At 38.5% G+C, this 60,948-nt stretch overlaps 5 protein-coding genes and 1 long non-coding RNA gene across 9 annotated transcripts in view; 5 read left to right on the top strand and 1 right to left on the bottom strand.

Annotated features, from left to right (window-relative positions):
• Positions 1-996: 996 nt before the first annotated feature.
• Positions 997-3,050, bottom strand: LOC122141434. Its single transcript, XM_042748888.1, has 2 exons — positions 1,752-3,050; positions 997-1,672 (listed from the first exon to the last, which is right to left on the bottom strand). Exons 1-2 carry the CDS (start codon positions 2,097-2,099, stop codon positions 1,214-1,216), a joined length of 807 nt encoding a protein of 268 aa, XP_042604822.1. The 5' UTR covers positions 2,100-3,050; the 3' UTR covers positions 997-1,213.
• A 20,232-nt stretch (positions 3,051-23,282) lies between these two features.
• On the top strand, positions 23,283-23,905 carry LOC109099806. The gene is made up of 2 exons (XR_006157834.1): positions 23,283-23,600; positions 23,730-23,905. It is a non-coding gene; the product is annotated as an uncharacterized LOC109099806 (long non-coding RNA).
• A 6,097-nt stretch (positions 23,906-30,002) lies between these two features.
• Positions 30,003-52,789, top strand: LOC109085763 (antihemorrhagic factor cHLP-B-like). 4 transcript variants are annotated; one of them, XM_042748874.1, is made up of 8 exons: positions 30,003-30,272; positions 30,433-30,540; positions 30,666-30,750; positions 30,917-31,083; positions 32,087-32,203; positions 33,941-34,015; positions 34,113-34,860; positions 52,666-52,789. In XM_042748874.1, exons 1-7 carry the CDS (start codon positions 30,054-30,056, stop codon positions 34,845-34,847), a joined length of 1,506 nt encoding a protein of 501 aa, XP_042604808.1. In that variant the 5' UTR covers positions 30,003-30,053; the 3' UTR covers positions 34,848-34,860; positions 52,666-52,789. The 4 variants fall into 4 exon arrangements, with proteins under 4 accessions (XP_042604808.1, XP_042604809.1, XP_042604810.1 ...); XM_042748875.1 differs by lacking the exon at positions 52,666-52,789 and having other exon boundaries at positions 34,113-34,278; positions 34,333-34,984; XM_042748876.1 differs by lacking the exon at positions 52,666-52,789 and having other exon boundaries at positions 34,113-34,575; positions 34,630-34,984.
• Positions 40,353-43,614, top strand: fetub (fetuin B). Its single transcript, XM_042748872.1, has 7 exons — positions 40,353-40,602; positions 41,078-41,191; positions 41,297-41,384; positions 41,475-41,641; positions 41,719-41,832; positions 41,938-42,024; positions 42,824-43,614. Exons 1-7 carry the CDS (start codon positions 40,405-40,407, stop codon positions 43,505-43,507), a joined length of 1,452 nt encoding a protein of 483 aa, XP_042604806.1. The 5' UTR covers positions 40,353-40,404; the 3' UTR covers positions 43,508-43,614.
• ahsg1 (alpha-2-HS-glycoprotein 1) lies at positions 44,835-52,789 on the top strand. The gene is made up of 7 exons (XM_019076247.2): positions 44,835-45,099; positions 46,785-46,892; positions 47,015-47,099; positions 47,267-47,433; positions 48,511-48,627; positions 52,308-52,382; positions 52,480-52,789. Exons 1-7 carry the CDS (start codon positions 44,881-44,883, stop codon positions 52,624-52,626), a joined length of 918 nt encoding a protein of 305 aa, XP_018931792.1. The 5' UTR covers positions 44,835-44,880; the 3' UTR covers positions 52,627-52,789.
• Positions 52,790-58,692: 5,903 nt separating this feature from the next.
• The window catches only part of LOC109059041 (potassium voltage-gated channel subfamily H member 1), a 40,489-nt gene continuing 38,233 nt past the window's right edge, over positions 58,693-60,948 (top strand). Inside the window, 3 exon segments of the mRNA XM_042748850.1 lie at positions 58,693-59,249; positions 60,611-60,734; positions 60,944-60,948. The exon segment at positions 60,944-60,948 is cut by the window's right edge and continues 102 nt beyond it. Of these exon segments, the coding sequence (XP_042604784.1) occupies positions 59,177-59,249; positions 60,611-60,734; positions 60,944-60,948 (202 nt within the window). The 5' untranslated portion in view covers positions 58,693-59,176.

Raw genomic sequence — 60,948 nt, 5'->3', positions numbered from 1 at the left:
AAGCCAAATGTAGCAGGGTGGTTCTTCAACTACAAGGCACTTTTGGCCTTGTGAACTTGAGGAAAAAAAAAAGTGTTCAAATCTAAATTGTCACAGTCTAACAGTTAAATATAACTAGTCTAATTGAATGATCCATAAGAGAACGCACTTACATTTATTTTCCGATCTGCACTGAACAAATGTCATTTCCATCACATGTAAATATTTGATTATTATTTAAAATTATTATGATATACATAATTTCTTGACAATGTAAGACCACTTTCACACATAGTTTTACCAATTTATACCTATATTGCAATTACCATAGATTTGTGGATTAAGTAAATTAATTGTCATGAGGCCCAAACACAAAGCTTACATCCACCACAACCTGAAATATTATATTGCATTGGTTAGATACATTTCAGAAAAATAACTACTTGTGTTATTACATTAAGTGGAACATTATCCCATAAACTATGCAGAAATTTTTAATGAGTGATTATAGTTTTGTACATATTTTTTTAAAAAGTTATGAGGTGGTGGAAATGACTGGGTGTTGTGGAAATGACAATGAATGGATGTCCATGTAGAAAAACAGAAAACATTTATTTGAAACCCATTTAACAAATCATTAGTCATTAGTCTGTTTGGTTCCATAACCAGAAGAACAGTTACAGTCTTACTGTAAACAACTTTAACCACAAATAGTCACATGAAAAATGTAAGTTACGCATAAATTGTAATTGTAAAATTGTAACATTATAATTGGTTAGATGAACACGATTTTGAATTTTGGAATACTTAAACACCTAAACTTTAGTAATGTCAATGCATTGTAACATGAACTATAAAGCATCTTGAGCATGCACACGCTGTATGTGAGTTAGTTTGGTATTGTAAAATTCTAATCGGTCTCTTGGATGAACACTGTTCTAAAGAGAACATTTAAAAGACACCTTAAACTATACCATATCAATTATCATATAACATGAACTGTAAAGCACCTAGATCACGAGGCCTGTGTGTGTATGAGAGAGAGAGAGAGTGAGAGAGAGTAAGCATTGAGGTTTGTCCAGAGGGCAATTATGGTGACCAGACGGTATGTGTGTGAGAGATAAAGTGCATGAAAGTGAGTGTGTGTGAGAGAGACAGTTTATGAGAGAGGGAGTGTGTGTGTGTGTGTGTGAGAGAGAGAGAGAGCGAGAGAGAGAGAGAGAGAGAATGTGATTCAAGGCCAAATCTTGCAGATTTCTTTCCAAACTTCCGTCTTAATCTCCTTGTGCCGTTTTGTCAGTGGTACGGGCTCAGGGATGAGGCCTATTATATCCATGGGTTGGTACCAGATGACATCGTCTCTCAGTGGCCAATAAAAGCGATTGATCCCAATACCGGTCATTGTTTTCACTTGAGCACCACTGTATAACTCAACATCCTGAATAATACCTGGGTACACATCTCCATCATACACCACTGCACACCACTGACCAATAAGACCCTCATGCAAGTCCAAAATTGGTTGAAGACCTTGATCTTGAGATGTGACAGGAAGTGTACTGGTTGTGGGGGTAGCTTCATCCCATGGCTGAAACCTGACCGTTTCTGGTGTGAAACAGTTGCAATCGTTGGGTGCAGAGCAAAAACAACTTGGAATCCTCCATGACATCTGACTTGGAGAATGAGAGTTGATCTGCAAGGAGATTAATAAGAGTCTGTCAGAGCATTCAATTAGTCATAACTTGTGTTAAGAAACAACAGCAAGACCATACCTGATGAATTTTCATCTTGCCACGAATTGTCTGTAATTCAGATGGAACGTGAACATCCATTGCCTCAATGGCATCTGGCTCAATATAGAACACCTCTGTGGCAGACTTTTGCTGCTTAAGCTCCTCAAGCAGTACTCGTGCATCTGGAATGTCCTTCCCTCTTGCAATAAGATCATCCGCTCTTCTCTTCACCGCCGCTCCAATCCCATCAGCTGGGCCTTTGCCGTGGCCAGCCTCTAAGAAAGTCCAGGTCACCCTTTTCCAACCCATTTGGTAAGGAACATTGGTGAGGAGGAAAAAGTTTTTTTTTTGAGCGATATTGTGTCGTTGGTCCGTCACTGACCACATGAAATGTGGTGGCAGTGGGATGTTGTTCTCTCAAGTAAGTTAGCACTTGGGTTAGATGTGCCCATACTGCTGAGGGATCGTAGCGAAAAGAAGAGCTGATTGAGCATAATGACTTTATATCCTTCCAGGTGTAGGCCACACCAGTATGGAGTGAGACCTGGTGATGCGAATCTCCAAAATGTACCGCCTGGACTTCACTGTTGTACTTGCACTGTAAGTTCTCTGCAAATATGCAGAATGACCTCGTCCTCTCTCAAGTTTTCCTTTAGGCCATGGAGAGCTGCATACTGATGCCTGTTGTATACACATGCTTTCCAAGTTTTTGTTTTAGATCTGTTGAAAAGTCTTCTAGTAAAGTATGCAGTGTGCCCTCTAGTTTCTCCTTAACAGTGAGATGAACTGTGATTTTCTCTTTAGTTCCATCTTTCTTTTTCTTCTCTCTCTCCTCAGCTTTTGCCTTCTATGTGTGCCAAAATGTCTGTGCCCCAGGGTCAAAGGCCGAGATCTGCAATTCTTTCTCCACACAGTTGGGACATTCTCTGTACATACACTCCTTGGTGTATGGTGAACAGCACAGAGAGACAACCAAATCTTCAATTTTACTGCTGTTGATCACTTTGTGCTGCAGCAGTTTGTCTCCCATTAACTGCATATTGGCATGCGTCTTGCATATGCATGTTTCTCTGTCCTTAATTGTGGGCTTTATAATCCAAAAAGGACGTTTCTTGCAGAACTCACTGTAAGAAATATGTATGTCAGGATACTCCTTCTTAAATTTCTCATGAAGTATTTCCATGGGTTCATTAAGGAATCTCTTCTGTTTTTTCATTTTTTTCTGTGTTTTTTCTGTGTCAGTGCTGCTGACCACTTTTCATTATTTCTCATTCTCTTGGCTGAGAAGCCAAATTCTGTTCTAGCAATTTTCAGTAGGCGATACTTCTTGAGGATCTTTCCTGCCATTATTTTCGAAATAAGTTGTTTTTCTCTCTCGGAGGACAGATTTTCATATCTGTCTCTCAGCTCAGCAAGAAGAGCATTATGGAAAACCAAAGTTCTTCTTAGAGTGTGTGGTGGTGTTGCCATCTGCTTTTTTGACTTGGCATTTGGGGAGTCAGCCTGCTTCACTTTCTTCATTAATCGGTCATACCGTTTGCGGTACATCTCGGACTTCTGCAGAGCCTTCCCAAGCATAGCTTTGCTTTTATACAATGCTGCATAAACTTTTGAACGGTTTCTTAGAACCTTTTTCCTTCCCCTTTGTTTTTGACTTAAATGTTGGGCAGAGGGTGATGGTGAGGTTGGTGAGGGTGGTGTGAGAGGTGGATTAACATCATGTTCTGGCTGGACAGAATCTGGAGAGTTTGGTGGTGTAGTGGTAGAAAGGTAGGCCTGTAACTTAAGACCTTTGTTCATCTTCTCCCGATAATTTCTTTGATTGGTTCTCCATTGTCTCCTTCTTTTGCATTGTTCACGCTTTGACAAATCTGCAATTGGCTTTACAACCCCTCTTTCTTTTTTCTTTATGTATCTCTCCCTGTCTCTCTTCAGTCGCTCTTAATATTTGACAGGGTCCTCTTTTAGTCTGTCCCTATAGGACTGAGACCTTTCTCCAGATGACTTCCGCTGCATCTTAAAAATAGATGAAAAGGCATTTCAACAAATATATATTTGAATAAATACATTAGCATTGTACATTTCAATAAATAAAATATTCATATGTAGCCACTCAATCTATGAATTGCACCTTGTAAGCATAAATGTCATTTCCACCTCACCTTTGTCATTTCCACCCAAGAAGGTAATGTGGTGGAAATGACAATCCTACAGTATTTTGTAAAAAAAATCCAAGCTAGTATTATAGATTAGCTATGAATTGGTAGCAAGCATTGCATGCATGCAAAATACATCTACTTGTGTTAAAAAATAAATTTATTTACAAACTCATTTGATGTTACGCCATGTTTAGAAATGACATACAATAAAAATATTTTCATTTCAAGCAATATTTACCTTAAGTTTTCTTCTCCAAGTTGCTGAAGAAATTTAAAATCTCCTCCATGTCAGACATGTGCTGTGGTGTCATTGTTCATCTCCATAGAAACTACCCAAACAATCCTTCAAAAAAACTTTTTAAAGGAACATTACAGCGTTGTGGTGGAAATGACGGCAATACTGTGGGACAACTACATTTTGTATATAAAATCACATTAATTGTTGTCTGACCTTAAAAAACTCAATTATATTTTGATTCTTTTACTGATACTTTATTCAGTCATATTAAAAAAAAAAATAGATAAATCATTTTTTTACACTTCTTTTTCATTATTGAAGATCAGAAGTCTGGGTGTGGGACAAGCACAAAACAGCAATATTTGCATGTATAATGACGTTTAAAAAGGTGAAAAAATCATTATAGACTACCGGTAAAAAGTTCCTAAAGTACTTTCATTGTAAATTTGACTATTAAAGTGTGAATTTTTAAAAATTAAATGTTTTTTATAAAATATGATCAAAGGGCATGAAAGTGCCCATAGTCTAAGAATTGCCCAGCAATAGGGATGCACCGATGCATCGGCTGAACATCGGTAACAGCTGATATTTGCCTCGTTAACTGCCATCGGCCATTGGGAAATAAAAATGACATTCGCCGATGTCTGATGATTATGTGTGTCATGAACGCTGTGCTCAGGAGAAACTTATTTTCCCTCTTTTTATTTGGGCGGGGGGAGATACCGTGTCCGAGACGGGAGAGGGCGCCCGCGCATGCTCCGTCCTCAGTAACTTAGATCAAACAAAGAAGATGGCGGTCGTGTGGCAATATTTTACAGTTTCAGAGAAAGATCAGTGTTTTGCAGTTTGCAATACGTGTTCCATTGAAATTTCAAGAGGGGGGGCTGTTAGAAAGTCATTTAACACAACAAATCTCATTGGACATTTGAAAAGCAGGCACGAGGCGGTGTACGGCGATTACCTGCAAGCTGACCAAAAATGGAAAAATGAAGCCGCCAAGAAAGCGCAAACCCCCGGTAAGACTCAGACTTCAATTGACACGGCATTTGAGAAAGCCAAACAGCTGCCTCCAGACAGTGCCAAAGCGAAACAAATAACAAACAAGGTGATGGAGTTCATCGATTTAGCCGGCGTCACTTTGCGGAGGTCTGTCTCCCCGAAATCCACAACATTGTGGCCACGCACATTCATGAGCTACTGGCTTGCGACATCGCTGCAATCAGTTTCACCACAGATATATGGAGTTCAGATGTAAGCCCTGTGAGCATGCTTAGCCTCACGGCACAGTGGATTGATAAGGACTTCAATCTGGTGAAGGCAGTGTTGCACTCCCGGGAGTTCGCAGGTACCCACTCAGCATCTGCTATCTCGGAGGCATTTGAGAAAATGTTCCAGGCGTGGAAAATCGACAAAACCATGCATGCTGTCGTGAGAGATAATGCTAGGAATATGACGAAAGCTATGATGGACAGTGGTCTGGCTAGTTTTGGCTGCATGGCGCACCCACTGCAACTGGCAATTCATGACGGTGTTTTTAGCCAGCGCAGCCTCACGGATGTTGTGGCTATTTGCAGAAAAATCGTCGGCCACTTTAAACACTCACCCCTCACATATTCACGTCTCCAGGCTGTGCAGATCCAGTTGGGAATGAAACCAAAAAGGGTACAGCAAGATGTTTCCACTCGCTGGAATAGTACATTTTATATGATGGAGAGCTTGCTGGAACAAAAGCGTGCACTTGCTACATATGCCGCAGACTACGACCTCCCGGCCACTCTCAGTGCGCACCAGTGGCAATTAATTGAAAACTTTATAACACTCCTCTTCCCGTTTGAACATTTGACGAGAGAAGTTAGCTCATCAGAAGCATCAGCTGCAGATGTCATCCCCTCTGTGACAGCCCTGAGACGTCTTCTGAGTAAGCAGGCTGACACAGACCACGGCGTTAAAACAACAAAGACTCATTATTAGAGGCTGTAAATAGACGCTTCGATCAAATCCAGTACGATCCCATGTTCTGCATTGCCACCTATTTGGACCCCAGATACAAGGATCGTTACTTTGATGAGGATGTTAAACAACGCGCTCGAGAGATACTTGAGGCACACCTGTTGCCTGCTGCCGGTGCGGAGGATTGGACGCGCGATGGAGAGCACGCACATCACACAGAGCGCAAGAGGCAACGATTCGACAGAGCAGGGCCCTCCCTGCATGATGTGTTTGAGGAGATTCTGGAAGAAAATGGACCAGAGAGGAGAGAGCGCACTCTGTTATTGGAGAAATAACCACCTGCGTTTTCCCGAACTCGCACAAATGGCACGCAAATACCTTAGTGCGCCATGCACCAGCACCGAGAGTGAGCGGTTATTCAGCTCTGTGTCTCATGTCTTGGATGAAAAGAGAAATAGGCTTTGCTGTGACAAGGCAGAGATGCTTATCTTTGTAAAGAAAAACATGCATCTTATTAAGAAGTAGGCCAGAGACAGCAGGTGACTTATGTGTCATTAGTGATCAGAAGTGGAGGTACTGTTTTTGTTTTATAAGATGCCCCATGTTCCAGCCTGTGACTTAAAAAACACAATAATTTATTATTCATTATAAAAAAAAAACAAGAAAAAAAACACCACTAATTATTTTATTAATTAATAACAATTTATTTTAATAGCATAATTTATTTATTTAGAAACTTGTTTTTGCATTTACACTTGATGTATTTTTTTTATTTATCAGAAAAAAATGTTTTATTGGGCCATGAAAATAATCTCATTGAGTAAGTTTTTGTTTATTAGGCTAAAACCACTCAAATAATTTTGTTGGGCAATGTATTGAAACAATCTTTTCATTGATTAGTTAGCAGTCAATGTTTTTGAATGTTATTTTTCAGAAAAGTAAAGAACTTGTCATAAATAAGGTTATAACTAATGTCAACCAGAAAGTGACATTAAAGGTTGTTTTTGTTTCATAAATTGGTCTGATTGAATTTGCGCTCATTCTAGGATAGTATGATCAAGAGCTGAAAGACTTGTATGTTTCCGTGGCACAAAAGAAGAAATAAATAACAAAAAGAAAAAACATCGGCATTGGCATCGGCCATCGGCCAAGATGTTATGTTAAACATCGGTATCGGCCCAGAATTTCCCAATCGGTGCATCCCTACCCAGCAATGTTAAAAGTAGGGATGCACCGAATTTTCGGCTGCTGAAAATCATCGGCCAAAAGAGAAATACGAGCCGAAAATATAAATATACTTATAAATATGGCCCCAACCCGCCCAGCAGTGTTCAGCGCACAGGTTTCACTCTCCTCGTCATTGTGCGGTTTGATGCTCCACTCAGTATTCCACTCTATGAATGTGCTTGTGTACCACTCATGCTCACCGGAAAAGCAAAGTCCCCTCAAATAACACAATTGCAGGAAATTTCTATTCAGTATACTTGTTCCTGTTTGCAGCAGTCCTAAAGTGACAGAACAATAGGTCTGCTTTTTATACTTAAAGGGTAACAAGAACAAAGGAAAGTTAAAAACAAATGAACAAACAAAAAATCTGGATCTCTATGTCTGCCATGCAAATCAACTGTTCCTGCTCATCTCCAGACTGGATCTCTTTTCTCCACTTTCACTAACTGCAGATTCAATTATTAGATCTGTCAGCATAAATATTTTTATACTTAGATTTTTTTAGGGGGGATCAAACAGTAACACCGTGTGTCCAAAAAAGACATGACGCAATAAAAAGTATCTTTTCCATGCAGTTTTTGTCGTGAACACCTGCGACAGCAACACGTGAGAATAAGCCACACAGAATTCTATTTTAGGAATGTTTTTTTATTTTCTGCGACATCGCGGCAGGAACAACATACAAAATATGACAGTAATAATCTCAGGTAATGATTCTGTGCTTTATGTAAGCAAAATAATTTTCAAACTCCAACCAAAAACAAAAATTTTCATGAAAAACAATTCATTAAAAGAAGTGAATATTTTTTCCAAAAATAAGAATAATGGTTTTAATCTGTCACATTCCATGAAAGCATGAAACACAGTTTCTCTTTTTGAACAAAAAGGACAATCAGACAAAACTTCATGATTAATAACAGAAATAAAAGCACTTACTGCAATGGCGCCATGAAGAAGTCTCCACTGCATATCCCCTGACCTTTTGGGTAACGGTGGCTTATACAGTGACCTCCATTCAGGTTTCACACTCTCTTCTATACCCAATATTTTATGCCAAGGTGTGTCAACTTTTCCATTCAGAACCTTTTTATTGAAAACTTTAACACATATCTTATAAAAAGCCTTGCCAGTTGCTGTCAAAAAGTCCAAACACAAAAATTTTTCACCATCCAAAAAAGGTCCCTTACAACCCTCTAATTTGGGTAACAACGTAAAAAGAGGGAAACAGTCATGTAAAATGGGAGCATCTATTATTCCATTAGTGTCCAATAACAGTCTTTTTTCTTCATCATTGACCAGTGACTTCCAACTCATTAGCATCCGTTCAACAGTCCGCATAGACTTGATCTTTAAGCAGGAAGCCACTTCTTCTGTAATTTTAAAGTCCACTCCGGCAATGCGAATCAGAAGTCCCAAAGTGAAGATTTTTGAATTTAACAATAGCGCATTAAGTCCATGAAAGGATGAATTGTCCTTCGTTAAATCAAAACGGGCTCCATTTATTAAAGGCTCTTCCAAAAGCCAGTGGATAGAAGGTGTCATCTCATTCCTCCGTAAATCGAAAAGATTCCACACTTTAAAAAGATTTTCATAAAACACTGGCAATTTGCTCACATTCAATTTGAGAGGATCCATTAAAAACAAAGATTTATCCAACCCCACCCCTATAACGCTGTGTAATATGGAGCACGCAACAGCCCGCCATCCATTTTCTAACGACCCATACAGAAATCTTTGTAAGAATTGCAAACGAAAAGCTGCAATTCTACTTTTCAGTTGTACCAACCCATGGCCACCTTCCTCTTTAGGTAAAAACAACACACCCTGTTGTACCCAATGCAAGTTGTCCCAGAAAAAATTGACCATGATGCCCTGAATTTCAACTAGAAGTTTTGAAGAAGGATCCAAACAGGCCAGCCTATGCCAAAGACTGGAGGCTACTAAATTATTCATAATTAAAACTCTCCCTTTATATGACATCTTTGGTACTAGCCATTTCCATTTTTCAAGTTTTCCTTTTACCTTATCAAGAACCCCTTCCCAATTTTTCTGAAGGAATGTTTCATCTCCTAAGTACACTCCCAAATACTTAAACCCACCTGTTCCCCAATTCAGGCCATCAGGCAATTTTGGTTTCCTTTTTAACCAGTTTCCAGTTAAAAGCGCCTCACTCTTATTCCAATTTTTGCTGATGATAAAGCTTTAAAATCCTCTAGAACTTCCATTAACACATGTATATCATTTTGTCCGTCAATTAAAACCACCACATCATCAGCGTAAGCAGATAAAATTATATTGTTTTTACAAACAGGTAAATTCAAACCACAAACTTTTTCTCTTAGTTGCTGCAACAAGGGTTCTATAGCAAGTGAATATAACATTCCAGACAATGAGCAACCTTGTCTTATACCCCTACAAACCTTAAAAGGAGTGCATAAGCCACAGTTTATTTTGAGTACACTTTCAACGTCACCATAAAGTACTTTCACTTTTTTCAATAAAATCCTGACAAATTCCAAAAGCTTCTAAGGTTCTCCACAAATAAGGATGTTCAACCCTATCAAAAGCCTTTTCTTGATCCAGTGAAACAAGTCCAATATTTATACCGAGCAACTTGGAGACATCAAAAATATCCCGCATGAGGGTAATATTATCAAAAATAGACCTACCCGGAACACAATAAGTCTGATCTGAATGCACGACCTGATCTATTACCTTCCTTAACCTATTAAATATTCACGTATTTCTGCATGACTAGTTAAAATATTTCCTGTCTCAGAACGTAAAGCATGCAAAAAACGTTTTTGCCCATTTTTTTCAAAACTAAAAAAATATTTAGATGGTGCATCCATCTGTTCAAGACTTAAAAAACGAGAACGAATCAGAGCTCCTTGTGTTTTCAACCCCAGCAGGTCTGCTAAATGTGTTTTTCTATTCAAAATCATTTCTGTATAATTTTGATTACTCGCTGCATCAGCTAAGTTCTGCAGTTTAATTATCTCTGTCTCCAAGGCTTTCATAGAATTATCTAACTCTGTGGTGACATTGCAAGTGTACTGTTGACAAAACTGTCTTATTTGTACCTTTCCAAAATCCCACCACTGCTTTAAATCTTGAAACAAACCTTTTTCCTTTTTAAACTCTTCCCAAAATACCTTAAAGACCTCCTTAAAATCCTTAAGATTTTACACAATAGATTTGTGTTAAAATGCCAATAAGCACTCCGAGACTTAATTTGATTTAGAAAGAAAGAACACACAACCATATGATGGTCAGAAAAACTAACTGGAGAAATAACACAGCTTTTAAAAATACCCAACTGATGGTTAAAACTATAAAAGCGATCTAATCTTGCAAGAGACAGAAAATTATCACAAGCATGAGCCCATGTATACTGTCTCTGTCCATCATGAAAATGCCTCCAAATATCACACAGATCATTCATGTTTATGACCTTAATAAGACGTTCACGAGAAGGCATGTGAGGCTCAATATGATTCCTGTCAATATGACTTTCTGTGCAATTAAAGTCACCACCTAAAAATAGATATTCTTCAGTATTACAATTTTGTAACATTCCTAGTGTACCTAGGAACAACAATCTTTCCAATGCTGATGTTGGAGCATAAACACAGATAAAAAGTAAAACATATTTTTCAAAAATTGCTCATATTTTTAAGAGTCTTCCTTTCACAATCTCATCAACTTGATATGAAACTGGACAAAAGCTTTTTGAAAATAAAATTGCTACACCACCGCTAAGTGTGGTGTTGTGACTTAGAACAGAAAAACCATCCCATTCCTGCATCCAGTCAGCAGCATTTTTAACATCACTGTGTGTCTCTTGAATAAAAGCAACATCTATTTTTTTCTGCTTAATAACTTCAAACAATTCAGTTCTTTTTTTGCTATTTCTTTCAAAAATCAAATACAAACATCAAACACACACAAAAGTAAAAAACAAAAGTAAAAAAAAAGACAGACTGCTTTGAATCATATTCATGGAATTAAACTTTTTCACTGCCATCAGTCAAATCCATGTTAAGTTTCCTCACTATTTTCTTTAACCGATACACTTCTTTATTTCAAAAACGCCCTTCAGCCATAAAACATTTAGTTTTTTCCACAAACTGTCCTACATCTGGGAAATACTCATTAACTAAAACTCCTCTCTTATTTTTCTTTGACTTAAGGAACAGTTTAATATCATCTACATCATAATCGCGGCTTGAAAACTCACTCTGTGACAGTACAACACTTGAGTCAGATAACTCACTATCACTCTCTGAGTCGATCTGATCAGAGGCACCTTCAAGATCCATTTTCTTCAAATGCCGAAAATCACAAACCTTGTCTGACTTCTTCCTTTTCAATGGCACCTTAGGGTGCTTTCACACCTGCCTCATTCAGTTCGGTTGAATCGTACCAGAGTTCGTTTCCCCCTTTGGTGCGGTTCATTTGGGCAGGTGTGAAACCAGCAATCGCACTCGGGTGCACACCAAAGGCGGACCAAACAAGCGTACCGAGACCTGCTTGAAGAGGTGGTCTCGGTACGTTTTCAAACGAACTCTGGAGCGGTTTGTTTGTGGTGAGAACGTGATCCGACCTCGAACAGACCCAACTGCAAAAAGTACTGATCCGTAGTCAGCTGTGCTGTGCATTATGGGATGAGGAAGTGTTTGTTGACAGTTTGCACTTTAGCATGGCAGCTCGTGGATTAATGCATGCCTCCGCTTGAAGTTACGAGCAATGCCCGCTCACCGTTTGCAGTGCATTAGAACGTTGTTTTCAAGCCGCATCCGCACTTCATTATAGAAATGTATTGTTTGCATATTGTAGTGTATACAAACAATGTAATAGATTATGGCCAGGGACAAAACCAGCCCGCGCAGTCGTCTCTCCATAGTTGTGTTGTCTCCGTGTTGTTTGCGGCTTTTCCTCTTATGTTGGAATTTTCCCGCACGTAAATTCTGACCAATCGAAAAGCAGTTTAGGAAATACGTCATCTCCAATGAGTGATGTGGATGTTGTCATGTGACTGCATTTTGGTTCGTTTCAACTTGTTCGGACCAAAGCAATCAGTGTGGTGTGAAAGGGAACCAAAAAAGCTGAAAAATGCTACAATGTCTAATTGTTTGCCCTTGGTTCGGACCAAATGAACCGAACTAGAGATGTGAAAGCACCCCAAAACACTGTTTGTTCCATATCAGTTTCATTAGGCCCACCATCAGCCTCCCGAACATCCCCCAATATCAGTTTCCACAACTCTTTTATCGCTTGACTCACCTTTGTCTCCCTCGTCTTCAACCTCTTTTGTACTTTGGATATCCTCCTGCACTGAAACCACTGTGTTCTCCGCAGTCCCAGCACTATGAGCGCCATCAGGTTCGCTCACCTGTGCCACCGCTGCTTCCACCTCGGCTGCTTCATCGGCTGGCGGCTCACCGCCGTTAGCTGCGCCTCCCGCACTAGCCGTTCCTTGTTTGTTGGGACAGGCTCGGGTCAGATGGCCGACCTTACCACAGCCGTAGCATTTAAACCTGTCGGTGGTTATAAACACCACATAGTCAAAATCATCCACTCGGAAATTCAGCGCAAGGTCTAGGTCATTGTTCACAATCATGTAAACTGAGCGTCTGAAAGACACAACATGTTTCAGTAGAGGAGAAATACCACCAATTGGAATTTTTTTAAACGAGGAGACCACTTTTCCATGGCGAGACAATGCTTGCGTTAATACATCGTCACTAATAAATGGCGGTACGTTCGAGAGAGTGACTCTTTTTGACGATAATGAAAGTAGTAAAACAGGGGTAAGAACGCCATCAATTACAATTCCTCTCTGAACTAACTCGTTAGCCTTTTCTACTGTACTTAAAAAGATAACGATAGCACTATTCATCCTCGAGGCAGACAATACGTTCTTATTTCCCACAACTTCACCCACAGCTAAACAACAGCTCTCCACGCTCACAGCAGACGCCACTTTTACACCGTGACGACGCGTGAGTGAGCTCAAGACCCGCACACCTGCATCCGCCATGCTTCCCCACACCCCAAACCACCCCCTACAAAAACAATAAAAACCAAAAAAGAAAAAGATCCAAAAATGACACACACACACAAAAAAAAAACCCAAAGAAAGAAAAAAAAAGAAAGAGAAAAAACAACTCAAACACGAGAGCCACCACTCACGCTCACTCGCCACGCTCACTCACTCCCAGTATGCAATGCACAGAGAGAGAGAGAGAGAGAGAGAGAGAGGGAGCTTGTGTTAGGCTAACGTACCTTTATGCGTCTCTAAACACTCTTCTGCTGCAGCGTCTCTAAACAGCGCTGTTATTACATCGCTAGTGAGAAATGTCATGTGAAGCCTTTAAGTTGCTACACTGTATAGGCTAACTGATAAAATCGTCAGGGCAGCCCTGACAACACCTTTTTTGTGCAAACTGCGTGACCGTTATTACGGTTTTACTATGTGAAGTGATATGGAACTGTAGAGAGCTGCCTGGAACTACGTTCGCCGTACGTTTCCCAGAAAATAATTGCACACCTCAGAACGTTCGTCAGCCAATCAGATTCAAGCATTCAACGGCCCGTAGTATAATCAATGTTAAACATGTCTAATGCGAGTTTGAATATTATTTTGCGTGGTCTTTATAGCCATAGTGAAAGCAACAATAGATATTTTACCTCAGACCATATGCCGCACTCTGCATCAAATTGGTCTTCATGGCTGTCATCCCAGAAGGAAGCCTCTTCTAAAGATGATGCACAAGAAAGCCCGCAACAGTTTGCTGAATTCAATTCAATTTCAATTCAAGTTTATTTGTATAGCGCTTTTTACGATACAAATCATTGCAAAGCAACAGAAAATTAAGTTTCTACAATATTTAGTAGTAGCTTATAAGTGGTGACTGTCAGTTTATGTGCATATGACAGGAATTTTCAGAAAAAATAATACAAGACGTAGTCAACCAGACGATGAACACTATTAACAGCAATTATTATATGATGCAATCACACTTATAGCAATATTTGTTAGTTCTGTATGTTGTTTCAGGGTTAGCATCATCTGAGGTCCTCTGAGGGGTTGGCATCATCTCTTCTCAGGTGTTCTGGATCCAGACTGGAGCTTGTGTAAATCCCGTGGCAAAACAGAGAAACAAATAGAGACATAATTAGCATAGCTGCTGTTCCAACAAAGTAAAATTAATTAGTTTAACCCAAGCTAAAGAATAATAATGTGCATTTGATCAGATACAACTGCATTCACAAATTATGAGATGCATTATTCGAATGCTTGGCGAAAGAGATGTGTTTTTAATCTAGATTTAAAGAGAGAGAGAGTGTGTCTGAACTCTAAACATTATCAGGAAGGCTATTCCATAGTTTGGGAGCCAAATGCGAAAAAGCTCTACATCCTTTAGTGGACTTTGCTATCCTAGGAACTACCAAAAGTCCAGCGTTTTATGACCTTAGGGAGCGTGATGGATTGTAGCATGGTATAAGGCTAGTTAGGTATGCAAGAGCTAAACCATTTAGGGACTTATAGGTAAGTAATAATAATTTGTAACTGATACGGAACTTAATAGGTAGCCAGTGCAGAGACTGTAAAATTGGGGTAATATGATCATATTTTCTTGACCTGGTAAGGAATCTAGCCGCTGTATTTTGGACTACCTGTAGCTTGTTTATTGAAGATGCACGACAACCACCTAGCAGTGCATTACAATAGACAAGTCTAGAGGTCATGAATGCATGAACAAGCTTTTCTGCATCAGAAACAAGTAACATGTTTCGTAACTTGGCAGTGATTCTAAGATGGAAGAATGCTGTTTTTGTAGCGTTAAATATGGTTTTCAAAAGATAAGTTGCTGTCTAATGTAACACTCAAATTTTTGACTGTAGAGGAAGTAACAGTACATCCGTCTAGTTGCAAACTGTAGTCTACTAGATTCTGTGTACTGTTTTTTGGTCCAATAAGTAATATCTCTATCTTATCTGAATGTAATAGGAGAAAATTATTGGTCATCCAATCTTTTACATTTTTAACACACTCTGTTAACTTAGATAATTTAGAAGTTTCATCTGGTCTCGTTGAAATATATAGTTGAGTATCATCAGCATAACAGTGGAAACTAATCCTGTATATTCTAATAATATCACCAAGGGACAACATGTATATTGAAAATAGCAGAGGACCTAGGACAGATCCTTGTGGCACTCCATATTTTACTGGTGATAAATGAGATGACTCCCCATTTAAATAAACAAAATGCTAGCTATCGGACAGGAAGGATCTGAACCATCTTGGAGCCCTTGAATACCTGTATAATTTTGTAATCAATCTATGAGTATGTTATGATCTATGGTGTCGAACGCAGCACTAAGATCAAGTAAAACTAGCAATGAGATGCAGCCTTGATCTGACGCAAGAAGCAAGTAATTAGTGCAGTTTCTGTGCTATGGTGGAGCCTGAAACCTGACTGAAATTCTTAATACAGATCAGTTTTTTGCAGGAAGGAGCACAATTGAGCAGACACAAATTTTTCTAAAAATTTTGACATAAATGGAAGATTTAAAATGGGCCTATAATTTGCCAGTTCACTAGGATCTAGTTAATAAGAGGCTTAATAACTGCCAGCTTGAATGGTTTTTCGGATGTGACCTAAAGATAACGACAAGTTAATAATATTGAGAAGCGGTTCTTCGGCTACAGGTAACAATTCTTTCAGTAATTTAGTGGGTACAGGATCTAATAAACATGTTGTTGGTTTAGATACATTTATTTAGCTCTTCCTGTCCTATAGTTGTAAAGCATTGCAGTTTATCTTTGGGTGCGATGGATGAAACTGAAGTATTAAGCGCTGTAGAATCTACATTTGTTATTATATTTCTAATGTTATCTATTTTATCAGTGAAGAAATTCATAAAGTCATCACTATTAAACGTTGATGTAATATTTGAATCAGGTGGCATCTCGTTATTTGTTAATTTAGCCACTGTGCTAAATAAAAACCTTGGATTGTTTGGGTGATTTTCAATGAGTTTGTGGATATGCTCGGTCTTTTTTTAGGGCCTGTCCATAGCTGGACATACTGTTTTTCTACGCAATTCTAAAAACTTCCAAGTTAGTTTTTCTCCATTTGCGCCCAAGACTACGAGTTTCTTTCTTGAGAGAGTGAGTATTACTGTTATACCATGGCACAATACGTTTTTCTAACCTTTTTCAATTTGATGGGGGCAACAGCTTCTAATGTATTAGAGAAAACAGTGCCCATGTTGCCAGTCATTTTGTCTAGTTCATGTGTATTTTTGGGTACACATAACAGCTGAGATAAATCAGGCAGGTTATTTGCGAATCTGTCTTTGGTGGCTGGAACAATAGTTCTGCCCAGACGGTAACACTGGGCCATATAGTTAATATCAGTGATATGCAACATGCACGATACAAGGAAATGGTCGGTAACATCATCACTTTGAGGTACGATATCTATATCAGTAAGATCGATTCCATGCGATATAATTAAATCTAGTGTATGATTAAAATGATGAGTGGGCCGGTGACATTTTGCTTTACTCCAAAACAGTTTATTAGGTCAGTAAACACAAGTCCTAGTGCATCATTTGTATTATCAACGTGAATATTAAAATCTCAGACAATTAGCGCTTTATCAACTGTAACCAAAATGTCTGAGAGAAAATCTGCAAATTCTTTTAAACGGCCCTGTTGGTCTATACACAGTAGCCAGAGCAAGAGATACAATAGATTTCTGACAGTGTAACATTAAGCAGAAGTATTTCGAAAAAGTTAAACCTGTATCCTGTTTTCTGGGTAACATTGAGAATATCACTATATATTGTTGCAACACCTCCCCTACGACGAGTCTGATGGGGCTCATGCTTATAAAAGTAGTTTGGTGGAGTAGACTCATTTAGACCAATATAATCAATTGGGTTTAGCCAGGTTTCAGTCAAGCAGAGTACATCAAAACTATTATCTGTGATCATTTCTTTTACAATAACTGCTTTGGGTGTGAGTAATCTAATGTTTATGAGCCCAAACTTTAAAAATTGTTTTTGTTCATTTATTTAACATTTTTTCTGGTTTAATCACGATATGATTTTTTTCTAGAGCCTACATTAAATTTATATTTTGACCCCACTACAGGTCCTTCTCAAAAAATTAGCATATTGTGAAAAAGTTCATTATTTTCCATAATGTAATGATAAAAATTAAACTTTCATATATTTTAGATTCATTGCACACCAACTGAAATATTTCAGGTCTTTTTATTGTTTTAATACTGATGATTTTGGCATACAGCTCATGAAAACCCAAAATTCCTATCTCAAAAAATTAGCATATCATGAAAAGGTTCTCTAAACGAGCTATTAACCTAATCATCTGAATCAACTAATTAACTCTAAACACCTGCAAAAGATTCCTGAGGCTTTTAAAAACTCCCAGCCTGGTTCATTACTCAAAACCGCAATCATGGGTAAGACTGCGGACCTGACTGCTGTCCAGAAGGCCATCATTGACACCCTCAAGCGAGAGGGTAAGACACAGAAAGAAATTTCTGAACAAATAGGCTGTTCCCAGAGTGCTGTATCAAGGCACCTCAGTGGGAAGTCTGTGGGAAGGAAAAAGTGTGGCAAAAAACGCTGCACAACGAGAAGAGGTGACCGGACCCTGAGGAAGATTGTGGAAAAGGACCGATTCCAGACCTTGGGGGACCTGCGGAAGCAGTGGACTGAGTCTGGAGTAGAAACATCCAGAGCCACCGTGCACAGGCATGTGCTTTTGAACCAGAAACAGCGGCAGAAGCGCCTGACCTGGGCTACAGAGAAGCAGCACTGGACTGTTGCTCAGTGGTCCAAAGTACTTTTTTTTCGGATGAAAGCAAATTTTGCATGTCATTCGGAAATCAAGGTGCCAGAGTCTGGAGGAAGACTGGGGAGAAGGAAATGCCAAAATGCCTGAAGTCCAGTGTCAAGTACCCACAGTCAGTGAAGGTCTGGGGTGCCATGTCAGCTGCTGGTGTTGGTCCACTGTGTTTTATCAAGGGCAGGGTCAATGCAGCTAGCTATCATGAGATTTTGGAGCACTTCATGCTTCCATCTGCTGAAAAGCTTTATGGAGATGAAGATTTCGTTTTTCAGCACGACCTGGCACCTGCTCACAGTGCCAAAACCACTGGTAAATAGTTTACTGACCATGGTATTACTGTGCTCAATTGGCCTGCCAACTCTCCTGACCTGAACCCCATAGAGAATCTGTGGGATATTGTGAAGAGAAAGTTGAGAGACGCAAGAGCCCAACACTCTGGATGAGCTTAAGGCTGCTATCGAAGCATCCTGGGCCTCCATAACACCTCAGCAGTGCCACAGGCTGATTGCCTCCATGCCATGCCACATTGAAGCAGTCATTTCTGCAAAAGGATTCCCGACCAAGTATTGAGTGCATAACTTAACATAATTATTTGAAGGTTGACTTTTTTTTGTATTAAAAACACTTTTCTTTTATTGGTCGGATGAAATATGCTAATTTTTTGAGATAGGAATTTTGGGTTTTCATGAGCTGTATGCCAAAATCATCAGTATTAAAACAATAAAAGACCTGAAATATATTTTAGTTGGTGTGCAATGAATCTAAAATATATGAAAGTTTAATTTTTATCATTACATTATGGAAAATAATGAACTTTTTCACAATATGCAAATTTTTTGAGAAGGACCTGTATTCGGGGAACAGTGAATAGATTGGACAGCACAAGTACTTCTATAATTTAAGCGGGTAGAACAAAAGTCATCATAGTAGTTATTTGAGAATTGGCTTACTAGTCATATGGAGCGAAGTGTCCTGGAGATGTTGTCCGAGAGAAGTTCCACTCTGACTCTGCTGGGGTGCAGGCCATCAGCGCGAAAAAGCCTAGAATGCTCCAAGAAAAGATTCCAATTATTAACAAATAGCAGTTTCTGTTCTTCACACCATGACAATAACCATTCATTTAAAGCAAAAAGTCTACTGAACCTTTCGTGTCCTCATCGCTACATGGGTCGATACAGTGGTCCTGACATGATGATCATAGCCGTGGGCATCGTGCTGCGCATCGTCTCGATCAGGCACCTGAAGTCCCTCTTCAGTGTCTCCGTCTGCTGCAGCGTGGTGTCGTTAAACCCGGCGTGAAGCACGACCGCTTTGGGGCTCTCGTCGGCCTTCAGGATCACGGGTATCTGCGCAGAAACATCAAGAACACGAGCACCAGGGAAACAGTGAGTCTCCGACGATCACAGTGTCGCGTTCCGTCTCGCGGAGGGGAGCGAATCGGTTCTGGGTGGAGATCTCGAAGACCGGAGGAGGAGAAGTTGTTGCCCAGGACCTGGCACGCATCCTCCGCTGTGGATGCACCCAGGGTCCGTGGTGTCCTGGCGTCGGAGTGAAGGACATCTTGGAAGATCGTGTCCTGGGTGCACTGGGCCTGTGCAGAGAAACACACAGAGTAGAAGTTTTGAGACTGTTAGCAGCACGCTGTATACTTACCCCGGACTTGTGAGCATCAGCCCAGGAGGTTTCCAGCGCAGCTCTCCGCTCTCTCAGCTGGGCCTGCCTCACCTCCAGGTCGCCAATCTGCTTCTCTAGGCCTCCAGCACCGAATGCAGCTCGAACGTGTCCTCACCTAGACTCAAAGGTAGACATACATCCTCCATTAAAGCAAGTAACAGTGAGTAAATCAATGGTAATGTGTGTGAATAGAGTATTAGCAATGCAAGCGGGATTTGCGGCAACCACGCTGGCGATGCCAATGGGCTATAAGCTAAATAGCTGACTCGGAAAATCAAAATAAAACTAGTGATTTTTTTTGTTGTAGAATACGATAGAGGATTCACACGTTATAGAAACGAAAATGATGGTGTATAGAATAGATTTTTAAGATAAAAAATAGTCCATAAAAAAATAACATGATGGAGCTCAAACTCAATACACACGGAAGACAAGCAGACTAAGGAAATGGATTACTGGAAAGACTTATTTGGTTCAGATGGTGTCAAGCGTGTGTGGCGGCAACCAGGTGAGGAGTACAAAGACAAGTGTGTCTTGCCTACAGTCAAGCATGGTGGTGGGAGTGTCATGGTCTGGGGCTGAATGAGTGCTGCTGGCACTGGAGCTACATGTACTGTGACATACTGAAGCAGAGCAGGATCCCCTCCCTACAGAGACTGGGCCGCAGGGCAGTATTCCAACATGATAACGACTCTCCAAGACGACCCCGGTAAAGGTGATGGACTGGCCAAGCATGTCTCCAGGCGTAAACCCTATTGAGCATCTGTGGGGAGGAGCGCAAGGTCTCTAACATCCACCAGCTATGTGATGTCATCATGGAGGAGTGGAAGAGGACTGAGGGTTAAGGCAGTGCTGGAAAATAATGGTGGCCACACAAAATTTTGACACTTTGGGCCCAATTTGGACATTTTCACTTAGAGGTGTACTCACTTTTGTGGCCAGCGGTTTAGACATTAATGGCTGTGTGTTGAGTTATTTTAAGGGGACAGCAAATGTACACTGTTATACAAGCTGTACACTCACTACTTTACATTGTAGCAAAGTGTCATTTCTTCAGTGTTGTCACATGAAAAGATATAATAAAATATTTACAAAAATGTGAGGGGTGTACTCACTTCTGTGAGATACTGTATATATATTTATCGAAGTGGTGGTTGGCCTTCTGTACCAAAAAATGCCAGGGCAGATTTTTTTTTCCCAGTTCAGCCCTGTATATAATTATCGATATCTTTGTTCCTATAAGTCACATGAAATACAGATGCAGCTCAATAAATTAGAATGTTGTGGTAAAGTTCAATTATTTCAGTAATTCAGCTCAAATTGTGAAACTCATCATTTAAATAAATTCAGTGCACACAGACTGAAGTAGTTTAAGTCTTTGGTTCTTTTAACTGTGATGATTTTGGCTCACATTTAACAAAAACCCACCAATTCACTATCTCAACAAATTACAATACTTCATAAGACCAATAATAAAAACATTTTTAGTGAATTGTTGGTCTTCTGGAAAGTATGTTCATTTACTGTACATGTACTCAATACTTGGTAGGGGCTCCTTTTGCTTTAATTACTGCCCCCATTCGGCATGGTATTGAGGTGATCAGTTTGTGGCACTGCTGAGGTGGTATGGAAGCCCAGGTTTCTTTGACACTGGCCTTCAGCTCATCTGCATTTTTTGGTCTCTTGTTTCTCATTTTCCTCTTGACAATACCCCATAGATTCTCTCTGGGGTTCAGGGGCCTCATTTATAAACGTTGCGTACGCACAAAAGAAGGCGTACGCCACTCTCTACGCAATAATTGATATTTATAAAAAAGCAAACTTGACGGGAAAATGTGCGGTCCTTCACGCAAGCTCTGACCCAGGCGTACGCACAAAAACGGGTGAAATGAGAAATGGCGACACCGTCAGCAGATGGAAGAAACACGTGAAAGTGAAAGTGAAAATGACAATACTGCCTCTCATAAATAACATGAAGACTTCACAAAGCAAGTCTTACAATTAACAGCCTACACGAACACCCATTTGATCGATCAGCAGTGAAACAAACAAAAAAAATCAAACGAAAATTACAACAGAAATTCAAATGAACACATATTTGCAAAAAGAAAAGTGAAATATGTTCTGCAATATTGGCATGTTGTGCAATTCATCCTCATAAATAATATACTTAACAGAACGAAATAATGTACAAAACTGATATTCTCGTCAATGTGTCCGTCTGGCGGAGCAGATATAGTTGCAATTAGATAGACAGATAGATAGATAATTAAGGAGATATATAGATAGATAGATAGATAGATAGATAGATAGATAGATAGATAGATAGATAGATAAATAGATAGATGTATTAATTGTCCACTGGGGAAAGTTGTTTTCATAGTAAAACATTTCTTCATAAGCTACGGAATTATGGTATTCATGCATATGCCTTTAGTTTGTTTTATTTTTGATAAAACTATGTATGGCGTATGTCTAAACCATTCAGAAAGCAACAAGAAATTACATTTGCGCTGAACAATTTCCCATTTCCACGTCGATTATTACCCACATCTGTAGCTTGTCAGATGCAATTAAATGGATGGAAATAAAATGCCCCATCACAATGCGTAATGACGCACAATGGCTGATCTTGCACTCTTAGAAGATGTGGCAAATGGAAGAATTCGGAGTGAATGCATCTTTAGACAGCAAGAAGACTTGCTGGCAAACGAGGACGAGTGGCTTATGAGCCGGTTCCGACTTCCTCGAGCCGTCCTGTTGGACCTCTGCGGGCTTTTGGGCCCGGCGTTACAGAGGAGCACTCGGAGGAACCACGCCGTGCCAGTCCTACTTCAAGTCCTAACAACACTAGGATTCCTGGCGACTGGCACTTTTCAGAGGGAATTGGCTGACAGGTCAGGAATATCTCAGCCGACCCTTAGCCGGGTAATGCCAGACGTGTTAAAAGGCATAATAGCTTCGTCCCATGATTCCATAAAGTTTCCCATACACAGCGGGTGAACAGGCAAACAAGAAAGCTCAATTTGCAGCTATGTATGGTTTCCCAAATGTCATCGGTGCTATTGACTGCACTCATGTTGCCATAAGGGCACCGAACGTTAATGAAAATACTTTCATTAATAGAAAGCATTTTCATTCAATCAATGTCCAAATTATTTGTGATGCAGACATGTTGCTCACTAATGTAGTAGCTCGGTGGCCTGGGTCAACCCATGACTCATTTATTTTAAGACACAGCAGTGTTGGACGCAGACTCGAGGCTGGTGCTATACGTGATGGCTGGCTTCTAGGTACGTTTGATTATAGACATTCACATTTTAATGTACTTCAATGTCTTAACCCTTTCACTATCCTTGCAGGGGACAGTGGATATCCCCTCAAACAGTGGCTGCTTACGCCTTTCCTCAGCCCACATAGTGCAGAGGAAAGGCACTACAACATGTGCCACAGCCGAGCTTGCGCTATAGTGGAGCGCACCATCGGCCTGTTTAAGGGCAGATGGCGCTGCCTCGACTGCACTGGAGGGAGGTTATTGTACACGCCTGAAAAGGTGTGCCAAATCATGCTGGCATGTGCTGTGCTACACAATGTGGCACAGCTTAAATACGTGCCTCTACCCCCTGGCGCCGATTGCTGTGTTGGCCCCGACCCTGAACCCCATCCCCACGCATGTGAGCCAAATGCTGCTGCTGTGCGCCAGCGTTTGGAAGTGATGCGTCGCTTGTAAAGAACAACAAAAGGTGTGGAAAATATTATTTATTCAAGAATTCCCTCATCGTGCAGTTTATTTCAGTCAGGGCAGTCTTGATTTCGCCCAACTCCTTGGCCACCTCTCTGATTGAACTAATGACTTCCCTCTGCATTTCAAGGACTGCATCGGTGAGGACACGTCCACTGCTGGAGGGTTGAGAGCCGCGTGCCGTGGAGACGCTGGGTCCAGACGGCTGCTCAGCTGCAGCATCGTAACCACTGGCCCCGCTGGAACACCCAGCAACTGAAATAAAATTGTTCTATATTAATAAACTGTAATTGTGTAGCCTGCATACATGTGACTTGACTGCATTCATTTTACTTATTTCTCTTACCTGTGTCACCCGGTGCATCTGGCGCATTAGTGTACCCCTCCGCCTCAGTCACCACTCCACTTAATAGGGATTCCCCAATAATTGCCGCCAGTCTCTCATCAAGAGGGGTCAGCTCCGGTGTCCCCTTTCCCCCACCCGTGGCAGACACACTCTGGCGATGGAGCGCTAGACGTTTTTTTGCCTCGACTTTGATGTCCGACCATTTCTTTTTTATTTCGGCCACGGTCCGAGGTTGTGAGGCTACAGCATTTACGGCGTCTGCCACCGTTTGCCACTCAAGTGCCTTTTTGGCATTAGTAATGCCCACACTGTGCCCTCCAAACAACATTTTTCTCCTCTTTTCCACCTCGCCAACGATAACTTCTACTTCACATTGAGTGAAGTTACGTTTTTTTTGATTTCCTCTATGTGTTTGCCATGATTTCGCAATCAATGAATATTAACTTGTGGGCGTTTCACGGACTATTTATGGGCAACTATGGGCGTGTCATGAAGCCGCAAAAGCTGCGCTACATTTAGAATTGATTGTGATTTATTAAGGGAAAAAATCCGTAGGATGTGCGTGCGCACGGTTTTATAAATCCGAATATTTCTGTGCGTACGCACGTCCTATGTTTCATCCGTACGCCACTTCTGACGCAAATCCTACGCAAAGTTTTATAAATGAGGCCCCAGGTCTGGTGAGTTTGCTGGCCAGTCAAGCACACCAACACCATGGTCATTTAATCAACTTTTGGTGCTTTTGGCAGTGTGGGCAAGTGCCAAATCCTGCTGGAAAATGAGCTGGTCTTCAAAAAGCTGGTCAGCAGAAGGAAGCATGAAGTGCTCCAAAATTTCTTGGTAAACGGGTGCAGTGACTTTGGTTTTCAAAAAACACAATGGACCAACACCAGCAGATGACATTGCACCCCAAATCATCACAGACTGTGGAAACTTAACACTGGACTTCAGGCAACTTGGGCTATGAGCTTCTCCACCCTTCCTCCAGACTCTAGGACCTTGGTTTCCAAATGAAATACAAAACTTGCTCTCATCTGAAAAGAGGACTTTGGACCAATGGCAACAGTCCATTTCTTCTTCTCCTTAGCCCAGGTAAAATGCCTCAGGAGTGGCTTAACAAGAGGAATACGACAACTGTAGCCAAATTCCTTGACACGTCTGTGTGTGGTGGCTCTTGATGCCTTGACCCCAGCCTCAGTGCATTTCTTGTTAAGTTCTCTAAAATTCTTGAATCTAGTTTGCTTGGCAATCCTCACAAGGCTGCGGTTCTCTCGGTTGGTTGTGCATCTTTTTCTACCACACTTTTTCGTTCTACTCAACTTTCTGTTAACATGCTTGGATACAGCGCTCTGTGAACAGCCAGCTTATTGGCAATGAATTTTTGTGACTTACACTCCTTGTGAAGGGTGTCAATGATTGTCAGAGACCATTTTGAAGGCTCAGGAAACCTTTGCAGGTGTTTTGAGTTGATTAGCTGACTGGCATGTCATCATATTCTAATTTGTTGAGATAGTGAATTGGTGGGTTTTTGTTAAATGTGAGCCAAAATCATCACAATTAAAAGAACCAAAGACTTAAACTACTTCAGTCTGTATGCATAGAATTTATTTAATACATGAGTTTCACAATTGAGTTGAATTACTGAAATAAATTAACTTTTCCTCGACATTCTAATTTATTGAGAAGCACCTGTATATCTGATTCTGTTACATAGAAGTGAATAAAAATAACATATTGATATTTGATATTAAGGTAACACTTTACAATAAGGTTACATTAGTGTATAAACTAACATGAACAATGAACAAAACAGTTTTTACAGTATTTGTTAATCTTTCTTAATGTTAATGATAATACAGTCGATCACTGTTAGTTCATGTTAATTCAGAGTGCATTAACTGTTAACAAGAACAACTTTTGATTTTAAATGCATTAGTAAATGTTGAAATTAACATTAACAAAAATTAATTAATGCTGAAGAACTTTTGTCCATTCTTAGCTCGTTAACTAAAGTAGTTAACTAATTTACTTTAAGTTACTTTAAAAGTGTGGTAATTTTATTGACATGTGTGTTTTTTTTTTAAATTCAGTATCACTAAAATTTAGTTAAATTAAAAAGTATAACAAAATTACTTTATATTATTTACTAAAATAATAAAAAATAATTACAAAGCTTTTTTTTGATTATGGTTTTCGGGTGCATCCAGAATTTTCTGATTTGGACCAGAATTTTCTTTTTAACAAACTAACCAGAATTTTTTTTTTTACAAATTAACTTTTTAACCCATTTATTTATTCATTTGCAATTTTTTTAACACATTCATAATAAAATTGAATAATTACATCAATATATTTAAAATAATTTTTGGGCCCTTTCAGTTTCTATAAAACTTTTAGCTGTTTCAACAGAAGCCACTAGGTGACACTCATGGTCCTTAATGATTTCTAACCACTTGACCTGACACAAACTGAGATCCCTTTTTAAAACTGAAAACATTATACAAATGATATAGATGTCTTTTAAACAATTACAAACAGGGTATAGATTGCTTTTGACATCAGCACAAACACATGGTATAACACCAGACATGGGAGCCGGACACATTTATTCCTATTCCTGTTTGGAAAATAATGGAGCATATTAAAAAGAATTTACTAATATCTAAATGCTGAATGATAAAAATTAAACTTTCATATATTTTAGATTCATTGCAAACCAACTGAAATATTTCAGGTCTTTTATTGTTTTAATACTGATGATTTTGGCATACAGCTCATGAAAACCCAAAATTCCTATCTCAAAAAATTAGCATATCATGAAAAGGTTCTCTAAACGAGCTATTAACCTAATCATCTGAATCAACTAATTAACTCTAAACACCTGCAAAAGATTCCTGAAGCTTTTAAAAACTCCCAGCCTGGTTCATTACTCAAAACCGCAATCATGGGTAAGACTGCCGACCTGACTGCTGTCCAGAAGGCCATCATTGACACCCTCAAGCGAGAGGGTAAGACACAGAAAGCAATTTCTGAACGAATAGGCTGTTCCCAGAGTGCTGTATCAAGGCACCTCAGTGGGAAGTCGGTGGGAAGGAAAAAGTGTGGCAAAAAACGCTGCACAACGAGAAGAGGTGACCGGACCCTGAGGAAGATTGTGGAGCAGGACCGATTCCAGATCTTGGGGGACCTGCGGAAGCAGTGGACTGAGTCTGGAGTAGAAACATCCAGAGCCACCGTGCACAGGCGTGTGCAGGAAATGGGCTACAGGGAAGCAGCACTGGACTGTTGCTCAGTGGTCCAAAGTACTTTTTTTCGGATGAAAGCAAATTTTGCATGTCATTCGGAAATCAAGGTGCCAGAGTCTGGAGGAAGACTGGGGAGAAGGAAATGCCAAAATGCCTGAAGTCCAGTGTCAAGTACCCACAGTCAGTGATGGTCTGGGGTGCCATGTCAGCTGCTGGTGTTGGTCCACTGTGTTTTATCAAGGGCAGGGTCAATACAGCTAGCTATCAGGAGATTTTGGAGCACTTCATGCTTCCATCTGCTGAAAAGCTTTATGGAGATGAAGATTTCGTTTTTCAGCATGAACTGGCACCTGCTCACAGTGCCAAAACCACTGGTAAATGGTTTACTGACCATGGTATTCCTGTGCTCAATTGGCCTGCCAACTCTCCTGACCTGAACCCCATAGAGAATCTGTGGGATATTGTGAAGAGAAAGTTGAGAGACGCAAGACCCAACACTCTGGATGAGCTTAAGGCCGCTATCGAAGCATCCTGGGCCTCCATAACACCTCAGCAGTGCCACAGGCTGATTGCCTCCATGCCACGCCGCATTGAAGCAGTCATTTCTGCAAAAGGATTCCCGACCAAGTATTGAGTGCATAACTGAACATAATTATTTGAAGGTTGACTTTTTTTGTATTAAAAACACTTTTCTTTTATTGGTCGGATGAAATATGCTAATTTTTTGAGATAGGAATTTTGGGTTTTCATGAGCTGTATGCCAAAATCATCAGTATTAAAAACAATAAAAGACCTGAAATATTTCAGTTGGTGTGCAATGAATCTAAAATATATGAAAGTTTAATTTTTATCATTACATTATGGAAAATAATGAACTTTTTCACAATATGCTAATTTTTTGCGAAGGACCTGTATGTGTATGTGATAAAAAAAAAGTTAGATCAGATTTTGATAGATTGAATGCATCATGGACAAATTAATACGAGGTTAATGGGGCAACTCACCCCCACATCCCTTACCAAAAAGTAGTATACTTCAAGTTTATTTTATTAAGTATACTTAAGTAAAGTTAAAGTATATTTAGACTTTTTGTAAGTATAAGTCAAGTATACTTAAATGTCATTTTAAGTATATTTCTGAGGAGTACATAAAGTCCATTTCTGAGAAGTACATAAAAAGTAAACTAAAAGCATACTTTCTTATTTTTAGTTTAAAAGAAGTATACTAATAGCACACTTGAATAAACTTCTTTTTCGTAAGGGATGGCCAGTCACAGCAGGTTCTGCTTATCAGAGTTCAGCAAATAGTTGCCTCACTTTCCGTTGACTGTTTGGAGGTGAACTTTACCTTCAGTTTACTCAGTTTGGATAAAACATTGATCTGTTAGTGCTGACCACTCGCTTTTAACACCCCCACAATTAAAAGACGACAAAAAACAAACAAACAACAACTTTGTTTTATTTTGTATTTTATGAATATCACCACTTTTGTGCCCCAAACTTGTTGACAATGCACCCCAGTCTTTGAAACAATCATTGCATGGATTTATGTATGATTGTATGCTTGTATGTGTTTTTAGTGGTAATCAATATTATGCCACAGGTGCTGTCCATAAAGCTCATTCTTGTTTCTAATTTCACAGGTCATAGATAAATAATTGTAAGATTTTTAAACCATTTTGTCTGGGGCGTTACATATAGTTAAGTATTGAGAGACAGTAACACCATTGACAGACAGTAAATTGCCTTTAAACACAAAGATATTGTGTAGAAACTTTCTTACTAATAAAAACTTGATCCCATTAAAGTTCACAACAATTCTATTAAGCAACTGAAGCTTCAAGTACTGGTCTCAAGAGTCCAAAGTCAGCGCTCGATTGCAAAATAGATTAACATGGACTACAGACCACTGATAGGCATATGTTGGATAAACTGGACATAAAATAAAGTTTATATTGATTTCTTATGTCTTTTCAGTGGATTTATCTGCAACAGTAATGTTAGGTTTTTGAAATACCTTCATTGTTGGACTTATATAGTAAAAGTATATAATATATAAAGTTATAAGTTCTAAGAGTTATAAAGTGTATACACTACTTGTCAAAAGTTTAGAATAATTAAGATGTTTTTTATTTATTTATTTTTGAAAGAAGTTTCTTATGCTCACCAAGACTGCATTTATTTAGTGATTTATTTCTCATCTCTTATTATCTTTTTTTATTATCTTATTATGTATTTTTAATAAAAAAAAAAAAAATATAAATATACAACAAAAATATAAATTTACAAGGTAGGTAGGTATATATATATATATATATATTTTTTTTTTCTTCATATATATATATATATATATTTTTTTTTTTTTCTTTCCAGCAAGGATGCATTAAATTGATCAAAAGTGGACAGTAAAAAGATTTCAAACGGCCCAAAATTGCAAATAAATGCTGTTCTTTTGAATTCAGCTATTCAGCTAAGAATCCTGAAAAAAAAAAATCAGTTTCAAAACTATTATGCAGCCAAAACTATTTTCAACATTTATTATAATAAGAACCCATTGAGCAGTAAATCTGCATATCCAAATGATTTCTGAAGGATTATGTGACACGTGAGGCAGTATGCCCCATTAATCATAATTCAGAAACTACTTTAATTCAAACAAAACATCAGTGTCAAGGTGAAGTCTGCTAATAGTTAGTGTGAGTTAACAATTACCTCTGACATTACATTCCCTCATGTCCCTCTTTCATATTTGTTTTTGATGTCATTTACATTGGCAAGCATCTCTGGCACGAAATTGTTTGCTTATTTCCCCCTGCAGTGTATATTATAAAGGTCTGGACGAGCGAGGGGCACTTTTTCATGTCATGTCCATGTGCAGCATGAGAGAGCTGGTGATATTAGCAGCGTTGGTCTCGGCTCTACACGCAGCCAGCCTCCTGACAGGCACTGATGTGGTATATAAGTGCCAAAAAGATCAGGACAAGATTGCTACATTAGAAGCTGAGAGCTTTATTAATGACCATCACCGCCATGGATACAAATTCAAATTTGTCTCACAGGACAGTCGCAGTGCAGAGAAGAAGGTGAGGCTTTGTGACACTGTCTTCCTGTGGATGTTTTCATATCTACATATGGTGTAAAAGCTTGATTTCAACCACAGAAAAAGAAGATAAATTAAAAGGAAAAAGTAAAAGAAAAATAATATGATGTGCAAATGCTACAAATTGTCTTTCTTCTGTGCAGACTGATCCTTGTGAGGTCGTCTTGGGAATAACTCTAGAGGAAACTGAATGCCACATCGTGAATCCCAAACCTTTAGATCAGTGTGAGACTAGAAAGGAAACACAGACGGTGAGCTGAACATCACAGATCTTCCAAACCCTAATTTGAGAAAATATTGTTTTTTTTCACTCTGAATAGAGTGACTTCTGTAAGTTGGGCATGTATTTAACAGCCTTTTAACATCTCTCTTAAAGAAAGTGACAGCAAAATGTAATGTGACTGTCTCTAGTGTTGAGGGAAAAGCAGCTGTGAAGCGCTACATCTGTGACACCGAACCAGGTAAACAAATCAATAGAATTATTGTTTTATTAGAAATTTGACATATCTAGCCTTTTAAATAACCCATAGTAATGTTTAAGGTCACTTTGTCAAAGAGTAAAGAAAAGGTAATACATCTCATATAAGTTACTTCTTGATTGTATATTGCTCCTGTATTTTGTCCCAGCTTCACATGAAATACTTGTGACAAAATGCCCTGACTGCCCCGGTCTGCTGCCCTTGCATGACCCGAAGGGTCTGGAGAGTGTGAAAACTGCCCTGCAGAAATTCAACAAAGAATCTGATCACAAGTCTTACTTTAAACTGATGGAAGTGGGGAGGATCAGCACCCAGGTGATATCTCTCAAACTTGTTTTAAGCTTGAATATTTAACACAACAACATGAGCGGAAACACTTCTAGCGACACATGCACCATTTCATTCCAAAGTTCATTAAGGCCTTGATATACTCGTGGTGAAGCTCTTCTGAAAACAGCAGTTAAGAAGGTATCGGATCATAGAAATGTGGTTATGTTTGGTAATTCTTCTGCAGAAAGTGAAAACTTGAATAGTGAATTTATTGACAACTGAAGGTAAAGGCCCACACACATCAAACTGACATAAAAAACTAGCGCCGACAAAAGCTGCTGTATTGTTGCCTCAGGACATCTGTGTCTGAGCCAAAAAGTAAAAGTTGAGCTTGAACTCACCACAAAGAATAGAGTTAACACATAACTAGCATGTATGTTCTGTGCCTGAATGAGAGGAAATAACTCTCCAAACCAGCAGGTGGCGGTAGTCTGTATTCATCAATCAATGACAGGAACCAGAAGAGCTAGGGCTGTCCTGGCTTAACATTTTCACCCCATCTCACTCACCACAGACATATTTGATAAAAATTATAACAGATGAAGATAAAACATGAGAAGAGACTTCTGTGTTTATGCTCTTGATTTCATTGTTTACTTGCTTTCATCATTCTTTTCATGCACCGGTTTAATAAGCCACCAATCTGTCAGCTGAAAAGTCTGACAAGTGCCAAGGTGCGGTACAAGTTGAGTAAAATCACTTTTTTTTATTATAGCACTTCGTACAATAAAGATTACTTAAAAGCTCATCTACAGAAGACAATAGTGTTGTTATCCATCTCAACACATCGCAAAAACGAAACCAACAAATGCTTAACTTATAACCACCAACGTGCAAGAATTTATATCGCATCTTGAGTAGATGTTTCTGGCCCACAGCAATTCTGTTGTATTGGACAATACTGTGACATAAACAGACAACTTTTTGAATATGGTCATTATGCTCTTTGCTGTTTGCATGTTAACAGAATATTTCTCTGTTTTCTTAGTGGATGTTTTCAGGTCAGAGCTTCTTTTCTCAGTTTGCCATTATGGAGACAAACTGTACAAACAAGGAGGCACCCCAGAATGAAGAATCATGCAAGGCTTTATGTGGGGAGAAGGCTGTAAGTGCACAAGAAGTTCATTACTTTATAACTTATTTCTTTAATTACTATAATTAAAGGGATATTTCACCCCATAATGAAAATTCTGTCATCATTTACTTGCCCTCATGTTAGTCCAAACCTATTCCTTTAAGGCAAGATGCTACAAGCAGCATAATTTTTTCAGGCAGTGGTCAATTAAAAAATGTTGGCTTCCATAACGTTTAATGTCAGACTAGTGTAAAGAAAACATACAAATTACAAATTATGTGTTTAGGTCTTTTTTTTTTTCTTTTTTTTTTTTTACACTTTTTGTGTCTAAAGATTTCAATCTCAATACATCCTTAAAGGCTGTGAGTTTGTTCTCCACTTCAGTAGCACTTACATACACCAGTCTTTACAGCTTTATGCTATCTATATTCCGAAGGCTTTTAAACAGGGGTATGTGTATTTGCCTGAATTTATACAACACTTCATTCCTAAAAATATGATTTATTTTATTCCTAAAATATGGTTCTGGTTGTTGACAATATTCTGATAACAGATAATATGGCAACAAAATGAACTAAGACTTCTGAAATACATGCAAATTAGTGCATTAAATAGAAAATGCCTCATTTGTATATTTAAACAACCTTTATGAAAACTTGTAATAGAAAACAATTATCTTAATGTATTTTGATTAATCAGTGGGTAAATTATGTTTATTTCACACAATTCCCTTGTAGTGTCTTCCCTTAACAGTATAGGCAACTTCATTAAAGGGTTAGTTCACCCAAAAATGAAAATTAGCCCATAATTTATTCACCCTCAAGCCATTCTATGTTTAGATGATTTTCTTAAATTTTCTTATATTAAAAATTATACTGGCTCTTCCAAGCTTTATAATGGCAGTGAATGGGTGTTTTTTGTCAACAGTCCAAAATAAGTCCAATAAAGAGCGTGCATTCATAATAAAAAGCTCCAGGGGTTGAATAAAGGCCTCCTGTAGCGAATCAATGTGAAAAATATCCATATTTAAATCGTTATAAATTTTCTTTAACTTCCACTAACTGTCATATGCGCAAGCCATTCCTGTGGATGACGTAGGATGTCGGCGTAGTGTAAGCTCCGGTGAGAATTTGCTAGTCTCATGAGAACCAGCGTTTGTTTACAGGAGCAAAGGAAGCAAAGTTTCCTTACTTTAGCAAAGGAAAACCAGTCTCCTCTTTTCTTATATCGAAATCCTCCGACATTTTTCTTTACAAATCCTCATTTGTACTTCTAATTGGTGATTGGCATTTTATTTTGCTCTCTGCTCCGCGTTTCCATGTTTGAGACTAATCACCGGTGCATGCAAAACACATACATTCTACCACATCCATGAGAACGGCTTCTGTGTATGACAGTTAGTGCAAGCTAGAGATAAGTGTTTATAATGTTTTAAATATGAATATTTTCCTTACAAAAACACATCGATTGTCTACAGGAGGCCTTTATTCACCTCCTGGAGCCATGTTAGGCATGTTTTATTGTGGATGGATGCGCTTTATTGGACTTCTTTTGGACTGTTGAACAATAACACCCATTCACTGCCATTATAAACCTTGGAAGAGCTAAGACATTTTTTTATATATAACTCCGATTGGATTCTCCTGAAAGAAAAAAGTCACATACACCTAGGATGGCGTGAGGGTAAGTAAATCATGGGCTAGTTTTAATTTTTGGGTGAACTAACGTTTAGGCATGTAGTTTTGAATACCTCTCTCCTTTCTCTAGCGGTATGGCTTCTGTAAGTCCACCAAGGTTGGAATTGAGGAACCAGAAGTGGAATGTGAAATTTATGAAGCTAAGGTAAACATCTCAATAACACACTCTTAAACTGGACTAGTAAGACCCAGTTATTTTATTCTGTCCGGCTATAAAATGCCTTTGATCTATTTGTTTCCAGAACATAACTCATCCATGGAAACACCCTGCTCAGTCAAGAAGAGACTGTAAATTCCAGGGTTTTCCACCAGGACATCGTCCAGGACATGGTCCCCCTCATCGCCCAGGACATGGTCCCCCTCATCGCCCAGGACATGAAGGCCATGACCACAAGGACAAAACACCAGATCTAAGAGGGCATCCAGAACATGCAGGCCGTGACCCCAAGGACAAAACACCAGATCTAAGAGGGCATCCAGAACACGCAGGCCGTGACCCCAAGGACAAAACACCAGATCTAAGAGGGCATCCAGAACACGCAGGCCGTGACCCCAAGGACAAAACACCAGATCTAAGAGGGCATCCAGAACATGCAGGCCGTGACCCCAAGGACAAAACACCAGATCTAAGAGGGCATCCAGAACACGCAGGCCGTGACCCCAAGGACAAAACACCAGATCTAAGAGGGCATCCAGAACATGCAGGCCGTGACCCCAAGGACAAAACACCAGATCTAAGAGGGCATCCAGAACATGCAGGCCATGATCACAAGGGCCATCCAGAGCATCCACAGCTCTGTTCAAGAGGCCCTTCAGGAGTTCCAGAATCAGTGCCTGAAGGCCGCCATGAGTTCCCATGCCATGGCTTTGTAAAAATACCCCCCTCTATTTATCCAATCTGCCCCTTCCCTCCACCACGTCTCTGCAGAGGCCCTCCAGACTTGATACATCCTCCTTCACCTCCTTCTCCTCAGTAATTAACACTAAAATCTATGAAGGAACATTCAGATTTCATCCCATGTTGCAGGGTTTGAAAGAGTAAACATAAAAAATTGAACAACACAAGAGTGTTAATGTCTCCAGAATGTTCAGTCCAATAAATATTCTTTACTGACCTGTGTGGTTAATGAGTGATAATGGTCTCAAAACACAGCTGAGATCACAGCTCACATTTTGGGTGTTGCAATATTATAAAACTGCGGTGACAAGAAAACCAAATCACATTTAACTTTAGTTAAAGTCAGGATAGCTGTAAAAGGAGAAGTTGCCAATCTCACAAACAAAACTAAGTATGGTGTCCCCTACTCAGAATTAGTGCTCTGCGTTTAATCCATCTAAATACACACACATGGCAGTATGTATTGAATACACACACACACAAACACACCATAGACGCACACCTGCAGCCATTTTTGCTCACTTTAAACATTCTTTAACTTCTCTCTTTAGTCCATAGAGACCATTTGCTGTGGTGATAAACGCATCAACACATGATCAGCCATGTTTTCTGTCTCAATGAGAAAGTAGCAGATGCTATCATTCTTAACACCAAAAGAATTAAGAGTTTAGAATTAAAGCTGTAACTTTTTTTGGTTAAAAATGATCCGGCTATATCGCATGTGAGGATGCTGCAGGTGGCGGATCATTTATAGCCTTTTCTCACAGCAGCAGGAATAATTAAATTTGTAATCTAGAAAGGATTGTGTGTTTATGAAACACAAGTGACTGAGATTAAATTATTCCAGTTTTACATGTGCATCTGATTACAAATAGCACAAGATTACACAAGATTTGTATTTTAAAGAGAACCAGTTCTAAGGAAAAATAATTTGCTTTTTGGGTTTAAAGAATTTCTTTACATGAAATTCAGATGGTATGACAATTAGAGATTAGACTGTACAGACATTGAAACATTAACAATTTGTGAACAAAGTATAATGAAAATAATAATTTGCATGGTTTGATGTGATATGAGCTAAGCGATAATTAGATTTAATTTGGTAGCACAATTTATTGTAATGTTTTTTTCCTCAGTTGGCCAGAACAAAAGTGCAAGACTTGTTACTTACTTGTTCAGATGCCAATATCCAGTGAAAATTCTTATTTGGGTCAAATTTCCAAGACTTATAATCTGTGATTCCTCAGTAATGTATCCACAATGGTGTGGGGACTGACAGCCACACATCAAAACATTCATTTGCACTGGAGCCGTGCCACAGCACAAACCACATAATGAAGATAATACCACAAATAACTGCAACTGCAGGTTTCAAACAGAGATTGTGACACAAGAGGTAAAACTTAAAGACTGCAGCTTTAAGAACTAAGTCATAAACATTGTACTTCTCCTGACTGTGAAATCCCTTTCGTTGCACACGTTTCTGAAGATTCTCAAACATTTGAAATAAGTGGCTGAAGTTTCTCTGATATTTTCAGTCTGATTTTACCAGTTTGTTCAGCATATTTCACTGTGGACTGACACAGTGTACATTAAACTTTATAAACAGGCTGTTATTGAAGGTCCAGTTAATACCTTATCAAAAACAAACTTAATTAATATACTGTATAATATACAGCACAAGCTTGTGCAGCTCATGTAAGAGGAAGTTTCTTAAAGGCACAGCAACAAAAAACTGTTCATTTTTAAAACTTTCTTAGCATTACATGTGGATGATATATTATATCATATGACCCTTTTAATCATACAAAACACTGTTCACAACTTTCTACAACAACATGATATTTACTTTTACAGTTCAAAGTAGCACAGTCCAGAGATCGCTGTGACATAATGTTATGTTTACATGGAAGAGTTTAAAAAGAACTTGCAAAGTTTAAAAGTCAATATACATGGTTAATACAATTAAAAAGTAGTTACAAACTGAGGCACAGTCTAAAGATCAATGAAATCATTAACACATCACTTAATGACATACTTTATTGGAATAATAATAATAATAATAATAAAAAAAGCCAGAGATGAGGTTTCAGGGTTTATTATCAGAAAACAGTGAACTAACATACACACACCAAAGTATCAAAAGTTATTTATGACAACTAAACCCATAACCCAAAGCAGTATATTATTTAAAACAGTCATAAGGATAATGCACAACTAAAAACAATAGCATATTGTACAACTGTACAATTTATTTAAGTTTTGAATTCAGAGGGTAATAAATCAAAACCCTCACAGATTATATATGCAATTTATAAGTAAAAATACACAAACATTGAAATAGTATATTTTTTTACTAGTATATATATATATATATATATATATATATATATATATATATATATATATGTCATTTTTATTTTAGTATTTCATAATAATCATAATTATCATAAATTTTCATCATAATTAAAGTTGGGGAGAAATAGATAGATAGAGTGTGTGTGTATATATATATATATATATATATATATATATATAGATAGATAGATAGATAGATAGATAGATAGATAGATAAAAATGAAAACTAAAAGAATTTCAAGTCACATGAGCCAATATTTTATTCAAAATAGAACATATGTAACATAACAAATGTTGAAACTGGGAAATGTTAAATTTGATGCCTGCTACAGATCTCAGAATAGTTGGGACGGGGCATGATTACCACGGTGTAGCATCTCCTCTTCTTTTCAAAACAGTTTGAAGACGTCTTTGGCATCAGGGTTATGAGTTTCTGGAGTTTTGGTGTTGGAATTTTGTCCCATTCTTGCCTGATATAGGTTTCCAGCTGCTGAAGAGTTTGTGGTCATCTTCGACGTATGTTTCATTTAATGATGCACCAAGTGTACTCTATAGGTGAAAGATCTGTACTGCAGGCAGGCCAATTCAGCACCTGGATTCTTCTACTATGAAGCCGTGCTGTTGTAATAGCTGCAGTACGTGGTTTGGATAGTCTTGCTGAAATACATGTTGTCTGGAGGGGAGCATATGTTGCGTAAAAACCTTTCAGCATTCATAGTGCCTTCCGAAACATGCAGGCTGTCTATACCGTATGCACCCCCATACCATCAGAGATGCTGGCTTTTTAAAATGAACGCTGGACATGGCGTCCATGAATTCCAACAAGAATGTCAAATTTGGACTTGTCTGACCATGAAAAGAAATGTCTCAGTTTTTCAAAATAACCATGTACGTGTAAACGGGGCGTAAGACATCACTTTTATAGCTAATCATGTTACAGACCTGAGGTCAATTAACTTAATAAATTGTTAGATGTTCTCCCAGCTCAATCTTTTCAAAATGTCTTGCTTTTTCAGTCCTTTGTTGCCCCCGTGCCAACTTTTCTGAGACCTGTAGCAGGCATCAAATTTGAAATGAGCTCATTTAGTGGATAAAAGTGTCAAATTTCTCAGTTTAATCATATTTTATGTTCTCTGTGTTCTATTGTGAATAAAATAATGTGATTTGAAAGTCTTTTAGTTTTCATTTTACTCAAATTAAAAAAAAAAAACATTTCTGGAATTGGGTTGTATATATACAGTCGTGGCCAAAAGTTTTGAGAATTACATAAATATTAGTTTTCAAAAAGTTTGCTGCTAAACTGCTTTTAGATCTTTGTTTCAGTTGTTTCTGTGATGTACTGAAATAATATTACAAGCTTTTATTGACAATTACATGACATTTATGCAAAGAGTCAGTATTTGCAGTGTTGGCCCTTCTTTTTCAGGACCTCTGCAATTCGACTGGGCATGCTCTCAATCAACTTCTGGGCCAAATCCTGACTGATAGCAGCCCATTCTTTCATAATAACTTCTTGGAGTTTGTCAGAATTAGTGGGTTTTTGTTTGTCCACCCGCCTCTTGAGGATTGACCACAAGTTCTCAATGGGATTAAGATCTGGGGAGTTTCCAGGCCATGGACCCAAAATTTCAACATTCTGGTCCCCGAGCCACTTAGTTATCACTTTTGCCTTATGGCACGGTGCTCCATCGTGCTGGAAAATGCATTGTTCTTCACCAAACTGTTGTTGGGTTGTTGGAAGAAGTTGCTGTTGGAGGGTGTTTTGGTACCATTCTTTATTCATGGCTGTGTTTTTGGGCAGAATTGTGGGTGAGCCCACTCCCTTAGATGAGAAGCAACCCCACACATGAATGGTGTCAGGATGCTTTACTGTTGGCATGACACAGGACTGATGGTAGCGCTCACCTTTTCTTCTCCGGACAAGCCTTTTTCCAGATGCCCCAAACAATCGGAAAGGGGCTTCATCGGAGAATATGACTTTGCCCCAGTCCTCAGCAGTCCATTCACTATACTTTCTGCAGAAGATCAATCTGTCCCTGATGTTTTTTTTTTGAGAGAAGTGGCTTCTTTGCTGTCCTTCTTGACACCAGGCCATCTTCCAAAAGTCTTCACCTCACTGTGCGTGCCAGATGCGCTCACACCTGCCTGCCTGCTGCCATTCCTGAGCAAGCTCTGCACTGGTGGCACTCCGATCCCGCAGCTGAATCCTCTTTAGGAGACGATCCTGGCGCTTGCTGGACTTTCTTGGACGCCCTGAAGCCTTCTTTACAAGAATTGAACCTCTTTCCTTGAAGTTCTTGATGAACCTATAAATTGTTGATTTAGGTGCAATCTTAGTAGCCACAATATCCTTGCCTGTGAAGCCATTTTTTATGCACCGCAATGATGGCTGCACGCGTTTCTTTGCAGGTCACCATGGTTAACAAATGGAAGAACAATGATTTCAAGCATCACCCTCCTTTTAACATGTAAAGTCTGCCATTCTAACCCAGTCAGCCTGAAATAATGATCTCCAGCCTTGTGCTCGTCAACATTCTCACCTGAGTTAACAAGATGATTACTGAAATGATCTCAGCAGGTCCTTTAATGACAGCAATGAAATGCAGTGGAAAGGTTTTTTTTGGGATTAAGTTAATTTTCATGGCAAAGAAGGACTATGCAATTCATCTGATCACTCTTCATAACATTCTGGAGTATATGCAAATTGCTATTATAAAAACTTAAGCAGCAACTTTTCCAATATTTATGTAATTCTCAAAACTTTTGGCCACGGCTGTATATACATATATTAAACAGAGTCAAATGTAAAGTTTAGTATCCTGTTAATTAAATCAGTAGTCAATCATTGGGGACACACACAGCAAACAAATGTCATTGTTTCTTGAGAATCCTCCAAAAATGTAAGTACAGCAAAGATAAAACCACTCACCTCATGTTGCAACAAGTGAAGTGTTACAAAATCCTCATTTTAATTGATTAGGCTACAACAGCAGTTCACAAACTCTGGAGGTATTTGAACTCTGCTTCCAACAGTAAGCCATACAGGACTACAGCATGTTGCAACCTGCCCTCTTCTTTAATCAATCATCCATACGATCACAGTCATTGTGGAGCCTACTGATAAGAGTGAGTGTATGGGGGCTGTGATGTTGATTGAAACTGAATCATGTGTCAGTAACCTATCAGCAGTAGACAGAGGGGATTGTGTCGTATATATAAGCTTCCATAGACCATCTAGATTTTGGTACTGTGTCTGGGAGCAAGACTGTGGCTCCACCATGAAGCAGTGTGTGGTACTGATGATGGCTTTCCTGTGCGTCCATGGGGCCCCTGTGGATGTTTTGGCCCCCGGTTCTTGCAAAGATGCTATAACAAGCAGTGCTGCCGCTGAAGCTATGAACAAAATCAACCTGGACCGCACTGAGGGTTACATTTTCAGCCTTGATCGTCTCACCAATGTCCATCAGATGAAGCATGTGAGTAATTTGCAGAATCCCATGTTCTTATGGATACTTTTACATTCCAAATTAACATCCACTAGGGTGATCATTTAAATAGTCATTTAATCTCAGATGTGTTTCTATGGATCCTATAAGGCAACTCAGTCCTTTAAGAATCAAATTAAATTCTGCATCAAACTGAAATTATTTGGTGAAATTATATTTGAATCTGATGTCTGTCTATAGCAGTGATCCTCAAATCTGGCTTGCGAGATCCACTTTCCTGCAGAGTTTAGCTCTAACCCTAATCACCTGAATTTGCTAATTAGTGTCTTTAGAGTCATTAGAAAATCAATGGTAGGTTGGTTTGTTTGGTTGGAGCTAAACTTGGCAGGAAAGTGGATATCGTGAGCCAGATTTTAGGGTTACTGGTCTTTAGGGATGCAATACCTTTTTATTTTACTTATTTATTTTTTACAAATGTTTACAATATTTTTTTATTTTTTTTTAGGGGGAGACAGGAATTGTCTTCTATCTCACATTTGATGTTTTGGAGACCAAGTGTCATGTCATCAGCAAGAAAAACTGGAGAAACTGTGAAATCCGAAACCCTGAACAGTACCCAGTATGGTTTTGATAATTCTTAAAAAAAAAAAAAAAAAAAAAACACCCATAAAATAACATTTTAATGATGTTTGTTCATCATTCTAACAGTATTTTCAATTGACAGGTCTATGGACAGTGCAAGGCCGTTATGTACATGAACAGAGTTCACAGAGTGACCCGTCTGTATAAGTATAGCTGTACTGTGAGACCAGGTAAAAACCAATGACCAGCCAGATGTTTTTTATCATCATATGCAAAGATCATCAGAAGGCAAATCCAATAAAATAACATTCCCTTGGCAGTGCCTGCCTCCAAAATCAGAGAACGGTGCCCAGATTGCCCTGTACAGCTCCCAGAGGATCATGAAGCAGTCTTGAGGACAGTGAAGATGGGCATGGAGAAATACAATAATGAGAGTGCACTGGCAAACTACTTTGTTCCTCTAAACATTACAAGAGCTTTTTCTCAGGTGAGTAAGTGAGCAAGTTACTTAGGATGAAAAGAATGAAAGAAAAACACTGTATATTGATTAGTTCATCTTTGTAGCGTGACTTCGGAAGATTCTACAGTGTGGAGTTCACCATCCAAGAGACGGTCTGCTCTTCCAAAACCAATACTGCTGATGTCTCTAAATGTGAGGTCATGGCATGTGAGTTTGCGGTGAGTGACAAGGAGATGCATACAAATTCTGTCATCATAAGCTGTGTTTGTCTTTGCCAATAAAAAGGAATGCTTTTCACACGTTACTGATCTTTCAATGTTTAGCACAAAGGATTCTGCAAAGCCTCTCACTCTGTCACAATCACTGGCGAGGAGCACCTTAGTGTTCATTGCGAAATCTTTGAACCAGAGGTAAGATTACCCATTTCCAGCAGCATTGAGTGTGTTTGTGATCAAAACAAACCACTTTTCTTAAAGGGCTAATTCACCACTGTCAAGTTTTAATAAAACGTGGTTGTCAATTACACACTGCTTATTTACAAAGTGTTGGGGAGTAACTAGTTACATGTAACGGAATTACGTAATTTAATCACAAAATAAATGTAACCGTAATCAGTTGCAGTTACTGAGAAAAAAATGTTATTAAATTAGTTGCTTATGAAAATGTTAAATATTACAAAGGGGGTTACATCTGAATATTTTCACACACATTCAGATTTAATTGATTTCTTTCATAAATTACATTGACTGCTCTAAAATATGAGACCACAATATTTCCGGAGTTTAGGACACAGAATAGGGCACATAACTATGACAGGAAACATGTTTCCTGTCATAGTTATTCAAAGATATGATTTTATTATGATTTTAAATGTGTATTTCACCTCAGAATGATCTCAGTTTAAAGCCTGACAGTAATCAGTGTTGAGTCCTACTGTAAGATTAACCCTGCCTGCTTTAAAGGTTTTAAAATGATTAATAGTTGAAAACATTAATTTAGAAAAGTAATCAAATGTAATCAGTTACATAACTTTAATAAAAGTAATTGAAATAGTTACACTACTACTTATATATATATATAATTTCAAAAGTAACCTTCCCAATACTGCTACCGACATAAAAATTCAAAGCTAGTTAAAAATCAGCAAAGATATTCTTATATACTTTATGGCATTTTCTTATTGTGATTGTAATGTATTCTTGTTTTTAGGCTGCTGTAGAGGAGAAGAAAAAACACTTGATTGGAGGTGAACTGGACCACAGCCATAGCAGCACAACTGGCTCAGCTACTGGACATGACCATGACCATGACCATGACCACACCAAACCCCAGGCACATAAACATGACCATGAACACACCTCAGGGCACCACCACGCACAGGGACATGGCAAGGATCAAGGACACACCCACTCTCACGATCATGACCATGCTCACGCCCATCATGCCAATGCCCATGAGCACGGTCAGGACGAGTGGGAGCACCATCACCACCAGTATGGTCACAAAAAGGGCGAGACCCATGAACACGACCATGAGCTGGTCCTGGACCACGAGCACAAACACAGACATCTCCATGAGCACGAGCATCAACACCACCACCACGATCATGAGAATCAAACTACAGTTAGGCGTCCTGATGGCATGGTCAATGTCCTTCCTCCCATGGATAAGCCCATGACCCTTCCATCCTTTCCTGACAAGCCCGCTGCAGGACCTGAGCAGCCCTCCACCCTCCCGTTCCACCCTGACCCCCAGATACCAGGACAAAGGGAGCCCACCATCCATCCCTTCCCTGACACCATCTCCCCTGAGTGTCCTGCACGGTCCAACATCCAAAATGGACTCCTCAAGCAGATCATCAGCGAGGATCCGCTCTTTAAACCCACTGTGTAGAGACCTTTGAATAATTAATGTACAGTGTAATAAATACTGCAAAGGTAATATTATAAATACTGCAGTGTAATATTATGCTGTGTGCAATAAAGAATGTTTGGCCATCATTGCAAGTTGTGGGATGTTTATTTTCGATGCACAGCATTCATCTTCATTAGATATGGTTGAGCAAATCTACAGTAACCTGCTGAGATCAGGCATGTTCATTTCTCACATCTGTTCCTGATCTTTCACTGCTTAGCACAAAATATTCTGCAAAGTTAATAAGTTTTAAATGAAGATAGATAGATTAACTTTCTCAAAACTTTTTCCTTCTCTAAACTATTTATCAAGTGCCCGGGATCTCTCATCACCATTGCTGCTACCTGAATGTGATGCATCAAAACACTACGGAGACACACATGATCAGTGTTGGGGGTAACGCATTAGTTCTAGAATAAATGTGAATTTGCATTAATTCATCCCACTCGCAAAAAAAAAAAAAAAAAAAAAAAAAAACTGATGTAGTATTAATAAAATTTATTAAAACAGTGAAATGCAAACTCAGAATATGACGCAAACCTGCAATAATTAAATATGTTAACACAAATGTATCTAATCTAATTTTATTAAGTAATGTTTTTGCTGCTGACCTTTGATCCCGTTCAACCATACTAATAAGCAAAAATGACTTCAGATAAACTAACAATTGTGCTTCATTGTTTTTTGTTTTGTTTTTTATTGCTGAAGAGTGTTGAACCTTCTTCTCCTGTGTTCTACTGTACAGACGTGAAATTACTTTTCCATCAGCCTGAGATTTAATATTCATTACACTTTTTGGTGTGTAAGGGCTTTTACATTTGCTATAAATAGAACTTATATTAAAAACAATCAATCCCTGCTCATATTTAAAAAATAACGCAAAAGTAACGTTACACATTACTTTCCATAAAAAGTAACTAAGTAATGTAATTACTTTTTTTAGGGAGTAACACAATATTGTAATGCATTACTTTTAAAAGTAACTTTTCCCAACACTGCACAGGATATAGATTATCATGGCAGAAGTAGAGCTGCATCTTTCAAAGTGAACTATCTGCACCATATTGAATTGCAAAGCAATATAATTTTTCCATCAGACTACATCATATTTGATTAAATAGTAATCATAATTCAGAAACTACTTTAATTCAAACAAAACATCAGTGTCAAGGTGAATGAGTTAATAATTACCTCTGACATTACATTCCCTCACGTCCCTCTTTAATATTTGTTTTTGATGTAATTTACATTGGCAAGCATCTCTGGCACTAAATTGTTTGCTTATTTCCCCCTGCAGTGTATATTATAAAGGTCTGGATGAGCAAGGGGCACTTATTCTTGATTTACCGTTCATGTCAATGTGCAGCATGAGAGAGCTGGTGATATTAGCAGCGTTGGTCTCGGCTCTACACGCAGCCAGCCTCCCAACAGACACTGATGTGGTATATAAGTGCCAAGAAGATCAGGACAAGATTGCTACATTAGAAGCTGAGAGCTTCATTAATGACCATCACCGCCATGGATACAAATTCAAATTTGTCTCACAGGACAGTCGCAGTGCAGAGAAGAAGGTGAGGCTTTGTGACACTGTCTTCCTGTGTATGTTTTCATATCTACATAAGTGTAAAAGAGTGATTACAAGTCAAATCAAGTCAAGTCTGCTTTATTGTCAATTCTTCCACATGTACAGTACATACATACAGAGAATTGAAATTGCATTACTCTCAGACACTTGGTGCATACAGATAACACTAACAGTAGAAAATTAAATACAGATAATAAAATATAATGTACAACTATACAAATATACAAATAGGTCATGTAAAAAGAAAGATAAGTAAAGCAGCACAAGGCACATGGCAGATAGAGTGCAAACCAGTGAAGTAAACAGTACAGATATAATGATTGTAGTACAAAAGAGCTTATTCGGTCTGATTAAAGTGTCAAAAATCTCAGAGAACAATTCTTTATTTAAACTGACAGAAGAGGTAGTTGAATGAGGTCAGTTAACTGCTGAATGAGGTAGTGAGCAGACCAATGCTGTACAAAGTGTCTGGTGCAGGTCCCAGTGTGTAAGTGGCCAAATAAAAGATTTTCTTGATGATACTTTCAATCAGTGAAGACCTAAACTTGAAAAATACTTCCCAGATTTACTGGGAACTTTTTGTTGATTCATGAGCACTGGCTATGAAAAAAGCAACACTGGAGGAGCTTGATGAACCTAGACGTAATGTTATTATTTGGCCAGGTGGCTCACCTCGCTCCTGTAGTTTGTCTCATCTCTGTTGCTAATGAGACACACCACAGTCGTGTCATCTGCAAACTTAATGAAGAGGTTGGAGTTGTGTGACGGTATGCAGTCGTGGGTCAGCAGAGTTAAGAGTAGGGGGTTTAGCACACATCCTTGGGGGGCCCCAGTGTTCAATGTGATGGTGCTGAATGTGTTTCTGCCGACCCGTACTGCCTGAGGTCTTCCAGTCAGAAAGTCTAACGGCCAGTTGCACAGCGAAGTGTTGAGCCCCAGCTGGACCAGTTTGTTAATGAGCTGTTGAGGGATGATTGTGTTGAATGCTGAACTGAAGTCTATGAACAGCATTCTGACGCATGAGTCTTTTTTCTCTAGATAGTCAGCTGATCGAGCTGAATAGCGCAGTCTGGAATGCTGTTGCTGAGCCATGTTTCTGTGAACACAAAAACACAACAGTCCCTTACAGTCCTCTGAGTTAAGCGTAGTAACCGGATGTAGTCCAGTTTATTGTCCAAAGAGTGTACGTTAGCCAGTACGATGGTGGGGATAGCTGGCTTGTGTGGGTTAGCTGTTAGCCTAGCCCGGATACCTCCGCGCTTAACCCTGCTTGTGGCGCCCCCGCTGTGGCTGAGATGCAGCAGTGGGGGTCGGTGATGGTGAAGGTCTCCGGAGCAGACCGAGATCCCGCAGCTCTTCGGCGTGCACAGAGTTTAACTCTAAAAAAGTGGTTCTGCCGACATCGAGCAGAAGCTCACGACTGTATGTGCATCTAAAGACAGGTAGACATGGTGAAGATGTACAAAAACACTGCAACTCACAAGACAAAAAACACGAAAACATGGTTCTGACGGGAGAGAGAGAAGCCCCTGTGTGTGGATGCGCCGTCATCTTGGGAACTATGTCAAAAAGAAAAAAAACACAGAAACAACCACAAAGATGATTAATTTAAAAAAAGTAAAAGAAAAAAAATGATGTGCAAAAACTACAAATTGTCTTTCTTCTGTGCAGACTGATCCTTGTGAGGTCATCTTGGGAATAACTTTAGAGGAAACTGAATGCCACGTTGTGAATCCCAAACCTTTAGATCAGTGTGAGACTAGAATGGAAACACAGACGGTGAGCTGAACATCACAGATCTTCCAAACCCTAATTTGAGAAATACTGTCTTTTCACACTGAATAGGGTGACTTTTGTAAGTTGTGCATCTATTTAACAGCCTTTTAACATCTCTCTTAAAGAAAGTGACAGCAAAATGTAATGTGACCATCTCCAGTGCTGAGGGAAAAGCAGAAGTGAAGGACTACAACTGTGACACGGAACCAGGTAAACAAATCAATAGAATGATTTTTTTTTTCTTTAGAAACTCATATCTAGCCTTTCAAAGAACCCTTGATAATGTTTAAGGTCACTTTGTCAAAGAGTATAGAAAAGGTAATGCATCTCATATAAGTTACATCTTGATTGTATATTGCTCCTGTATTTTGTCACAGCTTCACATGAAATACTTGTGACAAAATGCCCTGACTGCCCCGGTCTGCTGCCCTTGCATGACCCGAAGGGTCTGGAGAGTGTGAAAACTGCCCTGCAGAAATTCAACAAAGAATCTGATCACAAGTCTTACTTTAAACTGATGGAAGTGGGGAGGATCAGCACCCAGGTGATGTCTCTCAAACTTGTTTTAAGTTTGAATATTTAACGCAACTTACACGAGTGGAAATGCTTCTAGCGACACATGCACCATTTCATTCCAAAGTTATGTCAAAATGCAACTCATTAAGGCCTTGATATACTCATGGTGATGTTCTTCTGAGAAAACAGCAGTTAAGAAAGTATCTGATCACAGCAATGTGGATATGTTTGGTAGTTCTTCTGCAGAAATATCACTTTGGGAAGCTGCTTCAAACTTTCAAAATGATCTCCAAATGAACTTTGTTATTCCAATTGAATACTGAATTTTGTTGGCCCAGACACACCAAACTGACGTCAAAAAACTAGCGCCGACAAAAGCTGCTGTGTTGTTGCCTCAGGACATCTGTGTCTGAGCCAAAAAGTAAAAGTTGAGCTTGAACTCACTGCAAAGACTACAGCCAACAGACAACTAGCATGTATGTTCTCTGCCTGCATGAGAGGAAATAACTCTCCAAACCAGCAGGTGGCGGTAGTCTGTATTCGTCATTTAATAAGGGGAACCAGAAGAGTTAGGGCTGTGCTTGCTTACCATTTTCACACCAATCTCGCTAACCACAGATGTATTTTATAAAAATGATCACAGACAAATATAAAAAATTGAGAAGAGCCTTCTGTGTTTATGCTCTTGATTTCGTTGTTTACATTCTTTCGTCATTCTTTTCATGCACTGGTTTAATAAGCCAGTTATCTGTCAGCTGAAAAGTCTGACTAGTGCCAAGGTGCGTAACAAGTCAAGTAAAATCACATTTATTTGTAAAGCACTTTGTACAATAGAGATTGTTTCAAAGCTCTCCTAGAGATGACAATGGTGTTATTTTCCATATCAACACACCACAAAAACTAAAGCAACAGATGCTAAAACTATACAACCACCAAAGTGCGAGAATTTCTATCGCATCTTGAGTAGATGTTTCTCGCCTCACACAGCAATTCAGTTGTAGCTGACATTACGGTGGCATAAATAGAAAGTTTTTTGAATATGGTCATTATGCTCTTTGCTTGTAAGTGGTTTGCATGTTAACAGAATATTTGTCTGTTTTCTTAGTGGATGTTTTCAGGTCAGAGCTTCTTTTCTCAGTTTGCCATTATGGAGACAAACTGTACAAACAAGGAGGCACCCCAGAATGAAGAATCATGCAAGGCTTCATGTGGGGATCAGGCTGTAAGTGCACAAGAAGTTCATTACTTTATAACTAGTTTCTTTAAAGGGAAAGTAAAATACCAAGTAAAATACACAGTCAAGGTCCAGAAAAGTATGAAAGTATGAAAATCAGTGGTTCAACCGTAATGTTATGAAATGACGACAATACTTTTTGTACACAAATAAAACAAAAATAACAACTTTATTCAACAATTTGTCTCCTCTGTGTCACTCCACATCAGCGTAGTGCCATTTTGGCAATTTTGAGTACACAGGCAGCGTACGCTCTTCTGTATCAGCCGCGACACAGGATGAGCCATTTTCTTTCAAATCAAAGTGTAAATATACGTAGAAAACGTATCCTTGTGGTGCGGCTGACACAGAAGAGCGTATGCTGCCTGCGTACTGCTCAGATTTGCTAAAATGGCGCTACGCTGATGTGGAGAGACACAGAGGAGACAAATTATTGAATAAAATCGTTATTTTTTTGTTTTCTTTTCATACAAAAATTATTCTCGTCGCTTCATAACATTACAGTTGAACCACTGATGGCAGATGGACTATTCTGATGATGCATTTCATACTTTTCTAGACCTTGAGAGTGTAATTTACTTGGCAGTCTATGGGACAGTCATAGGCCTCCCGGTTTTCATCCAAAATATCTTAAATTGTGTTCCGAAGACGAACAAAGCTTTTATGGGTTTGGAACGACATGGGTTTAAGTGATTAATGACAAAATTTTCATTTTGTGGTGGAGTATCCCATTAATTACAGTGCACAGCATAAATGAGTACACCCCCTCCAAAACTTAATAAATTCTGCAAATACTCTTTACTTAAAAGACATGTTAGGATTCTTTGGAGATGTAATGTTCCAACAAGTCTGGTTGATCAGTTACCAAAGAAGAATTTCAAAATTAATCAGGAAAATAAGATTTTCTTATCAAAGTGATAAAATGTTGTGTTGCAAAAATGAGTACACCCTCCTGAAAGTTGCTAAATAAAACAACAACAACAACAAAAAAGTTTAAGGCAATTTTGATCAACAGGTAAATATGTTAAACCAACACCTTTAAAGACAAGTATTTTCCTGACAGTTAAAAGTGTTATATACCCCACTGAATCATACTCAGACTTAATGCTGGAATTACCTACTGTAGCAAAGCATAATAAACTAATTTAACCTCTTCCAAGGCCCATATTTACAAAATATAGACTTCTAGTAATCCATACTCTAGTCTCAAGAGACCAAGTCAGTCATTTCGGAACCAGAAGCATCCTAAATGTTTTAGTGTTGCTAGAGGAGGAGTAAAGTGAGAAGTGCTTGGTACCCACAGTGAAGTTCAGTGGTAGTAAAGCTTTTATATAGGGATGAGTGAATGCTGACGGTGTGAGGGAGTTGTGCTTTATCAATGCTGGCATGAATTCACACACCACTGTGTGATCTAATACAAAATCTTGACGCAGAATATGCTACCCTCTCCTCATTCCCTGAGTTATTGGTCATTTTTTCAACATGACAATGATGATATGCATTCTTCCGATGTGAAAATCTTTCAGTGGACATGTATTTCACCCAATCTTAACAATCTTGAGCACCCGTGGGTGATTCTGTAGAGACGAGTTGAGCAACACTCCCCATTAAAATCCAGGGCATTTAAGGAGGTCATCCTTTAGGATATAAACAGGCAGATGTGGCAATTTGTCATGAACTTGTACACTCAGTGCCAAGAAGGGTCAGAGCAGTATACTTAAAGTTCTGGAGGACATACTTAGTACTAGAATATTATACATTTGCTGAATTAAATCTGGAGTGTACTCATTTCTGCAATCCTTTCGTTTAAACAAAATTGTCTAATTTAATATTTCTACAGAAAATATTGGCATATATTTCTGTTTTTATTAAGTATATGTTTAAAACATTTCAATTTTGCCATCTTTCCATGAATTATATTACTGATCATTAAGACAATACATCTGCTATGTTTATTGAGAGGGGGTGTACTCATTTATGCTGAGTACTGTACTATAATTAAAGGGATATTTCACCCAAAAATGAAAATTTTGTCATCATTTACTCACCCTCATGTCGTTCCAAACTTGTATGAGTTTCTTTCTTATGTTGAACACAAAAGAAGATATTTTGAAGATTGCTGGTAATCAAACAGGTGATGGTTCCAATTGACTTACAGTAGGTGGCCAACCAAAATGCCTACTCTTCATCAACTGTTTGGCTCTTCAAAATATCTTCTTTTGTGTTCAACATAAGAAAGAAACTCATTCAGGTTTGGAATGACATGAGGGTGATTAAATAATGACAAAATATTCATTTTTGCGTAAACTATTCCTTTAAGGCAAGACACTACAGGCAATATAATTATTTTTTTTCAGGCACGGGTCAATTTGAAAATGTTGGGCTATATTTGGCTTCCATAACATGTCTAATGTCAGACTAGTGTAAAGAAAACATACAAATTACAAATTATGTGTTTAGGTTTTTTGTTTGTTTGTTTGTTTTTTTTTTTTTTACACTTTATCTGTTTATGTCTGAAGATTTCAAACTCAGTACATCTTTAAAAGCTGTGAGCTTGTTCTCCACTTCAGTAGCACTTACATACACCAGACATTACAGTTTTATTCTGTCTATATTCTGAAGGCTTTTACACAGGGGCATGTTCATATATCATTTGCCGGATTTATATTACACTTTATTCCTAAAAATATGATTCATTTTATTCCTAAAATATGGTTCTGGTTGTTGACAATATTCTGATAAAAGATAATTAAGCAACAAAATGAAACAATTTTGAAATACATGCAAATTACTGCATTAAATAGAAAATGACTCATTTGCATATTTAAACATAACCTTTCTGAAAATTTGTAATACAAAACAATTCTTAATGTACTGTGATTAATCAGTAGTAAATTATGGTGATGTTACACAATTCACATGTAGTGTCTTGCCTTAACAATATAGGCAACTTCATTAAAGGGTTAGTACACCCAAAAATAAAAATTAGCCCATGATTTACTCACCCTCAAGGCATTCTAGGTGTATATGACTTTCTTCTTTCAGACAAATCCAGTTGGAGTTATATTAAAAATTGTGCTGGCTCTTCCAAGCTTTATAATGGCAGTGAATGGGTGTTTTTTGTCACCAGTCCAAAAGAAGTCCAATAAAGTGCATCCATCCATAATAAAAAGTGCCTCACACGGCTGTCATATGCTCAAGATGTTCCTGTGGATGACTTAGGATGTTGGCGTAGTGTAAGCTCCGGTGAGAATTTGCTAGTCTCACGAGAACTTCTGTGTATGACATTTAGAGCAAGCTAGAGAAAAGTGTTTATAATGTTTTAAATATGGCTATTTTTCTTATATTTCTAACAAAAAAAAATCGATTGGCTACAGGAGGCCTTTATTCAGGCCTCGGGAGCCATGTGAGGCACATTTTATTATGGATGGATACGCTTTATTGGACTTTTTTTGCACTGTTGAACAATAACACCCATTCAGTGCCATTATAAAGCTTGAAAAAGCTAGGACATTTTTAAATATAACTCCGATTGGATTCGTCTGAAAGAAAAAGGTCATATACACCTAGGATGGCTTGAGGGTGAGTAAATCATGGGCTAATTTTCATTTTTGGGTGAACTAACCATTTAAGCATATAGTTTTGAACACCTCTCTCTCTTTCTCTAGCGGTATGGCTTCTGTAAGTCCACCAAGGTTGGAATTGAGGAACCAGAAGTGGAATGTGAGATTTATGAAGCTAAGGTAAACATCTCAATAACACACTCTTAAATTGGACTAGTAAGACCCAGTTATTTTATTCTGTCTAGCTATAAAATGCCTTTGATCTATTTGTTTCCAGAACATAACTCATCCAATGAAACGCCCTGCTCAGTTCCCATGCAATGGCTTTGCAAAAATACCCCCCACTATTTATCCAATCTGCCCCTTACGTCCAATTCTTCTCAGCAGAGGCCCTCCAAACTTTGTACGTCCAACTGGTAACTAACGTCTACTCGTCCTCGTCCTCAGTAACTAACACTAAAATCTATGGAGGAACATTCAGATTTCATCCCATGTTGCAGGGTTTGAAAGAGTAAACATAAAAAATTGAACAACACAAGAGTGTTAATGTCTTCAGAATGTTCAGTCCAATAAATATTCTTTACTGACCTGTGTGGTTAATGAGTGATAATGGTCTCAAAACACAGCTGAGATCACAGCATATTACAAAACTCAGGATTTTAAGGGGAAGTCGTGGCCTAATGGTTAGAGAGTCGTCGACTCCCAATCGAAGGGTTGTGAGTTCGAGTCTCGGGCCCGCAGGAATTGTGGGTGGGGGGAGTGCATGTACAGTTCTCTCTCCACCTTCAATACCACGACTTAGGTGCCCTTGAGCAAGGCATCGAACCCCCAACTGCTCCCCGGGCGCCGCAGCATAAAAAATGGCTGCCCACTGCTCCGGGTGTGTGTTCACAGTGTGTGTGTGTGTTCACTGCTCTGTGTGTGTGCACTCCGGCGGATGGGTTAAAAGGAGAAATTGCCAATCTCACAAACAAAACAGATGTGGAAACATCAACCAACATATTCAATATTACAAAACTCAGGATACCTGTAAAAGGAGAAATTGCCAATCTCACAAACAAAACAGATGTGGAAACATCAACCAACATCTTTACACTGTACATTAAAAAAGTGGTGTAATGTGTAGACTAAGTATGGTGTCCCATTCTCGGAATTTATTTTCTGCATTTAACCCATCTAAATGCATGTGACTGAAATTAGATTATTCCAGTTTTACATGTGCATCTGATTACAAATAGCACAAGATTACACAAGATTTATATTTTAGAGTGAACCAGTTCTAAGGAAGAATAATTTGCTTTTTGGGTTAAAAGTTGAGTTCTTTATATGAAATTCAGATGGTATGACAATTAGAGATTAGACTGTAATCTACATGCTAATACACACTTCATACACGAGTCACGCAATGCTGATGTTGTTAATATTAACAATTTGACAAAAAAAGTATAACAGTAAAAAAAATTTGCATGGTTTGATGTGATATGAGTTAAGTGATCATTAGATTTAATCACAATTGGTAGCGCGATTTATTGTAATGTTTTTTCCTCAGTTGGTGAGAACAAAAGTGGCAGACATGTTACTAGTTTGTTCAGATTACAGTATCCGGTGAAAATTCTTATTTGGGTCAAACTTCCAAAGACGTTTAATCTTTGATTCCTAAGTACAGTATCCACACCGGTGCGGTGACTGACAGCCACACATTAAAACAGATTCATCACCGCTGGAGCCGTCCCAGAGCACAACCCACGTAATGAAGATAATTCCGCAAATAACTGCAATTGCAGGTTTCAAACAGAGATGGCAACATTGAGGCAAAACTTATGGACTGCAGCTTTAAAGGGGTGGGTCAGTGTTTTTTATTTTTTTTATTTTTCTTGATTGTGTTTATGGGGTGCAGTCTAACATTTGTTAATGCTTCATTTAAAAAAAAAAAACATTATTTTTCACATAATTTACCTTTAAGTCAAGTCAAGTCACCTTTATTTATATAACGCTTTAAACAAAAAAGATTGTGTCAAAGCAACTGAACAACATTAATTAGGAAAACAGTGTGTCAATAATGCAAAATGACAATTAAAGGCAGTTCATCATTGAATTCAGTGATGTCATCATCTCAGTTCAGTTTAAATAGTATCTGTGCAATCATTTTCAATCAAGTCAATGACATCGCTGTAAATGAAGTGTCCCCAACTAAGCAAGCCAGAGGCGACAGCGGCAAGGAACCAAAACTCCATCGGTGACAGAATGGAGAAAAAACCTTGGGAGAAACCAGGCTCAGTCGGGGGGCCAGTTCTCCTCTGACCAGACGAAACCAGCAGTTCAATTCCAGGCTGCAGTAAAGTCAGATTGTGCAGAAGAATCATACTTGCCGTGGACTCTGGCTGCCTGTCAATTTTGATTCTTCTTGATCTCAGCACGGCCTTTGACACGGTTGATAATTCTCTTTTACTCTTTCGGTTGGAATCTGTGTTTGGTATCTGTATTGGTAACTGGTAACTTGGTAACTGTATTGAAGTGGTTCAAGTCTTACCTCTCAGACCGCAGACAGTTTGTCTCCATGGGTGGATACAAGTCTAAAATTGGCTCAGCCAAATTTGGGGTACCTCAGGGATCACTTCTGAGCCCATTACTCTTCTGTATGTATATTTTTCCTCTTGGCTATCTCCTTAGATCTCGTGGTCTTAATTATCACCTCTATGCAGATGACACCCAGGTGTACATTCACTCAAAACCGGGGGATTGTCCAGCTGTTGCTTTCCTGGAACATTGTATTTCTGAGATAAAAATATGGATGTCTCAAAATTTTCTTTGTCTTAACAGTGATAAGATGGAGGTGATGCTTATTGGCTCAACCTACCAACTTCGTAAGGCTGGACCTTTAACACTAACTGTAGATGTTTCAGTCTTGGAGGTTCAAACAAAATTAAAGAACCTGGCCGTAATATTTGATGCTCATTTAACATTTTACACAAAACTCCAAAAAACTCATAAAATCCACAACATAAATATTTCACAGAAATATCGCACCAAATTTTCCCCATACTGTCCTTTACTGTGGCCGATAAACTGATCAACACATTTTTCTTCTCATGCATCGATTACTGCAATGCTTTGCTTGGAGGTGTTTGAAAAACCACCCTAAATAAACTGCAGTATGTCCAAAATTCAGCCGCTCGAATCCTGACAGGGACCAGAAATAAAAAGCACATCACTCCAATTTTGGAATCCTTACACTGGCTCCCTGTCAGGTTTTGTATTGATTTCAAAATTGTTATGCTTACGTATAAGGCCTTGCATGGTTTGGCACCGAATTGTCAATCGGATCTTCTAACGGTTTACTTGCCTAGGCGGAATCTCCGTTCTTCTGATTCTGGCCTTTTGACTGTTCCCTCTACTCGTCTACATTCAACGGGTGACCTGGCATTCTCCTCCCTTGCTCCTAAACTCTGGAACTCTCTCCCCTATAATATTAGACATGCAGAATATTTTAATATGTTTAAATCATCTATGAAAACTGACTTTTTTAGACTTGCTTATCTGTGATTTGTATGATGCTAGGGGGTGGGGTATTGTTTTTCTGTACATTGTTTTTGATGTGTTTTTATTGTTACCTCTCTACTTTCTGTGCACTTTTAATCTTCGTATCCTTTTAAGTGAAAAGCGCTTTTACAGGTGCTATATAAAAATAAATGTATTATTATTATTGTAACGATTAGTCCACTGAAGGCGAGTGTAGATGAACCCAAGTGCAGTTTATTTACATAGATGTAATCCAAAATCCAAATAATAATCCAAACAAGATACACAGACTTGACGTGGCATGAACAGACTAGACTCACCGACAGCAGGTTACAATATTACATTAATACATGACCAAGCACAATGGCAAAAACATGACTACTTATACAAACAATACAGGTCACATGACAAGAACAAACCAATGGGAAACAGACACATGACTAAGACAACCAATGAGTAAACATAACTGATAAATCACATGACAAGACAATAAACCAATCAGCACATGACACAAGGAACAAGGCAGAGATTCATGAGGGCAAGGGAAGCATGACACAAACAGCAAAATCAAAAAATAACAAAATAAAAGACATGAAAACATGAACATGAAACAAACCCCAAGACAGACCTTACAATTATTATTAAGAGAGGAGAGGTGACAGACAACTTCAAACCTGGTATGTCACCCTGTACTGGTTTTCTGTATTATGGCACATGTGCAGTAAGTGCTGAATGTTACATGTATACCAGTGAACAGGCAGTAAAGCTGAGTTGTTAAAAAGGCTCGTGCCAGTGTCATTGTTTAAAGCAGTGCACAGTCATCTCGTGAAGATTTAACAACCAGAAACTGCAACAGTGGCTTTACAGCTCATCAGTCACCACTCGAGGTTGCAAGAAAATACTTAGACAAAACCCTCCAGTTTAAAAGAACACACTCAAAAATGCTTCTCCTCTTTGCTTCAATTTGTTTTCTTCTGTTTTTCACACATATTTCTATCATGAGTGCCGCAAACACGAAAAGACTTCAAGCACCATTCCAGCTATTTGCAGTTCCAGTTTTAAATGAACACAATCCAGACAGTTTAAGAGTTGTCACTTCTCTGCACTTCGATTCTGTCCCTGAGAGTACATAGCACATGGTATGATTTCTACTAATAATTCAATATATATTCAAATCAGTTGCCAGGCCACCAGAATTTCTTCCGTGCTCCCAATCCGGCGATTTGCATGCACAATATAGGCTATACTCTCAAAATGTTACTTTAAACTTGTAATTGTTATGATTTAATTCTCGTAATTTTGATTTTATTCTCTAAATATTTTGATTTATTCTCATAATTTGGACTTAATTTTTGTCAATTTCATCTTTATTCTCAAAATATTTTGACTTTATTCTCAGAATTTTGACTTCACTCACATAATTTATTTATTTTTTCCTCAAAATATTAAGACCTTAACAATTTGGTAATCTTAGATTTTTGTTTAAATGTGGCACTTAAACACAGTCGTATATTAATCAAACACACTGCAGCGTCACGATGACTAGTTTAGAGCACTGACACCCTGTGATGAAACAATCACATATGTTTACCAGCCACTGCTTTCTCAGATTGGTTTATGTGGGATTAAAACTTCAAGTTCCGTTGAGTTTGGAAAATTTTGCACACAGTAATCATCAAAATATATCTTCTCCTGTCTCTGAAAATATCTAGATTTTTTTATCTGCCAATATCTAGATTGGCATTTAAAAGTCAATTAGATGATTATAGCTCATTGAAAATATACATAACTGGAAATAACTGAGCAGTATTATTTCAAAACAGAGATGCTTCACAAGGCTCAGTACAAGAAGTCCATTACCCCCCACCAAGAATTTCCAGTGATATCATTGACTTGATTGCACAGATACTATTTAAACTGAACTGAGCTGAATGATGACATCACTGCATTCAATGATAACCTGCCTTTAACTGTAAAAATAGTGTTTACTATTGTCATTTTGGGTTATTGATAAACTATTTTTCCTAATTAATGCTGTACAGTTGCTTTGACACAATCTGTATTGTGAAAAGAGCTATATAAATAAAGGTGACTTGACTTGACTTGACTTGACCAAACTCACCACACACGCTTTAGGACATGGTTGTCAAATTTTAGCTCCTGAAGGGCCGCAGCCCTGTAGAATTTTTTTTCCAACCCTGCTCCAACACACATACCATGTAGTTTTCAAATAAGGCTGAAGAATTTGATTAGTTGGATGAGGTGTGTTTAATTAGGGTTTAATCTAAACAGGAACTGAGTTTGACATCTGTCATTCTCCTGGACTGTCTGTGTGTGTTTTTCTCCCCATGTGCTCTCAGTGACCCAGTTTCTGTCTCTCGTTGACTGTGTTCTTGTGATTCAGGTGTGTCATGTTAATTGTCCTTATTAGCCCACCAACCTGACCAACAAAAAGATATATTATATGTATATTGCCTGTTTCGCCATTCCTTGTTGCTGAAAGTTAACCAGCTGGTGTCGCTGTTGGACATTTCTAATAACACCCCTGCTTTAGAGGGTCTGTTAAATTTCAATGGGCTCAGTGAAGGAAAGAGAGACGCAGACTCCCGCTGTAAGTTAACCTGCTGGTGTCGCTGTTGGACAGTATTACTTTAGAAAAACGAATTATACACTTTTTATGTCATATTTTGTAATATTTGATTATTATTATTATTATTTTTAATTATGATTTTTTTTCTCATTCATGGATTTTGAGGAGACACTGTATATATATATGCGTGTGTGTGTGCGTGTGCGTGTGTGTGTGTGTGTGTGTGTGTGTGTGTATATATATATATATATATATATATATATATATATATATATATATATATATATATTTATATATATCACTGCTAAACCTAAACCTTACCTGAAAGCGCTATTTTATTTAAACCTAACAAAGCACTATATATTTTTAAAAAACTGTCAGTCAATCAGTCAATCAATCAATCATTTAATCAATCAATCAGTCAACAAACACTACTAACTCATCTAGACATTGTGTAATTAACATGTAAGATGTCCAGACACTTTTTGAAAGATAAGCAAGATGGAGAAATTAATCCAAACAAACACAGATTTCAGTGTTTGGACCTCTGAGGAAAAAAACAAAAAACAAATTGTAAGACTTCATGTCAGGTTTTGCTTGGTATTCTGTAGTTCTCTCTCTCACCAACAGATGTCTCTGTTGATCGCTGATAGTGAGACGCAGCACATGTTAGCTCTCTTTACACAGATGTTGTCCATATGAGACTCTGGTTGGCTCTTCAGCAGTAGGGGGGGCTCGAGCAGCCTGTGCTTACATCCTGAAACAGGATTATATCCTCTTTACTCTGGCCATAATCATGTAGGCTGCGTTCAGGCGGGAGCCAGCCTCATCCTCACACTGATCTCAGACCGTATGGGGAGCAGGGATGGCCGGGGGACGCAGAGGACTGGTGGCCCCTCAGAACACTTTTCTGGAAAACATAGTCCGCCGCTCTAATGGTGAGAAAAGCCTTTCACAATTTTTAACTGGTGAAATAATTTATTGTGCAACATTACAATCAACTTACTCCACGTGATTTAGCTATGCCTTTGGAGTTTATCATAACCTCATATATAACCATTCAGTTCTCTGGGTTTCATAAATCTGTTGTATTCCAATTATTTATTTCATATGTTTTATATGGCATTTCATGCATTAAATTATCTATTTATTGAAACTGTTGTGCTTCTGTATGTATATATACATATATATTCTGTATGTATATTGTATGCAATTTTAAGTTTTAGGGTTGATTAATTTGGGAATAAAGAAAGAGTCTTAATCATTTTGATAAGTTTATTAAAAGGTGCTTGTTCTTGCTGTAACTCACTTTTTACTTTCAACTTTTCAGTTTGGACATTTTCTCATAGACAGACAGGTATATAGCTGATGTTTTAATGATAACCATTCCCAATGACACATCCATATTTTATACCATTACAATCAATTTATGCTTTGACAACCTCATAATTCATACCCAGAACATTATGTTGTATTTCTATTTTCACTTAATTGCTTCTCTGCATATTAAACTGTTTGTGTGCTCAGTTTTATTATACAGTAGTTACATAATCAAGGGAATTTTTTAGAGGCTGCAATACTCTAACAATAAGGATATTTGCATTAATAGAGATCTATGTTCTGCACTGAAGATTAATAATGCTGAAAACTGATAAGCTACTTTTATAATTGTGCCTGCTGGTGAATAGGACAAACATGTAAAAAAAAAAAAAAGGTAACTGAGTTTGTGGTGCTTCTTGTGGTGCTATCAGCCAATCAGCATCATCATGACTGTCATGATGGCATCTACAAGAGCGCTAAGCTAACCAAAGATAATAGCCAAATTATCTCCTTAAACCTGAGATTAATAAATACAATCACAGACACAATGGATTACTATGTGTTAAAGTAACAAGCCCAAAAAATATCGCAAATAGTTTACAGTTGTTTCCACAATTCACCCATGGAATTGTTTATTTCTTCAATAGTAAAGGTGCGGTCACATTTACTCCTGTTCAGTGAATTTTTGTGGGCGAAATCCAGTCATTTCAATAGGAATCACCATGGTCGTGAATGTCGCATGAGGGCGAAAGGTTTCCCCAGAGATGTCAAATTGATTACATGAATTGGCTGTGTTGACCAACAGAAAGCTATGCTTAGTTTTTCAGAGCTTCTGTTTGAGCCGTGATTCATGCACTACTACTCCAGTAATGGAAGATGAATCATTTTTTGCCCTGAGAAATTTCACTGAAAATGTGATTGCACCATAAGGCCAATGTTGTATCAGAATGAAATATAATGTTTCATTACTTCCTGGCAGACACCAATTTTGTTTTGGGGAATGCCCAGATACTGGATTGGCCTATTGTCTACAGTAATGATGGATTCTGCAAGCTCTCTGGATACCATCGTGCTGAAGTCATGCAGAAGAGCAGCACATGCAGGTTCTTCCCTGTTTTCTTCATTTTATATATATGTTATATTAGTGTCAGTGAACAAACTAGGACCCTAAACCATGTAAAGTAGACTCATTGCAAACTCCAGCTGTGAAATCATGTTAGTCTCTCCCATATGAAAAGGCAACATGGCTCACAGCTTGAGTTTATTGTTATAGAGATTATTGGTTACGTATGCCTCTGTGTCCTTATCTCAGCTTCA

Source organism: Cyprinus carpio, chromosome B22 (genome assembly GCF_018340385.1).
Source record: "Cyprinus carpio isolate SPL01 chromosome B22, ASM1834038v1, whole genome shotgun sequence".
Classification (NCBI taxonomy): domain Eukaryota; kingdom Metazoa; phylum Chordata; class Actinopteri; order Cypriniformes; family Cyprinidae; genus Cyprinus; species Cyprinus carpio.
The sequence above is the reverse complement of the archived record's forward strand: the minus strand, read 5'-3'. Positions and strand labels throughout refer to the sequence as shown.

Excerpts from the sequence above, each read along its gene's own strand:
- fetub (XM_042748872.1), top strand. The coding sequence starts at position 40,405 with ATGAAGCAGTGTGTGGTACTGATGATGGCTTTCCTGTGCGTCCATGGG. Across the intron at positions 41,385-41,474 it reads TAGCTGTACTGTGAGACCAG|TGCCTGCCTCCAAAATCAGA; the intron begins GTAAAAACCAAT and ends TTCCCTTGGCAG. Across the intron at positions 41,833-41,937 it reads TCATGGCATGTGAGTTTGCG|CACAAAGGATTCTGCAAAGC; the intron begins GTGAGTGACAAG and ends TTCAATGTTTAG.
- LOC109085763 (XM_042748874.1), top strand. The coding sequence starts at position 30,054 with ATGTCCATGTGCAGCATGAGAGAGCTGGTGATATTAGCAGCGTTGGTC. Across the intron at positions 30,751-30,916 it reads CATCTGTGACACCGAACCAG|CTTCACATGAAATACTTGTG; the intron begins GTAAACAAATCA and ends ATTTTGTCCCAG. Across the intron at positions 32,204-33,940 it reads CTTTATGTGGGGAGAAGGCT|CGGTATGGCTTCTGTAAGTC; the intron begins GTAAGTGCACAA and ends TCCTTTCTCTAG.
- LOC122141434 (XM_042748888.1), bottom strand. The coding sequence starts at position 2,099 with ATGTGGTCAGTGACGGACCAACGACACAATATCGCTCAAAAAAAAAAC. Across the intron at positions 1,673-1,751 it reads GCAAGATGAAAATTCATCAG|ATCAACTCTCATTCTCCAAG; the intron begins GTATGGTCTTGC and ends ATCTCCTTGCAG.
- ahsg1 (XM_019076247.2), top strand. The coding sequence starts at position 44,881 with ATGTCAATGTGCAGCATGAGAGAGCTGGTGATATTAGCAGCGTTGGTC. Across the intron at positions 45,100-46,784 it reads GTCGCAGTGCAGAGAAGAAG|ACTGATCCTTGTGAGGTCAT; the intron begins GTGAGGCTTTGT and ends TCTTCTGTGCAG. Across the intron at positions 46,893-47,014 it reads CTAGAATGGAAACACAGACG|AAAGTGACAGCAAAATGTAA; the intron begins GTGAGCTGAACA and ends TCTCTCTTAAAG.